Source organism: Gossypium hirsutum, chromosome A10 (assembly GCF_007990345.1).
Source record: "Gossypium hirsutum isolate 1008001.06 chromosome A10, Gossypium_hirsutum_v2.1, whole genome shotgun sequence".
Taxonomy (NCBI): domain Eukaryota; kingdom Viridiplantae; phylum Streptophyta; class Magnoliopsida; order Malvales; family Malvaceae; genus Gossypium; species Gossypium hirsutum.
Genome location: NC_053433.1, coordinates 108,069,009 through 108,141,097, shown reverse-complemented (window position 1 = coordinate 108,141,097; position 72,089 = coordinate 108,069,009). Strand labels below are relative to the sequence as shown.

Sequence of the window (72,089 nt, the reverse complement as noted above, 5' to 3'; positions counted from 1 at the left end):
TTCATTAAAAATAGAAAATTTCAACATTTAATTTTTTAATTGTGTTTGATAATCATATTAATTTTTTACTTAAAAAAATTCAACAAAAAAAAAGTGTTGAATAAGATAAGTAAGTAGACAGTTACTTATCACTTAATGTTGAAAATATTAATTTGATATTATTTTTCAAAATCTTATTTTTGAAGCAAATTATTTCATCATTTTATTAAAAATTAAAATATTCAAATTATTATCTTAACTTTTAACCAAAATTATTCAAAAAGAAAAAACCATATTAATAACATTAAAATTATAAAATAATAAATTTTCAAAAATAAAAAATTAATATATTATCAAACAAATAATTATATTCAATACTTTCAAACAAAAATCATAATTTATAAGTATTCTATATACACAAAAATTTTTATTTTTATATAAAATTAATACTTAAAATTAATTTTTTTTATTTTTTAACTAGTTAGCATTTAAAAACAAGTTAGACCATTTTGTAAAAATTTAAAAAATTTAAAAAACACAGTGACTTTTAGGGCTGCTCATGGTTCAATTATTGAGAATATTGATTGCTTTTGGCCTACCTTTTCTTAATTGCACTAAACAAGTATTTTATTTGAGAGTAGATATTTGAAAATTGGAATTAAACAAGTATTTTATTACTAAACTAATAGCTTAATAGACTTTTTGTGCATTTATTAGTTTAGTAGACTTTTCGTGCAATTTTGGTTTTAGGTCCTCTACGCTATTGAATTCGTGGAGATAAATATTAAAATTATATATGAATTGTAGTTAAATATGTAATGATATATGAATGTATATAAAATTTTAATTTAATTTTTTTATAAATTATTAACATAATTATCAATATATTACTATTATTGCATAGGTAATAAATTATATTTATCAAATATAAAAATAAATTAATATATTTATTTCCTTAAAGTGTACAGATAAATCAAAATTAAAGTTTTATATATACATATAAACTATAATCAAAATTTTATATGTATAATTACACCGAATCAAATTCCATTAGATCAAATCGTTTATTAAACTGTATAATTTTAATATTTATCTTTAAAATTTTAAAACAAGTTGACTTTTAAGATTTAACGTTCACCCTGGTTAAAACTATCTTAATGACCAGCGACATATCTACCTGGTTATTTTTTAAATTACTTTTTCTTTTATAGTAAATGACATTTTTACCTTTGTTTGATAAGTCATTGTTGAGTTGAAACACCCATTATTGAAAAAAATATTTATGTACAAGATATATTTATAAAATAAAATTAAGTGAAATTTTGATTAAAATAATCATGCTTAAAATTCATGCGTTTTTTATTAAAAAATATGAAAATATAAAAACACCATTATATTAATATTTATTACTGTTTTGTATATAAAAAAATATTTTAATAATTTTTAGTGACATCAAACTTAATAAAAAAATTAATAATAGTAAAATGGATTTCTAATCCACCACATAAACCAATGCCCATGAAAAGCAAAAGAGCCAAATACATGCTATTCTAATTGTAAATCTTTCCCAAAAGTTTCAAACAGATTGAGTGGAACAGAATGGCAATTGCACTATTTATGATATTTCTTCTAGCTCTCCCCTTCTTCCTCTTCATAATTCTGCTAAAACATAGCATTAACAACAATGGCAATTTTAATCATCTTCCCCCAGGCCCTCCAGGCCTTCCCTTCATTGGTCACTTACATATGCTGATGCTCGATAACTCACTCCTCCCTCATATTTTCCTTTGGAAACTCTCTCAAAACTATGGTCCTCTTATGTCCTTGCGATTTGGATTTAAGCCAACCCTTGTAGTTTCTTCAGCAAAAATGGCTGAAGCGGTTTTGAAAACCCATGACCTCGACTTTTGCAGCAGGCCTAGACTACGTGGTGCTACGAGATTATCTTACAACGCCTTGGATTTGGCTTTTTCACCATACACGGACTATTTGAAGGAGATGAGGAAACTTAGTGTTGTACATCTCTTTAGCAGAGTGAAAAAGTATCGTCCCATCCGAGAAGACGAAGTAGGTCGCCTGGTCGAAAAAATATATCAATTATCGGTTGATTCTCAGCCTGTTAACTTGAGTGAGGCAATGATGTGCCTTTCACGTTCAATAATTTGCAGAATAGGATTCGGAAAGAGATACGATGGTGGAGCTGAAAGAAGCAGGGTCAACGAGCTGCACAAAGAAAGTGAAGCCATGTTGTCATCCTTTAGTTTCTCTGATTATTTTCCTTTCATGGGTTGGGTAGATAGATTCACTGGGTTTCTCACTCGTCTTGAAAAAACTTTCAAAGAACTTGATACCTTCTACCAACAACTCATTGATGAACATCTTGATCCGAATAGGATAATACCACAGGAAGAAGACCTACTTGACGTGTTACTACGAATAAGGATGGATCGTGATTTTCCATTTGATCTTACCATAGATCATATAAAAGCTATTCTTATGGTCATCTCATCTTCACTTTTCTATTTTTTATCATTAGCTTCACACTTTATGCACATATATAATATAACCATGGTTGTTTTTTTCCTTTTACCTTTTTTTGTTATGCAGAACGTGTTTATTGCTGGAACTAACACAACCGCAGCCACTGTGATTTGGGTCATGAGTGCCCTCATGAAAAACCCAAAATGTTTGAAGAAAACTCAAGCGGAAGTAAGGGATTTGGTTGGAAAAAAGGGATTTATAAATGAAGATGACGTTCAGGCTTTAACTTACCTAAAAGGTGTAGTAAAAGAAACTTTTAGACTGCATCCAACTGCTCCAATGTTATTGCCACGAGAAACACTCAGAAACTGCAACATAGGTGGGTATCAAATACCTGCTAAAACCTTGGTGTATGTGAATGCATGGGCAATAGGAAGAGATCCTAAAGTTTGGAAAAACCCAGAAGAGTTTTGCCCTGAAAGGTTCCTTGGCAGCTCCATTGACTACAAAGGACTGAACTTTGAGTTCTTACCGTTTGGTGCGGGTAGAAGGGTTTGCCCAGGAATGTGTATAGGAGTTGCAGAAGTGGAGCTTGCCCTTGCTAATCTTCTTTACAAGTTTGATTGGGAAATGCCAACTGGGATGAATAAAGAAGATTTGGACTTTGATGCCGTACCTGGTCTTGCTGTGCTAAAAAAAAATGATCTTATCCTTATGGCTAGAAAGATTTATGATTAATCAATGTACCGTTATAGTGACTTATTTGCTGCTTAATTGCCCTATCTCGCACCATGTACTGTTTCAACCATATCTTAAAACGCTTATCAAAGGTCTTAGTAATACCATGCAAGTTTAATGAACCCGCTATGTTTGAATTCAGATTTCAGTTTAGTGGAGTCACTTGTAAATAAGGGTACACAATTGCATTCCCTCACTTTGTCAAGCTGCCATCTCATTAATTTGAATACATGAAGAATGGAAGGAAAGTGCGAAAATTAGAAATAAAATTGATGAAGTTTGGTAAGTATCTAAATCTCTAAGATAATTTCATTTAGTAGGTATATACATATTTTTGAATAAAAATTTAGGGATAAATATTAAATTTATACATGAATTTTATTTCAATGTGTAATTTGATCCAGAAACTTTTATTTTGGCCACTAAAGTAGGATGTTTTTTGGTAAGAAGTTTTGGAGGAGAGGAAGAATGTAACGCATTGAATAATTTATTTCTGTTTCTGTAAATCTTGACATAAAATATGTATCTGTTTTAGTGGTTAAGTGTTTTAAGTGTGTGTATGAGGCATTGAGTTTAAGTCTTACTTTTGGCAAACTCTATTATTTTCTATCCTAGCCTTATTCCTACTGAGTAGACTTATGTTATATTGTTTGTAAACTCATATCGGAGTTAGCTTGATGGAGGTCTTGTGTTTGAATCCTCGTGTAAGAGTAAATGTTAATTTTTGTCTCGGTTGTCTAAGAGAGTTTGGATGGGTTTGGAAGTCTTGTGTTAGGTGAAGGTTGTAAGGCAGAAAATTGCAGTTCAATAGCTTAGTACACGTTAGCAGGGGTTTATCGTCTGCCGTAAGTTCTTGGGCATTATTGAATTTCTATTGTGAATTTGTATTTTGGTTGCTAAATCGATGTTTGGGGTATTGGTTTTTAGGTTTGAAAGGGCTTGAGATTACTTTCGCATCAAATTCGTACCAAGTGTGTACCTAAAACACGAGAAAATGAGGTTCCACGAAAGCTAAAGATTTGGTTTGTTAACGCCACATGGGCGTGTGACTGGCCGTGTGCGACACACGGCTGTGTGACTGTCAAAGGTAAGGTCATGTGCAAGACACGACCGTGTGACGACAAAGGTGTGGCCGTGTGGCCACATGGGCTAGGCCAGGATGGGCGTGTGGGTTTTGAGCCAGGCCGTGTGGGCCACACAGGCAAGGCCAATCTAGGCATATGGGCCCCTAAAGTCGCACTGGTCAATTCAATCGACTGTGGGCCTACCGTAAGGTAGGTAAGGGCTAATTAAACCCTTTTCCATATGATCTAATATTCTGATAGTCTGATCTGAGTAGGAAATAGATATGTATGTCTGACCGTACTGTTTCAGTATGTAAGTTATCTGTATACGAGCATGTTAAGCATGTTAATCTGTTAATTTTATATTTGTGTTTGGGGTGGGATTTGTATATGCGGAGGAAGTGGTCTGTACAGCGACCTTTCGCCTATATTCTAGCAGCTTGATTGCATATTATTCTGTTATGTGTAGCATCAACACTATATGGTCTGTAGGGATGGGTGGGTGTTTCTAACCACACATGGTGTGATGGGATGGTCGAAGATGGTGTGTAGAGGATGGGGGTCGGATTTTGTATATATATTATGTTTATCTGATCTGATATCTGTATCTTTTAAGGACTTAGGTTCAAATCTGTATCTGTCTGCACATGTGATTCTGTGTATGTTGCATGACTATCTCTGTTGGGTTACATACTGAGTTTATGAAAACTCACATCTTTTTGTCTGTTCTGTACAGGTAACCCTCGAATTTAGGCAGGTCGGTGCGATGGAGACTCAGTAGTGACCACTAGATAAAATTGCCTTTGAGTTTCGGTATTTTTAAAATTCTGGATTTAGTTGAGAGTTGTAATTTTAGGGACTTTCTGGACTGTATGGTTTTAACTGTTGGTTTTGGTTTTGATTGTTTTCTATCTTGCATTGTTGTTGAAACGATTTACGAAAACGATGGTTTTACGCAAACAAAAGTTTTTCTAGAAACACGAACTGGGTTTTTAAATATAATGACTTTTAATATTTCCACTACAAATTATGATTTGGTGAATGAATAAACTCATAACGGTTTCGATAATAAACAAGTAAATGAATATATTTTGTAAAAGGTGAACATTTTATAACAAGTAACTTTATAAAGTTTTTCTCGAAATAAAAACAGTTTCAAAACTCTTCTTCGCAACACTCTTAGATTCGGCCATAACGTCTAGGCCGGGTTTGGGGTGTTACAAAAAAGGCGTAGGAGGTGTTCATGAGCCCAATGAGCTATTGCATGGGCTCTTTTATAGTGGGGAATAGGACTATTTATGTGCCTAGGAACTATTGACATGGTGATCTGATTTAATCCTTTAATAGTGGTGGTGATGTAACGTCTTAGGATATGACGTCTTAGGACAGTTGGTAAGTAATGCCTAAGCTTTCTCATGTGTACCTCACATATGCTTGACGAAGGTGCGCAGTACATGAGGTTTGTCGGATTAAGGTTCACAACTTAGCATTGGATACGTGTGGTTCGTTGAAGACCCAACTTCGCTAGAGAACACGTGTTGGGTTTCACAATGGGCACATCTTGGGGTTTGTGGTGTAGGTATAACACTAACAAAGTAGGGATTTATTTTTGAGACAAGTAGGAATTAATTATAATTTAAGGTGTGTTTAATTTTTTTTAATTGTGTTTGATAACCATATTAACTTTTTACTTTAAAAAAATTCAATCAAAAAAGTATTGAATAGGATAAGTAAGTAAATAATTACACTTAATGTTGGAAATACTAATTTGATTCTATTTTTCAAAATTTTTATTTTTGAAACAAATTATTTCCTCATTTTATTAAATATTAAAATATTAAAAATTATCTTTAACGTTTATCCAAAGCTATTCAAAATAAAATAAATAATACCATATTAAAAAGATTAAAATAATGAAATAATGAATTTTCGAAAATCAAGATTTACTATATATTATCAAACAAAATAATTATATTCAGTACTTAATTTTGACTAATGTATTAAAGAATTTTATGATATAAATTCAGTGCTTCTAAAATTTAAAATTTCGTACGTAATTTTTCAACACTTCAATTTTCAGTTTATCAAACACACTTTTAGACAAATAAGTTTTTGGTTTTGTTTGAAATGGACACATAAAATAATGAGAGTTTTTAGAGTTGAAAGGTCATTTATATATTCACTTATGAAATTTTTATAGAACTCCTCTATGAATATCGATTAACGAAAATAAGTCTCATTAAAACTTTAATAGGTAAAACTCCATAGGAAAAAAATCTAATGAAAGAAAAAGAGTACACAACCTCTAACTATAAGTTGTCTCATTTAAACCTTTATAAAAAAAATTTCAGTGGGGTAAAATTTGGTTACAGGAAAATTTCTATAAATTTTTTGTGTCAAGCATTATCTCACATAATAATATAATTAAAAAAATAAAAGAGGGAGGTTTCGAAACCTTTTTTATTTTGAAAAACGGGGATCGACTTTAAAACGAAATATGAAGTCGCCACCAATCCTTTTTGTTTAGGTGTGATCGGATCACCTTATAAAACATTTTTGTTTTATTAAAATATTAATTTTGGCCTACAATATTAAAAACAGTTCGGGAGTCGGTTACGTACGAGGAAGGATTAGCACTCTCGTCATGCCCAAGATTGGTACCAGATTGATTAACTAATGTCCTAATGCCAAAAGTTTGAAAAGTTTTAAAATACTATCATTTTTAAAGAGTGTTTGAATAACTCGAGTTGGAATTTAAGACGCACTCGTTTCGAAGGAATAAAATATTACATCCAGTATGTTAGGATATGACATTTTAAGCCCTCAAAACTGAGACCATCTCATGATTTTTAAAACGTGCAATTAAAAGGATATTTAGTTATTTAGTCAAATAAAAAACCGAAACCCCGCACGTTAGGGCACAATTTCTCGAATTTCTAAACACGAAATATTGACTTTATTTGAAAAATCCTTTTTTTATGAGTTTGGGTAAAAAATAAAAAAAATTAGAAGATAAAATCAATGTAACATTTAAAATAGAAAATCAGTTAAAACACGAAAATGATCATAATTGGCGAATAATGATAATAAAAATACAATAATAATAACGAATAACATAAAGTTGCAGGCATATAGAAACATAAATAAATAAATGAATAGGTACATAATAGGATAATATATAATAAGATAATAATAATGAGGACAATAATAAAATAAAAACGACATAAATAAAATAATAAATGAAATAACAAAGGAAATTCTAGCGAGAATTTAATTTAAATTGAAAGTGAGTAAATAAACACATGAATTAGCGAAATATTGGGTGAAATGATTTAAAAAAATAATGATAATAAAAATAATAGTAATAATAATACTAATAATACTATAATAATGACAGTAGTGATAAAATAATAATAATAACAATACTAATAAAAATAGTAGTAACAGTAATAACAGAAATAATAATACTAAAAATAATAATAAATATAATAATAATAATAAATATAAAACTTAATTTAACAATAAAATAGTAAAAATAGTAGAAAAGGAACTAAATTGAATTGAAAATAGAAGTTTTGGGGCCAATCAAAAATAAAAGAGAAGGGAAGGACCGAATTAAAACACGCGCAAAACAGGGAGGGACCAAAAAAACAAATATCCCTTCTCCTAAAAAGCACCGTTGCCAGGGGACCAAATTGAAACCGCAGTAGAACTGTGGGGTAGATTTAGAAATAAAAATAACTTTAATTGTAAAATCATAAAAAATGGAGGGAATAAATGTGCAATTAGCCCCTCCATAGAAAACACGCAGATCCTCAAGTCGGGTCGAGTCGTGCACACGGGCTAAGCTAAAATGGCGTCGTTTTGGTGCCTATGCTTCGGCCCAAAACGGCGCCGTATTGGGAGGCCTATAAATACCAATTTTTTTTGAAAATTTCATTTTCCTTTCCTCCTTAAAAAAAATAGAAACCCCCTCTCCCCTTTTTTCTGTGGGCCTGAAGTCCAGCCAGGCTCCAGCGCCAAATTTTCCCTTTTTTGTATTTTTAATATGTAATATATGTAAATAATTTTATAAAATAAAAAATAATAATAGTAAAAAGTTTCGAAAATGAAAAAAAAGAAATATAAGAAAAAAAACTCACACCTTTGCTCGATTGTTGGTTTTCTATTCTTCAGGTGCTTGCTGCTGTTTTTTTTTTGAGAAAAATATGTTTGAATCTCTTCTTGTCTTCTTTTTTTCCTGTATATTTTACAAAATCCATATATTGGATTTTATAGCCAATCTTTAAAACTTATTTTTGCATATTTGCAGGTACGTGAGCGAACATACCACGGACGTGGCATGGTGGAGCAGCGCACGTCGCGGGATAGTGGCGTCCGGCGAGCAAGGGAGCGTAGGCAGCAAACCTAGGTGCGGCGCACCTAGGGTTTTCTATTTTTCCTGATGGTTGTGGGTTAGTGCTAAGTGGGCTAGGGTTTTGGTTGTGTTTGGGCCTAGGTCTTTGGTTTTTGTTTGGGTATTTAATTTAGGTTATTGGGGTGTTGGGTTGTAAAATGGGTCCGGGCTAATTGGGCTTGCTACAGTTACCTCTTTTTGTTCATTATCATGTAACGAGAATAGAGCAAAAACTTTTACGAAAGACCAATTTAGCCCGACCTTACCAAGTCTCGCCTTCTTTTAGTGTTCCTCCTTTCTTCGTAACTTCATTCCAGTCCACTGCATCCTATTGCCTGTTTTACTCCATTGCTGATTCAGAGATAGGAATTGTAACTTCAACATGCTCTCTGCAACTTTAGAGAGATAAGGTGTGCCATTTTCGATCTGTTCCACTGCAACTTTAAGGAAATAAGATCTACTATCTTCAGTTTGCTCCACTGCAACTTCAGAGAGATGTGACATGTAACTTCAACCTGCTCTCAGTAACTTCAGAGAGACAAGGTTTGCTATCTTTGATCTGCTCCGCTACAACTTTAGGGAGATGGGATCTATAACTTCAACCTGCTCTCTGCAACTTCAAAGAGATAAGGTTTGCTATCTTTGATCTACTCCGCTGCAACTTCAGGGAAATGAGATCTGCTATTTTCAATCTGCTCCACTGCAACTTCAAGGAGATAAGACTCGCTATCTTCAGTCTGCTCCGCTGCAACTTCAGGGAGATAAGACTGGTGACTTAAATCTGCTCCATTGCCGCTACATGGAGATAAGATTCACCGTCTTCGATCTACTCTACTGCTACTTCAGGGAGATAAGATCTACAATCTTTAGCTTGCTCCTTTGCTACCTCAAGGAGATAAGGCTTGTAGCTTAAATCTGCTCCCCTGCTACCTCGGGAAGATAAGATTTGTCGTATTTGATCTGCTCCACTGCTATCTCAGAGAGATAAGATCTACAATCTTTAGCCTGCTCCTTTGCTACCTCAAGGAGATAAGGCTGGTCAAAATTTGTAGCTTCAACCAATCTTGCTACATCGTCCTCTAAGGAACATACTTGTAGAATCGATTTCATGGGCCTATGCTTATGCCTAATGATTAGGATGCCATGATCAGAATGAGTCAAATGCTCTTAACTAGATGTTTATGAATAACATTTGTATGAATGTAGAATGAAAATGCCCCTTTTAACGTTTGGGCTATTATTGCTCGTTGTTTGTCTAGATGATACCACTGACATATGTTTTCTTGTTTAACTGATATCTTTAACAGAAAATCTGAAGTAGTAGTCATAATTTAGATTTTACTTCTCAAATATTTCTAACCCTTAGGCTTGGTGAGTTCTAAATAATTGTCATGTTTCAAGTTCTTGCCCTATTTAGAAGCTTCCAGAGTAATATGCAAAACTCCTTTTGTGAAAGTGTTATTAGTCCATTAATTCTTATTTCAGTACGAGCGCTTGAAAAAGATTATAAAGATGGACAAAACTGAAATTCATTAGGAACCAAAATCCAAAAAGAATGGATTAATCAAAGAAAGCTAACATTGTCGAAATACAAAAATAGGTAAAAGGGGGGAAAAAATAAGTGCCCCCAGATAACGCAGCCTAAGCTTCTCCGTACGAACTTTTTGAGGGCCATTTTGAGCTTGTCATGTGTCTAGGAGATTTAGAGTACTTTGTCGATGCCCCAAGACGTAGCATACTTCCTCCTTGTTAATTCAAGCATAGCAAGACTACCACATGCCTTATATTTGATTGAAATTTGAATTGCCCTTTTCGGGTTTTCAATTCAAAACTCATTTGGTCTCAAGGCACCCTATGCGGGTTTTCACTTCGGCCTCCCCCCCTTTTTTTTTCAGGCACCCTTTGCGGGTTTTCACCTTAACCTTTCCTATAAGTGAAGTATCTTTTAACTAAATCCGAATTTACTAGGTTAGGCAGGCTCTTACTGTCCATCTCAATTAATATCAGCACTCCTTCAGAAAAAACCTTCTTTACCACATAAGGTCCTTCCCAGTTTGGCATCTATTTCCCTCTAAAATCTTTTTGCATAGGAAGGATCTTTTTTAATACCAAGTCCACCTCATGGAATATTCTGGGGTGAACATTTTTGTTGTAAGCTCGCATTATCTACTTCTGGTATATTTGACCATGACTGATAGCCTTTAGCCTCTTTTCTTTAATCAAGTTCAACTGATCATACCGGGATTGAATCCATTCTGCTTCGTCCAGCTTCAACTCTGATAAAACCCGGAGAGAAGGAATTTCTAATTCAATGGGCAAAACTGCCTCCATCCCAGAAACCAATGAGTAGGGTGTTGCCTCGGTAGAAGTTCTGACATTTTCCCCACGATTTTCTTGATATTTTTATTAGCTGCCTCAACTGTACCATTCATTTTCGGGCGATATGGTGACGAGTTGTGATGCTTAATTTTGAACTGACTACAGACCTCCACTATCATGCTGTTATTCAATTTCAACGTGTTGTCAGATATAATCCTTTCTGGCATGCCATATCAACATATGATCTCCTTTTTCACGAACTTGCTGACTGACAAATTTATGACATTGGCGTATGAAGCAGCCTTTACCCATTTGTTAAAGTAATTAATGACCACAAAAATGAATCGATATCTATTAGAAGCTTTTGGTGAGATTGGTCCAATGAAATCCATGCTCCACATAGAGAAAGGCCATAAAGAAGTCATAACATGAAGAGGTGAATGAGGCACATGAATCTCGTCTCCATAGATTTGGCACTTATGGCACTTCTTGGCGTAACTGATGCAATCTTCTTCCATCGTGGACCAATAATACCCGAATCTCATGATTTGCCTGGCCATTGTGAAACCATTAGTATGCGTCCCGCAAACACCCTAATGGACTTCTTCCAAGATTTTCTTAGCTTCAACAGTATCTACACATCTTAGTAGCACCTAATCCTTTCTCTTTTATGCAAGATCTCCCTGTCTCAGACATAGTCACTGGCCAGCCTCCTCAACGTTCTCTTATCATTTTCTATTACTTAATCAGGGTATTCACGGTTCTTCACATACCGTAGAATATCATGATACCAAGGATAGTCATCTTTCTCTTCCTCTTCATCGATATTGTAGCAATGAGCTGGAGCCTCATAAATACTCATTTGGATAGGCTTCATATCCTCTTGCTTACTTACTCTGATCATAGAAGCTAACGTAGCCAATGCATCAGCTATCTGGTTTTCATCTCGTGGGAGATAATAGAAAGCAATATCATCAAATCCCTCAATTAACTCTAGGACCAGCTTCCTATAACTAATCAGCTTGGGGTCTATTATTTTTCATTCGCCTTTAAGCTAATAGATCACTAGAGCAGAATCCCCATACACCTCTAGAACTTTGACTTTCCGCTCAATGGCTACACAGATTCCCATGATACATGCTTCGTGTTCTGCCATATTGTTTGTGCAATCAAAGTCTAATTTGCACACGGATTTCGAATTCTGTTGCCAACGGCGTTCGATGCTCTGTCAAAGTTCAATTTCTAAGGACGATCTTCTGGAGTGCCTTCTTTAGTAGTTTCCACATACATTAAATTTTCATTAGGAAAATTAAAGTTTAAAGGCTCGTAATCTTCTAAAGCTCTACTGGCTAGAAAATCTGCTATTGCACTCCCTTTCATAGCCTTCTGGTTCACATAAACTATGTCGAATTCAGAAAGCAGAATTTCTCATCGGGTCATCCTTCCAATCAAAGCGGTTCACTCTATCATGTACTTTAAAAGAACCAATTTCGAGATTAACCAAGTCGTATGGTACAACATGTACTGCCCCAATCTCTGAGTGGTCCAAACCAAGGCGTAACATAATTTCTCAATTGGCGAGTATTTCATTTCACACTCAGTGAATTTCTTGCTAAGGTAATATATCGCATTTTCTTTCTTTCCTGTCTCATCGTGTTGGCCGAGCACACATCCTATTGAATTGTCAAATACTGCCAAATACAGTATCAATGGCCTACCAAGACTAGATGGCGTTAGCACTGTAAGATTGGAGAAATATTGTTTAACTTTGCCAAAGGTTTTTCTGGCACTCATCATCCCACACACCTGGGTTGTGCTTCTTGAGAAGACGAAATATGGGATCACATTTCTCACTTAGTTGTGAAATGAACCAGGAGATGTAATTTAGTCTTCCTAGGAAACCTCAAACCTCTTTCTGAGTGTGCTGCGGAGGCAATTTTTTTATAGCCTTAACTTTGTCTAGTTCAATCTCAATTCCCCTTTCACTGACTATGAAACCCAAGAATTTTCCTAACCTAGCTCTGAAAGTACATTTTGTCAGATTGAGCTTTAGTTGGAATTTTCTCAACCTCAGGAACAATTTTCTCAAAATTCGCACATGCTCCTCTTCAGTTCGGGATTTTGCAATCATATCGTCGACGTAAACCTCAATTTTCTTGTGCATCATGTCATGAAACAAGGTTACCAAGCCTCTTTGATACATTGCTCCTGTATTTTTTAACCCAAATGACATCACCCTATAGCAAAACGTTCCCCACAAAGTTGTGAATGTGGTCTTTTCCATGTCCCCTGGATGCATCTTTATCTGATTGTATCTAGAGAAGCCGTCCATAAAAGAGAACAGTGAGTAACCTCTCGTATTATCCACTAAAGTATCAATGCGAGGCAATAGGAAATTGTCTTTTGGGCTGGCCTTGTTTAAGTCTCTATAATCCACACACATCCGCACATTTCCATCCTTCTTAGGGACGGGGACAACATTAGCTATCCATTCTAAGTACTTAACCACTTGTAAGAACCCAGCATCGAATTGCTTCTTGACCTCCTCTCTTATTTTTACTGCAACATCAAGTCTCATCCTTCGAAACTTTTGTTGAACTAGTTTGCACTCTTCTTTTATGGGGATGCGGTGTACCATAATATCGGCACTTAACCTAGGCATATCCTGATACGACTACACGAAGACATCTTTGAATTCTTGTAATAATTCAATGAGGTCCCATCTTGTTTTCTCGGTTATGCAAGTTCCAATGTTCACCTCTTTCTCCTCTTCCAAGTCACATTCTCTATCATCTCTTTATTGGGTAAGATTTGTTTCTCTTCCTGCTCTACCATCCTTAACAAATTTAGAGATAAGTTACAGTCTCCACCATCTTCAAAATCCTGAGATCTTTCCCGACACATGTCTCACTCAAAAGGGAATTCTAGGTCCATAACAGTGTTACTCGTGTCATTGATATCTAGAGACCTATTGTAGGCACAAAAGAATATAAAAAAATAAATGGATCTAAGAATAGCTCATTTGTACGGTATGATTATAAATGAAATGCAGGAATAAAAGAATATTTGCTCAGGATAAAAGAAATATATACTCAGAATGAGACGTAAAAATGTATTTTTATTAAAATAAAGACGTTTTGAACATGAACCTATTTCAAAAAAGATTCTTATTGTTTCTAGGCTTTAAAGTAACAAGTGTATTTTGAACATTACTCTGTATTAGCTCTAACAACTACAGGAATTTCTTCCATAGTCCAGTTGTTTAGAACACTTCCAGGCTCATAAGGGCGAATGATTGCTAAGTCTCCTTCCATCACTTTCTCTTTAGATATGACATTGATTCTCAGATTTCCCATCAAATCTTCCTTGGACTCTTCACTTGTCACTTTTCGTTCAGGATGAATAACTCCTTATGACACGAACGATCTGGATATATGAGTGAAGGTCATTGGCTCCCATCTGACCTCTGCCCCATTTAATCTTGCTTTTCATCTCTCTTACTTCTTTTTTAACTCCTTTCTCCTTTGATTTACGTCTGACCTATACCTTAAGCCAAAGTGATCCCGTTTTTCAGCTAAGATTGACACGTCAACCCGTCCATGGAGATATTTCTCGAGTCCCCTTACAAGCAATGCCTCTTTTGCAATTGTTAGTTGCAAGCTCATCCTCGTAGTTTCGGATATTTTTGGCATTGGAATCTTGCCTCTTTCGATGATGAAAGTTGTATTTATGAATTCTAATAACCGAAAGAAACACTCTATTGCCTCACTATCATTTTCTATATACGACACATCACTGGTAACAGATGTGATAATGTCCTCATCTGTGTTTATCGTTGTCAGCCGGCCCTCTGTCACCAACTTTAGCTTTTGGTGCAATGATAATGGTACTGACCTTGCCGAGTGAATCTAAGGCCTCCCAATAAACAATTATAAGTAGGTCTGATATCCATCACTAGGAAGTCTACCTCATATGTGTTTGGTCCGATCAAAAGAGGTACCTCAATCATTCTCATTACTTTCTTTTTGGTGCCGTCGAATACCCTCACTATGTTCTAGCGTATCTTCATATGAGAGTTATCTATAGCCAACCTGTTCAATGTGGATAGGGGCAAGATATTCAATACCGATCCATTGTCAATTAGTACCCCGGTAATGTATACCCTTTGCAGCGGGTGGTAATGTTTGCGGTATTTCATCGTCACTGAAAGAGATAAAGTTATTGGTGTTTATGTTGTTGACAAGGCAATCTAGCTTATTTACCAAAATGTCGTTAGCGATATAGGTTTCATTTAATACTTTCACTAGCACATTACGGTGCGTCTCTGAACTTAAGAGTAGAGTAGTACTGATATGCTAGCTGGCTGCTTCTGAGTTGTTCCACGACACTATACTCGTTGTGCCTTAGGAACCTCAAGAATTTTTTAGCTTCATTCTCAGCTACCGACTCATTTACAGGTAGCTCTAGCTTCTTTTTTTCGATTCGATAATCTAGGATTTCCCATTTTTAGGCTCGGTTTTTGTATTTGGCGTGCTGACCGGGCCATCATCTCCCGAGATTGTCACATTACAGTCATAGTTCTAAGGCACTCTTTGGCTATTCTTATAAGGAAATGAAACGGGTTTCTGGATTACGACTCTTGGTGTAACTTTTGATCCGGCTTCACAAATCCTTAGTCATGAGATAATTACCACCGGGCGACTAGCCTCACAGACCTTCTCTATCGACCCTCCTCCTATGGTGCACACGTCCTCTCCTTTAGTGAACTCAAAGAAATCTAGCTCCTTGTTGTCCATTAGACCCAGCATTAGGGCCCTGAATTCACTGCATCTCTAAATCTCATGGTCTTCCTCCCCATAGAACTCACAATAGTTCCTCGCTTCTCGAGATTTGTTCCCCAAGTTTTGCGTGATTAACCCCTTTTTCACCATTTTCCTCCAAGCCTCTCTCAACGAGGTTCTTACTTCTGCCACATTCAACTTGATTATCCTCCCTATATTATCGACTATCTCATTTACCCCATTATCAGTATGATTGGGTAACAAATTTCCTACACCAAGTGCATTATCGAATTTCACAACACTCATTTTGATGAGCCTTTTGACTAACCTTTTGAAAGAGGTGCAGTTCTCTATCGAGTGTCTCGTGATTCCTGCATGGTATTCACATTGAGCACTTGCGTCGTACCACTTGGGGTATGGAGGTTGCATCGATTTTAAGTAGAAAGAGGACACAACGTGTGCATCAAATAGACTTTTGTACAGCTCCCGATACGTTATTAGAATGGGAGTAAACTAGAGCTTCTTCGTGTTTTGCCTTGCATTGGGCTCTTGTCTTGGCGAGGCTTACTGGCACGTGGCTACCATTCTCGGTTGGTTTACCGTGATTGGTTTTGCATAACCCATGCTCACATTGTTGACTTCATTTTTTTTCTTCAGGCCCGACTTCTGGATGCTTTCCCCAGTCTCTATCTTTCCACACCTTATCGCATTCTCTATCATTTTACTGGACATCACTATGTCCGCGAAACTCTTAATTGCGCTTCTCAGCATGTGATTAATAAAAGGTGGTTTCAAAGTATTAATGAAGAGCATGGTTGTTTTTTTTTCCAGCAGTGACGGTTGGACTTGTGTAGCGACTTCCCTCCACCTCTGAGCGTATTGCCTGAAACTTTCACTCGACTTTTTCTCCATGTTCTATAACATGATCTTGTTAGGTGCTATGTCCGTCATATGACCATATTGCTTCATGAAAGCCTGTGTTAAGTCATTCTATGATGTAACTTGGGTACGATTCAGCTGATTGTACCATTTGGCCGCAGCCCCAGTCAAACTGTCCTGAAAACAGTGAATTAACAACTTATCGTTGTTGACATATCCCGTCATCCTCCGACAGAACATTGTAATGTGGCCCTCAGGGCAGCTAGTCCCATTATATTTTTCAAACTCCGATATTTTGAACTTTGGAGGGAGTAAGAAATCTGGGACCAGACTCAACTCCTTAGCATCCATTCCACAATGATAATCAACACTTTCCAACGCCTTGAATTTCTCCTTCAGCCATTTGTACCGATCTTCCAGTTGCTTTGAGAGTTCCGCTCTTGCCCTTCCTACTTTCGCTACATCATTGAGGTCAGGGACTACAAGATTTGCCTGATTGTCTTTGGGGTTAGAACTCGAGCCCGTCAGGAAATTTATCGGTACCAAAGTACCAGTCTGAAATTGGTGTCTGATATTGACAGATACCCTTTGTGGTGGTGCTTGGGTATTCTTTAGGGTGAAACCTGGAGGGTAAGTAAGGTTCTCGCTATCGCCCTAGTATTGATCATAGGACACTTCCCTTTTTCTGGCCCTCTAATCAGTATCTGGGTCAATTGGTTCATCATATTCCTTTGAGATTCCAGCATATGATCCCTCATATCCTGTTTGATTTTGGCCAATTGTACTTGCATCTGTACTTGCAGTTGATCCTATATCTCCTTCTACATTTATTCCAATTTTTCCAACCTTTCATCCATAGCTTTGGTTTTTCTCCGTGTGTATTAGTGATGTTTCAAGGTAACAATAATACGATTTCTAATTAATCAGGGTTCGTTTTTGAAATTTAATACACATGATGCGATGTAATGCAAATGCATGAGATAAATGCAAAACTAAAAAGGCGTCGATTCTGATCCAATTCCATTTAGAATAACTTTATTAGAAAATAAAATCCTTTACATAAAATAGATCATATATATGGCTTTGCCTTGATGCTCAAAATTTTAACTCTCTCAAGAAGCCAAGCCAGCTCACGACCCCGGTCTGACTCTAACTCATATTTCATACTTAGCACGTCCGCCTGAACAGCTAAGGTCTGTAAATGATCGGCCACTTCTCGTATCTGAGCTATGGCTTCGCCCATGATGTAATCTCTATCATTGACCTAATTTTGTGATCGATGAAACTGTTCTTCCTATCGCACGTCATTTGCTTCCAATAGTTCCACCTGGAGTTCACTGTTTTGCAGTACTGTTTCGAGCTCTTCTACCTTTCCTTTCAGTTCTTCAATCTTGCTTTGGCTCACCCTCAACTCCGTCGCTGAATTGTAACTACAATACTGATGAAACGCCCTTTCTAGCTCTGTTACTCTAACTCTTAATTTCTCCTTTTCATTTTGGCTCTCCAACAATCTCCTTTTCAAGTGTCCTCTGTTACTTGAGTGTCATAGAACTTTTTATCCCACTGAGCGACCCTATCCCTTTCCTCTTGGGTCTATTGTTGCCACTGCTCCTACGTCTTTCCCAATCCGGCAGTTCTCATCGACATACGTAGCTTTTTGTAATCAGTCTTCAAATTGTCTAAGTCTTCTTTGGCCTTCCTTCTTCCTTTTCTCAACTTCTCAGCCTTGAGTTTCTGAACATCGGTATCTAACCTCAAATATATCTTTTCCTCCTTCAATTGTACAATCTTCTTTCCTAACTCTGAATTTCTCTCTTCGAAGTTCTATTTTATGATTTCTAGCTCGGAAGGGATTACTTTCAAGTTTTCTTCCATCGATCGAACGCCCTCTAAACTCGGCCCAAGGATATTATCATTAATCCTTTTACTCAACCACCCCTAGTATTCAGGAGTCGTCACTGAACCTATAGCCAATCTTTTCATCTAGCATGTCTATTTCTAAGCATCAGAAATCTCTCGAACCTTCTTCTTATAATTGTCCCCCTATACGAGAACTCACACTGAGTTAGCCCATGTCTCATCGGTATAAACTGCCTTGATCTGTATTATCTTAAAACAAGCAAAGGGGCATATCCAACGAATCCCTAAATTCCAGGCAGAGGTACCCAGTCAAAACTCCCACACCGATAGAGTATCTCATCGGGAACCATCCAATGGGTTTTCTACTCAACATATTCCTCTTGGAGATTTTGAAGAATCGCCATCCACCTTTCCTCTGATATGTCGTCCCTCATTGGCCTAGCTGCTACTTCCTTTAATGGGCAATAATCTTCAAAGAAAGCTCGGTAAGAAACTTTGTCGACCTTCTAGAAATGAACATGGAACCAAACTAACAATAATTGCATGCATCCAATGAATATACCTTCACCTGCCCTCTGACATGCACCTAAAGATCTAAACGTCTCAGCTAAAATTTTCGGTGTGACACAGGCAACTGCTTCATCTATATACCTTAAAGCTTTAGAAAAAATTACCAAACCATAAATACTCAAGGTGAAGACGCCAACTTTCTTTTTTATATCTGAATGTGCTACGATCAGGTCCCTCAAACTTACCCAAGAAACCATCACCTTTTTGCTGAATTCAGGCTGTAACCCACTGTTCACTCATCCCGGTGATACTCATTAATTTCTTTACAAAATTTGAGGCATTATTGGCCCTAGAATAAGTTTTGTCGACTTGAACCTTTAAACAACGAAGCAGGGCTGTATACTCCTCCACAGTAGGCACCAAGTCCACCTTCCTGAAAGTGAAACAACTATATGCGGGGTTCTAAAACTGAGCCACAGCCCAAAACAAGTGCTTGTCCACCTTAATGTCGAGCAGGTAGGGTAGGTCGCCATAATTATGATAGAACTGCTGCTTAGTCTCATCATCCTAACGAGCCCATATATCCCTCAATTTCTGAAACTCATTTTATGTCACACTGATACGAGTGAAGTCCCACAACTCCGACATATATCCCTCAGCTAGGCTATCCCCTTTCTCAAGTTGCATCTTCTTCGACTATATACGGACAATCGCATTATCCTCCACTTTATCAAGAAATTTATTCTCCATGACAAGCTTTCTAATTTAGTAACTGAACAGGAATCGACACCTCTTAAATATGAAATGACTTGCAATCATAGCCACAACAAAACGCAACGAGTCAGTATCTAATAATAAAATTCAAATCAAATAGAAAATAGTCAAACACCTATCTGGGTAACCACTAGGGTTTAGCATAGCTCTATCTAGGGCGAACTCTTAGGGTTCACTATATGTGGCTCAATTCTAGAGTAAAGGTACCTGAACTGGCAAATTCCTGGATCCTCACCCATTATAGGCTCATATGGATCAAGATCAGTTCAAGGGAATACATTTCCCTATGGCTATGCGGAGATGAAAATCTCATGAAGACATAGGTACAGATGTATCTCAGAAGCAATCCACTATCCCATGCGGAGGTGAAAACCTCATGAAGGCGTAGTTTCTCACTCCCACTTAAAAGGGCATGACCAAACATTCATGCAATGCAATGCGAGGGGATATAAAAACTTGAAATACAAAAAACATGAATAAAATGATAAAAATCATACACCAATGAAATGCAATGAAAGGACCGTATGTTAAAAACCAAAATTTCAATTTTCGACAAAAAGACAGAAAATAATCAATTTACGGCTTGACATTGTCTCTAGTGGAGTCACCAAGATGTCGAAACCTTTTTTATTTTGAAAAAAAGAGATCGACTTTAAAACAAAATATGGAGTCGCCACCAATCCTTTTTGTTTAGGTGTGATCGGATCACCTTATAAAACATTTTGTTTTATTAAAATATTAATTTTAGCCTACGATATTAAAAATGGGTTTCGGAGTCGGTTACGTACGAGGAAGGATTAGCACCCTCGTCATGCCCAAGATTGGTACCAAATTGATTAACTAATGTCCTAATGCCGAAAGTTTGAAAAGTTTTAAAATACAATCCTTTTTAACGAGTGTTTGAATAACTCGAGTTGGAATTTAAGACGCACTCGTTTCGAAGGAATAAAATACTACATCCAATACGTTAAGATACGACATTTTAAGCCCTCAAAATTGACATCATCTCATGATTTCCAAAGCGTGCAATTAAAAGGATATTTAGTTATTTGGTCAAACGAAAAATCGAAACCCAGCACGTTAAGGCAGGATTTCTCGAATTTCTAAACACGGAATATTGTCTTTATTTGAAAAATCCTTTGTTATGAGTTTGTGTAAAAAATAAAAAAAGTTTAAAAGATAAAATCAATGTAACATTTAAAATAGAAAATCAGTTAAAACACGAAAATGGTCATACGTGGCGAATAATGATAATACAAATACAATAATAAAACGAATAACATTAAGTTGCAGGCATATAAAGACATAAATAAATAAATGAATAGGTACATAATAGGATAATATATAATAAGATAATAATAATGAGGACAAGAATAAAATAAAAACGACATAAATAAAATAATAAATGAAATAACAAAAAAAATTCTAGCGAGAATTTAATTTAAATTGAAAGTGAACAAATAAACATATGAATTAGCGAAATATTGGGTGAAATGGTTTTAAAAAAATAATGATAATAAAAATATTAGTAATAATAGTACTAATAATAATAATGACAGTAGTGAAAAATAATAATAATAATAGTAGTAACAATAATAACAGAAATAATAATAAATATAATAATAAATATAAAACTCAAATTAATTAATTTAACAATAAAATAGCCAAAATAATCAAAAAGGAACTAAATTGAATTGAAAATAGAAGTTTTGGGGCCAAATCAGATATAAAAGAAAGGGGAAGGACCGAATTAAAACACGTGCAAAATAGAGAGGGACCAAAAAAGCAAATATCCCTTCTCCCAAAATGCACCATTGCCAGGGGGACCAAATTAAAACCGCAGCAGAATCGTGGGGCAAATTTAGAAATAAAAATAACTTTAATTGTAAAATCATAAAAGCAGAGATGCTAAATGTGCAATTAGCCCCTCCATTGAAAACACGCAGATCCTCAGGTCGAGTCGGGTCGCGCACACGGGCTAAGCTAAAACGACGTCGTTTTGGCGCCTATGCTTCGACCCAAAACGGCGCCGTATTGGGAGGCCTATAAATACCAAATTTTATTTTCCTTTCCTCCTTCGAAAAAAACAGAAACCCTCTTTCCCCTTTTCTTTGTCGGCCTGAAGTCCGACCAGGCTCCAGTGCCGACCATCGCAGTTCACCGCCGGCTGCCGTCGCCGAGGTAAAATTTCCCCCCTTTTTTTGTATTTTTAGTATGTAATATATGTAAATAATTTTATAAAATAAAAAAAACAATAATAGTAAAAAGTTTCGAAAATGAAAAAAGGAAAGATAAAAAAAAACTCAAAGACCTTTGCTCGATTGTTGGTTTTCTATTCTTCAGGTGCTTGCTGCTTTTTTTTTTTGAGAAAAATATGTTTGAATTTCTTCTTGTCTTCTTTTTTTCCCATATATTTTACAAAATCCGTATATTAGCTTTTATAGCCAATCTTTACAACTTATCTTTGTATATTTGCAAGTACGTGAGCGAACATGCTACTGATGTGGTGTGGTGGAGCAGCGTACGTCGCGAGGTAGTGGCGTCCGGGGCGCGAAAGATGCATGGACAGCAAACCTAAGTGCGGCGCACCTAGGGTTTTCTGTTTTCCTGATGGTTGTGGGATAGTGCTAAGTGGGCTAGGTTTTTGGTTGTGTTTGGGCCTAGGTCTTTGGTTTTTGTTTTGGGTATTTAATTTGGGTTATTGGGGTGTTGGGTTGTAAAATGGGCCCGGGCTAATTGGGCTTGCTACAGGAGGATTTCGCACATTAAAATAAAAGAAATAAAATAATATTATTAATTGTATTTATCTAAAGGGAAAATTATGACACATATAATATAGATATGTATTTAAAAATAACATATAATAAATAATAAAACGAATGGTTTGAAACTAACTAATCATAATAACACATGAAATACGCACAATATTAAAAAAAAGACTTAGATTAAATTATGAGTGAACAAAATTTAAACACATAAATACATCAAATTAACAATATTAAATGTACTATAATTGTTTATCATAGTGTTGTCATCAATCACTAGTTAGTGTCGAGTTTATTTGTGACACCAATTCAATTAACTACATATCAAAATAAAAATGTATAAAATATATCGAAATGATGTTTTTGTTCAATAGTAAATTTAACATTTTACCAATCCAATTGATGTGAGTTCAAATCTCACCATATGTATATCTTTATTTTTATTAGTTTTTCTCGATTAACTTGTGGCATCAACTGTAATGACCCAAATTTTAAGGTCATTGGAAAAATTAAAATTTTCGGGTCATTATTTTTGCAAAATAAATTCGTAAATATTTATTAAAAATATTTACGAAGCTAGTAGTGTAGTTGATTAGACTTTGATTAAGTGAATTAGCTTGAATTAAGGCTAATTTAGTGAAAGGACTAGATTGAATAAAGTGTGAAGGTTTAATTATAAATTGTAGGAAAGCCAACGGACTAAATTAGAAATTAGGCCATAAGGTGAAAAATGTATGGTAAAAATAAATAAAATGTGTAAAAATATAAATGGTACACAGTAATAAACATGTGTATTTACTTATTTTATAAGAAAATAATAAAAATGATTAAAGTATATTATAATAATATAATATAATAAAGTAATTAAATAAAACAAATAAAATAAAAGAAAGAATGAAAACGAAACAGAGCATGGAAAGAAAGAAAGAAAAAGGGAAAGAAAAAGAAAAGAAAATTTTAGGGTTTTAGAGTTTCAAGCTTGATTGGTAAGTCAATTTGATCCTTTTTCTTGTAATTTTAATGTCTATGAAATCCTAGGAAAGAATACTACTTGAGTTATGTTCAAATTTAGAAAGTTATTGAATTTTTAGATGTTGATTAAGTTGAATAAATGGAATAATTAAGTGTTAATTTGATGGAAATTCAAGTTAGAAGTGGGAGAAGGATTAAATTGTGAAAGAAAATATAGGTCTTGCAATAATAGGGATTGAATTGAGAAGATGTTATAATTAGTGTTTTATGCTGTAAATTTAAGAGTTGGAATAGTTAAAAATGATAATTGGATGAAAATATAGGATTTGTTTTGAAGAAAAAGAATGGTTATGATGGAAAGACTAAATTAGAATTTAAGTAAAAGATACATGGAAATACAATAGTGTGTTATTAAATAATATATATTAATAATTTTAAATGTTAAATTTTATGTAGCCAACGTAGCACCGGAAACATCATCGAAAAAGGGAAAGGAGAAAGTGAACGAGGTTATCGAGTAAACTCGAAAAATCCGGTTTGTATTTCTATAAACTTTGCTTAATGATTTAATACAATGTAATTGCTATTCTTAGTAGTTAGAATGTATAATGAATGATATGATAGAAATTATTACTGCTATTGTATTGAAATGTAACGATTTGTACACCCTATTAACAAGTGTCGAACTAGTCGGATATAATCGGCATGCCATAGGATTGGAAGTGCTCAGGGATATTCTGACTGTGTGTCGATGAGACACTATATGTGTCGACTACTGTGACTGTTCCGGATTCGTTCCGAAGAGGTACTCTATACCTGACTATGACTGTTACTGCTACTGTTACTGTTACCCTACGGTGTATTCTGGTTTCGGCTGATGAAACACTGTACATTATCTCCGGTGTGTGGGTTGGATCCGTGTATCCGTCCAGGTCCGAGTTATGTTAATAGGGGTAATTGAAAGTATTAAAGACAAATACTGACTGCTATTGATTATGTAACTGTGACTGTTATACAAGTATTGAAAGATATTGAATGATATGAAAAGTATAAAAAGAATTGTTTAAATACATTTAAGAGCTATAAGTTAAAGGTAAGTGATGAAGCTAATAAGATTATGAAATAAAAAGTTATGTTACAATGTATATACATAGCTTATTATTGTTTTAAGTATTTGTTTATAGAAATACCACTGAGTGTATACTCAGCGTACGGTATGTTTCCGTACGCAGGTCTAGGTACGAAAAAAAGTTAAGGACTCAGCATCCAAGCCAATCCCGGACTCAAAGTGGTGAATACTTTTCTTTTGGTAAAATGGCATGTACCTAGGTTGTTAAGGTGTTATTTTGTATATGATAGTGTATAAACATGAAAGTTTGTTGAAGCACGGTATGAAATATGCATATTTTGGAAGTTAAACTTACATGAGTTTGACTAGTATGATAATGTTGTATAATTTTGATATGAATTGTGGTACATAATTCTTAAGAGGTATTGAAGTGAATAAATGAATATTTGCTAAGTTTGAATGGCATAATAAATGATATTTGATTTAAGAACTATTAGTAAATATTTGGGCATGAAATAGATGTGTTTAGCATGTGAAAATAGCTTTAAAATGGTCAAAAATCACGTTTTCACACGGCCAAGTCACATGGGCGTGTGCCCAGGCCGTGTGAATAAGTCAGAATCTGCCCATGGCCTGGCCCCACGGCCATGTCCCAAGCCACATGGCCATGTCCCAGGCCACACGGGCGTGTGCCTCTATCTTTAAGGAAAAATTTTTAAAGTTGCCAGTTTAGTTCCGAATTACTTCTAAAACATATATTGGGCCTCGTAGGCCCATATTAGAGACTTTAAGATGAAATTTAAAGGTTTTGATTTGTAATGAAAATTTATGACTCGATTTTGTATAAATTCTAGTGTATAAGTCCAGTAATACCTCGTAACCCTATTCCGGTGACAGTTTGGGGTTAGGGGGTGTTACATCAACTCAGTCACATGTTTAATTAATAGTATAGATATACAATTAAAATGTGCATAATAAAATTAAAATGTATAAATAAATTAAAATAAAATTTTAATTGTGTGAAAATTTTAAAGTTTTTTTCATGCATTTGGCATGGGTTCAAATCCCATCATATGTATATATTTTATTATTTTTTAAATTAAAAATATTAAAGTACTTTCAAATAATATAACTTATTTTAAATACATAAGGTCATTTTTTATATTTTTTCTTAACCGAGTTAGTGCCGGTAACTTGTGACAGCAACTTAGCTATGGGTTTTATTTATAATATAGATATTTATATTTTAATAAGTAATACATTACGAAAAGTAAAATATAATTATATTAAAATTATTTATTTTTCAATAAAATGTTAAGTTTTTATGTATTCTATATACACACAAATTTTTATTTTTATATAAAATTAATACTTAAATTAAATTATTTTCTTTATTTTCTTAACTAATTAGCATTTAAAACAAGTTAGACCATTTTGTAAAAATTAAAATTTAAAAAACACAAGGTGACGTTTAAGGCTGCTCATAGTTTAATTATTGAGATTGATTGCTTTTGGCCCATCTTTTCTTCATTGCATTTTTTCTTTTATAAATGAAAGGGAATGAGTTGCCAGGTTCTAATTTGAGAGTTAGATATAAAAAAACTGGAATTACACTAGTAGACGTTTTGTGCATATTTATTAGTTTAATAGACTTTTCGTACAATTTGGTTTTAGGTCGTTTACCCCCATTGAATTGGTTACCATGATTTTTAATATTTTAGGATAAATATATGAAATTTGATCAAATGTGTAATGGTATATATAAATTTTGATTTTTTATATAATTTTATATATAAAATTTTAATTTAATTTAATTTTCATAAAATACTAATGCAATTACCGATAAATTACAATTATTGCATATGCAATAATTTACATTTATCAAATATAAAAATAAATCGATGTATTATTTCTTTAAAAGCATACAATTGAATCAAAATTAAAATTTTATGTATACATTTGAACTTGACCTAACATCAAATGTAGTTGTTATTTCAGGTCATTTCTACACTTAACGAGTTTGTTTTCTTGGTATTTTAATAGTAATTTTTATATTTTTAGTATTAGTAGGTTAGTAACTAAATATTAATAAAATAAGTGTTTTTTACGCATTTTCTGTTGTTTCGATGACCCGTAAGGCCGACTCGGGCCTCATGAGTGATAATGGGCTATTTAAGTGTGTAGGATGTCAATTCAGGTACAAGAATACAAGGAATGATGATCGGGCCATGAGACAAGGGAGCCCAATAGAACAACGAAGCTGCCAAGGCCAAGAAAGCACTCTACGTCGTCACGAGGAGTTCCCTCTTGACATGATGACGTGATGATCTTGGGAAGAAATTGACGGTGTCGACGTTGTGACGAGGAGTCTTCCCACGTCATGATGATGTGATGATGGTAGGCCAAAATGGAGTTGAATCCTTGGACAAAACTCTTGGGATATTTCCATTTTTGGACCATAGAATTTATCAAAATATTGCATTAATTGGTATCTAAATGTATCTAAGGTTGAGTGGCCACCAAGTAGCCTGTTGTCTATATAAGCAACCTTAGGGTCATCGGAATTGTGTGTAGTTTTAGACGGAGACAATTTTATTCAATTTTTAGTTTTCTTTTCTTTTCATATTCGTGTAGTCGGAACTTTTCTATTCTGATGTGAAGACAACCGCGAGAGGAGATTGCTCTGGATTCGCACTTCAATATATATATTCATGAGCATTCTCTTAACTCTTATCTTCTATTCTTTTATTTATCTTCCATTAATCTGACCAATTAATCGTTGTATGAATATTAGAATAGATTATTGTCCTTTATTTATATCTCACATGATTTGATTATTAAACTAATTTATCTGTTAAGTGATTCTTTATCTAAAATTGTTTTTTTATTCAAAATTATTAGGAAGTGACGCCCTTGATAGAACATTGAGATCGGTGAGACCGGAAGAGTATCCTGTCGTGTATAACTTGTTCCAAGCGGAGAGACCGGAAGGGTATCTGTATGCCTAGGAAAAGACCCAAAGGGTGACTTAGGTGGTAATCCTTAGTGAAGATTAGATCAGAAGGGCATTCTTAGCTAAGGGTGATAAATAACTCAATATAAGGTAATTAATTATTTAATTAGATAATTAGAGATTTAATCAATCATAGGCTAGAGGCTCACATTATCGACACTAGGAATAGGAAATTCCATTAGGTTAATTTAGGTTAAGTAATTTAATTAGTTTAATTAATATTTTGATTTGGATTCACAATACTAATTTGTGACTCGATTAGTCAGTAATTAATTTAATAATAGTTTCTCCAATTCGCAATCCCTTGAGTATGATCCTTGAAGTACTTACCAGTGTTTTATTGTAAACTTGACTATATTACAATTTGACCCTACGCTTGCGGACACCGCCAATTTAATTCAATATATTTTTGGTGTGATATTTATACTATAAACGATAACATGTTTATAGGTAGTCAAAACCACAACCAAAATTTTATGTGTATAATTACACCAAATCAAACTTCATGTATCAAATTTCTTATTAAACCAAAATTTATTTATAATTTTGAAATTTATCTTAACCTTTTAAAACAAGTTGACTTTTAAGGTTTAAGGTTGATCCCGGTTAAAACTAGGTTAATGACTAAAGAGAAAGGATTATATGAAACTGGAATACTATGTCATTTGTATCATTTTCTAATAATTTAATGTCATTTCAACGTTGTATCCTAAATTTCAACAAATTATGTTGAATTTAATTTTTTTTTTCAAAATAAAAATACTAAAATAACATTAAATTATTAAAAAATACAAATAACATGTTATCTCAATTTCATACAATCATGACCAACAACGTATCTACTTAGTCGAGAAACCAGTTTCCTTCATCTTTATGCTTACATGGTGATTTTTTAAACTATTTTTTTTTATAGTAGATAACATTTTTACCTTTATTTGATATGTTTATTATAATTTAATTTTGATTTTCTTCATCATTTCGTTGTTTAGTTGACGTCAATAAATCAAATGATATTAAAATTCGAAATTCAAAATTCAATCAAATGTTTTATACTAGTATGAATATAAATAAATAACTAGATTATAACATTTATGTTTAAATCTCATGTACTTTAAGCTTAAATTTTGTCATATTATTATTTTATTTAAATATATAAAAAAATAAAAATATTAATATTTGTTGCTTTTTTGTATATAAAAAATTATTTTAATTAAATTAATTCTCGATTAATTGATTAATCACATCAAACTTATTAAAGGAATTAGTACTAGTAAAAAAGATATCTACTCCACCAGTTAACCAAAGCCCATGAACACCGAAAGAGTCGCACATTGTCAACTTCATACAGAATAGAGAACTGCATGTTTAATACATGCTCATCTAATTGTAAATCTTTCCCTCAAGTTTCAAACAGATTGGTGGAACAGAATGGCTGTTCATAGTTCTGCTAAAACAGAGCATTAGCAACAATGGCAATTTTAATCATCTTCCCCCAGGCCCTCCAGGTCTTCCCTTCATTGGTCACTTACATATGCTGATGCTTGATAACTCACTCCTCCCTCATATTTTCCTTTGGAAACTCTCTCAAAACTATGGTCCTCTTATGTCCTTGCGATTTGGATTTAAGCCAACGCTTGTAGTTTCTTCAGCAAAAATGGCTGAAGCGGTTTTGAAAACCCATGACCTCGACTTTTGCAGCAGGCATAGTCTACGTGGCGCTATGAGATTATCTTACAACGCCTTGGATTTGGCTTTTTCACCATACACGGACTATTGGAAGGAGATGAGGAAACTTTGTGTTGTACATCTCTTTAGCAGAGTGCAAAAGTATCGTCCCATCCGAGAAGACGAAGTAGGTCGCCTGGTTGAAAAAAAAAACCAATTATCGGTTGATTCCAAGCCTCTCACTCGTCTTGAAAAAGCATTCAAAAGAACATGATACCTTCTACCAGCAACTCATTGATGAACATCTTGATCCGAATAGGCTAATACCACAGGAAGAAGACCTACTTGACGTGTTACTACGAATAAGGATGGATCGTGAGTTTCCATTATTTGAACTTACCATAGATCATATAAAAGTTATTCTTATGGTCATCTCATCTTCACTTTCTTCCTTTCTTTTTTATCATTAGCTTCACACTTTATGCACATATATAACATAACCATGTTTTTTTTTTTCTTTTACTTTCTTTGTTATGTAGATCGTGTTTATTGCTGGAACTGACACAGCCGCAGCCACTGTGATTTGGGTCATGATTGCCCTGATGAAAAACCCAGAATGTTTGAAGAAAACTCAAGCGGAAGTAAGGGATTTGGTTGGGAAAAAAGGATTTGTAAATGAAGATGATGTTCAAGGTTTAACTTACCTAAAAGCTGTCGTAAAAGAAACATTTAGATTGCATCCAACGATCCAATGTTATTGCCACGAGAAACACTCAGAAACTGCAACATAGGTGGGTATCTGTTGAGATCTCCGGTAAAAGAAAACTAAGCTAGATTAAGTATTGAAAACAGAAATTAAAGAATTGAAAAACACTATACTATATTATCTCTTGACCACCCTTGAATAGTACACTTGAGGTATTTATAGATGAATGAACTAACTGCTATCTAGTAACTGCTGCTAACAGTTTATCAGTTTGAATACAATAGACTTAACAAACTAACAACTTGAGAATAATAGAGTACCTCTATACTCCAACATTCACCCATCTTCCCGACGGGCAACACCCGAAGAAGACTACGAAACCGAGCAAGAGATGAAGCAGAGAGTGGCTTGGTAAGAATGTCAGCAACTTGGTCACACGCAGGAACTTCACCAACAACAATAGAACCATCAGCAACCTTCTCACGCACAAAGAACAGATCAAGTTCGACATGTTTGAACTTGGAATGTAAGACAAGGTTAGCAGCTACAGCAACGGCACTAGAATTATCACACCAAGTAGTAGGCCGATCAACAGTTTGAAGTTGTAATTCTTGTAGTAACGAGACCAGCCAGGCAATATCACTAGTCGTAGCAGCAAGACTCTGATATTCAGCTTAAGCTATAGACCTCGAGACGACTTGTTGTTTCTTAGAACACCAGGAGATAAGAGTGTGCCCAAAATACACACAGTAACCTGTCGTAGAACGATGATCATCAAAATCCAGTCCCCAGTTAGCATCAGCATATCCAACTAATGAAAGTCAATCGGACGGTCCAAAAATAATTCCATAATCAAGAGTACCACATAAATATCGAAAAATCCGTTTTAATGCAACTAGATGGACAGTAATGGGCGCATGCATGAACTGACATATATGATTTACAGTGTAGGCAATATTAGGTCGAGTCAAGACCACATACTGTAATGCACCGGCTAAGCTTCTGTATTCAGTAGGATCATAAAGAGGTTCCCCATCATCCTTAGAGAGGGGAGATGAACTAATCATCGGAGCATGAACACTCTTTGCGTGAGTCATAGAGCTTTTATTGAGCAGATCATGGATATACTTTCTTTGGCAGAGATGAAGACACCCTGTAGCAGAACGAGGAACTTCGATACCTAGGAAATAATGGAGATCACCCATATCTTTAAGGGAGAACTCCTTATTCAACTATTGAACAAAACAATTTATACAGGTAGGCTCACTTTCAGTAATAATAATATCATCAACATACACAAGAACATAAAGAGTGAGGGATGGCGTAACTTTAACGAGTAAGGATGCATCAGATTTGGACAAAAGAAATCCAGAAGAGAGTAGAAAAGACTTCAACTTGTCGAACCAAGCACGTGGAGTTTGTCGTAGCCCGTACAAAGCCTTCTTCAAACGACAGACCAAAGGTTTACCATTAGAGTCATACTGAACATACCCAGGAGATTGCTACATAAACACTTCATTAGTAAGATCGCCATTCAAAAAAGCATTATTTACATCCACCTGACGAAGCTGCCACCCTTTGGTAACAACAACAGATAAAATGATTCGAACAGTAGCAGGTTTTATTACCGGACTACATGTTTCTTTAAAATCAAACCCAAGTACCTGAGAACATCTTTTAGGTACTAATCTAGCTTTCCGATGGGCGATTGTGCCATCAGACTTAAAAAGCTATTTACAGCCGATCACTTTACGATGAGTAGGTACTGGAACAAGTTTCCAGGTGGAGTTACTCATGAGGGCATCGTACTCAGCTTGAGTAGCATCACACCATTCAGTAGTAGAGAAAGCTTCTTCAATCGTGTACGGTTCAACAGCTTCAACAGTCATAGCCTTGGGTTTAAAGATACCAGCTTTTAAGCAAGTAACCATCGGATGAGTATTCGTTAGAATGGTAGGAGGACCTGCACTTTCAAAAGGAATTGGAGGAGTATTTATTGGAATAGTAAGAGGATCAGCACTTCCAGAAGGAACCATGGGTGAACTGTCATTACAATTGCCGTCAGGTAGACAAGGAACAGAATGGAGCTCAGAGGTTGAACCCATAGTATCTCTAGAATTTGCAGAAGTGGAGGGACAGAACTCAGGAGGTGATGAAAACTCAAGAGTTTGAGCAAAGAAAGGCTCCAAAGGTCGAGAACAAATAGGCTTGACAAGAGGAACGTATGTTGAAGAGAGAGTGTGACCAGAAGATGAGGATCTGCCTGTAGCAGTCAAAGGAAACAAAAAACGATGTTCATAAAAAATAACATGGTGAGAAATTATGATTTTGCCATCTGGTGTGAGACACTGGTATCCTTTATGTTGGGAACTATACCCCAAAAATGTACAAGGTTGAGATCGAAAATCCAATTTGTGACATAGAAAAAGGCTCAAACATGAAAAACAACAGCACCTAAAGATGCGTAAATGATCATATGTAGGATCGTGACCATACAACATCTTGAATGGAGAATATCTTTTAAGAACCGAGGTAGGGAGTCAATTGATGAGTTGTACCCCCAAATTTTTTTGAGCCAAAATCGTGATACCCATGTCGACAATATGCCGATGTTTGCACTCAGCCACCCCGTTCTGTTCTGACGTATGTGGACAGGTTAAGTGATGAATTATCCCTTGAGTTGCCAGCACAGACATGAATGCTCAGAACTCTTCTCCCCAATCACTCTAAAACTGCTTAATAGTTTCCCAAACTGAGTTTTGATTAATTGCTGAAACTGAACAAAGAAATCGACCGCCTGTGACTTTTGACGAATAAGATATATCTAGGTAAAACAAGTGCACATGTCAATAAACGAGACTTAATGTCAGTTGCGGCCGCAAACAACAAACACAGGTCCCCATAAATTGGAGACCACCAAGGCAAAAGGTTTATTATATTCAGTATTAGAAAGTGAAAAGGAGAGTTTATGTGACTTCCCTTTTTAACAAGCAGTACAAACAGTATCAAGACAATCTTTATTGAAAACAATACTATACTTATTTAAAACATTCTTAACTACAGAGGTAAATGGATGACCAAGATGCTTGTGCCATAGAGTAAAAATGTCACAACTGCTGATCTGAGCCGGAAGCCTAATGTTAGTAATAGAGGGACCCACAAGAGACAAAGCATGCATAGTGGGCGAAGAGAAGTGATAGAGCCCATCATGAATATGACCCTTCAACAATATTTCCCGAGTCTGGATGTATTTGATAAAATAATATGTCGGATGAAATTTAAAAAAGACATCATTGTCAGTGGCAAACTGAAACACACACATGAGGTTTTTCCATATGGTTGGTACACATAAAATATTAGATAGCCGAAGCAATTTATACTGAGTAGGTAATACTGAATTCCCAACAGATAAAATCCTAGTCGGAGTACCATCACCCATTAAAAGAGAAAAGTTACCTAAATAAGGTGTAGAACCATTCAGTGCAGACGCGTCGCAACATACATGGTGTGACACCCCAAAATCAGGATACCATGAGGCAGTACCAACTGGTAGAGGAACATAAGAGTTAGAATCATCAAAGTTAGACCCAACTGAGTGGCATTCACATTAGATCCTGAAGTGTTGGGTACATCAGATGCATGTATATCAAGTATATGCAATAGCCTAATACAGGGATCGGAGCCAGTATAAACCTGAGCTCGTGGTTTGGTTCGCCAAGAAACGAATGGCCCAGACTGGTTAAATACACCAGCACCAGAAAGCCCAAGTTCGTGTCCAAAACCACAAAGAGGTGCAACCCCCACATTATTAGTATTCAGCCCAGCTGGTAAAAAATTACCATGCAGCCCAAAATTATTCAAAGGCAACCCAGCTGGTAAGGAATTTTCATGCGGCCCAAAGCCACTCGCAACATTTGGATGTGGGCTATAACGTCAATCACGCATGAGAGGCTCAAAAGAAACATCATTCGGCCGAAACCTTCCTGTAGCCGCATAAGTGGACTCTCGTCCAAATGTCAATGACTTTTACCCACCGTGGGGCCCAACAACCCAACCTGTCTTATCATCACAATTAATAAAAGGGTTAGAAACCCTATTATACACGTTGGAGGTATACGGCGCATAAAAGAACCAGTGAGGCTCCCCATTAGAACGACCTTGCGGCACCATCGAAGGAAACCCCAAAGACGACAACCGTGCAGAGAAGCCGATGAATAAACCACTGACCATACTTTGACCAGAACAATCGGCCCGATTGAACATGCGATCCACTGGTGGCAGGCCATCATAGTGCCGATTATATCGGTAATAGTACCTCTGAGCGACGTGTCCAAAACATCTACAAATTTGACACTGAGTGCGAGATCGGAACCTTCTCTTGCAACCTCCAAATGGTGGATAACCACCATGCACCGAATCACCCAGTGACTGACCAGATTCCAGTAGATTGGCATAGAGAGGGATTTCGTGAACCGCACGCAGCTGACAGCTTTCGTACTTAATCAACACGTTAACGAGACATTAGAATGGCAGTGGCTCCGTTGAGAACGATGCTAAGGTGATAACAGCGTCGAACTTCGGAGGTAAACCTGCAAGAGCGATTTCTACCTTCTCTACCTCCGAGATCCTAGATCCCGAGGCCTTAATCAAAGTACTAGTGGTTTGAATCTTGGCTATGTAATCCTTAATCAAAAGAATACCTTTCTTAAGAGAAAGGAGATCGTGACGGAGACAGGAGAGCTTCGCATCGATGAGAGTAGCAAATAGGCACGTGGCAGTGGTCCACACATAACAGGCTGAACGAACCTCTGTAAACGACATTAGTAATGAAGGAGAAATGGTTTAAAGAAGCCAGAAAGTTAATAACCTATCTTGTTGAAGATATGCCGAAGCATCTAGATTCAACACGAGAAAGCCTTCTAAATATGTCAGAAATCGCAGCGGATGAGGTACAGTACTGTTAAAAAATCCAGCTAACTCATTTCCTTCAATGATAAGTTTAATATGCTGCTTCCATTGAATAAAATTGCTATCATCTAATTTTACCATTTCATAGCGAGGAAACGAATAAATGAGCTTCGCACTGGTGAAAGCCTGATATCTAGGCTCTACAAAAGCAGATTCAGCGAAGGCCGTAGTGTTCATGGATGAGAATGTGAAGCAGGTCCCAGCACTATTAGGCAATTGATACCATGTTGAGATCTCAGGTAAAAGAAAACTAAGCTAGATTAAGTATTAAAAACAGAAATTAAAGAATTGAAAAACACTGTACTGTATTATCTCTTGACCACCCTTGAATAGTACACTTGAGGTATTTATAGATGAATGAACTAACTGCTATCTAGTAACTACGGCTAACAATCTATTAGTTTGAATACAACAGACTTAACAAACTAACAACTTGATAATAACAGAGTATCTCTATACTCTAACAGTATTAAATACCTTCTAAACCTTAGTATGTGAATGCATGGGCAATAGGAAGAGATCCCAAAGTTTGGAAAAACCCAAAAGAGTTTTGGCCTGAAAGGTTCCTTGGTAACTCCATTGACTACAATGGACAGAACTTTGAGTTCTAACCGTTTGGTGCGGGTAGAAGGGTTTACCCAGGAATGCGTATAGGAGTTTCAGAAGTGGAGCTTACCATTGTTGATATTCATTACAAGTTTGATTGGGAAATGCCAATTGGGATGAATAAAGAAGATTTGGACTTTGATGTTGTACTTGGTCTTGCTGTGCTAAAAAAAATAATCTTATCCTTATCGCTAGAAAGATTTATGATTAATCGATGTATCGTTATAGTGACTTATTTGCTGCTTAATTGCTCTAGTTCGCACATTGTACTGTTTCAACCATATCCTAAAACGCTTATCAAAGGTTGTAGTAACACCATGCATGTTTAATGAACCTGCTATGTCTGAATTCGAGTTCCAATTTAGTGGAGTCACTTGTAAATGAGGGTACACAATTGCATTCCCTTTCTTTGTCAAGCTACCATCTCATTTGAATACACGAAGAATGGAAGGAGAGTGTTATTGATTTTGATATGAAACATGAAAATTAAAATTATAATTGACGTTTTTTTACCCAATTGGCCCAAAATAATTAATTATTTACGAAAATGATTCAAGTCAAAATTTATGTATGAAAATGACTCGTTCTCCATAGTGTCTGTCAGTGCCCCTGACACACTGGCGGCACTACCCCCAATAATAACCCAATCATCAGCTTTTTAATAATAATAAAAATTTTGGATTCCGCCACTTTGTCAACAGCATCAGCCTTTATTTTTTAAAAAATTTAATGGAGAAATTTTTTTTAGAAAACTTTTTTTTGGGTGCCACCGATATGTCAGGCAGCACTCGTTAAAATTTTTTTAAAAATATTTTTGTAAGGTGTCGTTATCATGTCAATCAGTATCGATGATATTTTCTAAAAAAACTATTGTAGAAAGTGTAGTTCAAAGTTTTAATTATTGTTTTAGAAGATTTGAAGCTGACAGCTACTAGGAGATCTAAACCATAGAAGTCAATGTGAAGGAGGAAATCTCTTTTTTAGTGTCGAAATCGACACGAAAGGTCACCGTAAACAATATCGGTAACTATTGAGTACAACAACTAAAGTTTTCAATTGAGAAGAAAGGAAAGAAATAAAATAAAAATAAAAATAAAAAGGACAATTGATCACGACGACTAGAGTTTTCAATTAAGAAAAAGAATAATAGATATGAAAAATAGAGATATAAAAAAGAGAATTTAATATTAATGTTATTCTGTTTCCTTTTCCATATTTGATTCTAAAATTTTCATAAAATATTAAATTTTCTTGTCTCTATTTTTTACATCTATTATTTTTTATATTTAATTTTCTATTTTTTTAAATATATTATCTGAATTTAAATCTATTATCTACTAAAGTAAAACAGCATCCATTCGAATTTGGAAACGAATGGGTTACTATAATATCTAAACAAAAAGAAATCACGTCGTTTCTCCTGATTGGTTCTATACTATTGTCTGCAAGGGGCCCTTAAACTACTGAATTTGGGTGTAGCCCCCATGCCTAAAATGGAAAGATTTTTATTCATTCTTTAAAATTTTTAAAAATTTAAATTGATAAAAATAAATTTACATTTTGATGTTTTTTAAAAATAATAAAAATTTAATTTAATTTTTAAAAATTGTAAAAATATAAATTATTTAATCAATAAAATTATACTTTTATTATTATAAAAATTAAAATTTAATTTCGATTCAATAATTTTATTTTATTTTTTTTGGGTTCGCGGGTGGTTCTCAGCTTTAATAGTTGGCTTTACTATCATCTCTGAAACCGAAAAGAGGGCCACGAGGTTATTATCAGGTACACATTTGTTTTATTTGTTGGAATGAACTAGAATGGGAAATTAATAATTATTTACTAGAAATAGAATAGAGATGTAATAATTTTGGATTTAATGAAATAAGTAATGGTATAAGATATGTAATAATTTCGTAATTTGATTGATGGGTCCAAATTAGATTTTGATAAAAAATTATAAAAAAAAATTGGGTTTAATAAAAAATTAGGCACTAAAATTTACATATTTTGTCAAAATGATTTTAATTATATTTTTGAGTCTTTTTTTGCCATTAACATTTATTTTTTTTCAAATTTATTTTTTAATAGATTTGATGGAAGGACTGTTAAAAAAGTTAACAGAATGATATGGAATTTCATACGTGTAATATTTTTAATGAGATGTAATTTATTACTTAGGTAACCCAATAGATAATTACATATGAAAAATAATAAAATAAATAAATCATACATGAAATTAAAAAATAATAATAACTCTTAGCTTAAAGAAAATAAACTTAATTATTTAAAAAAAAGTTTCAAAATGAGTGCATTTGTTTATTGAGATGTTTCAAAAAGATAATTAATAAATCAAATCAAAAAACTGAATGTGTGCATTCATTTTAAAACTCTTTTTAGATAATTACATTTATTTTCTTTAAATTAAGAGTTGTTTTTGTAACTTCATGAATTATTTATTTTATTATTTTTCACATGTAATTATTTTATTAAGTTATCTAAGTAATAAATTACATCTCATTAAAAATACTTCATGTATGAAATTCCACATCATTCGTTAACTTTTTAAATGGTACTTTCAACGAATCTGTTAAAAAAATAATTTAAAAAAAATAAAGATTGAAGACCAAAAAAGACTTAAAAATACAATCAGGGTCATTTTAACAAAACATGTAAATGTTAGTGGCCGAAATTGTTATCAAAGTTGTAAACTAGAAATATCAAAAAGTACGATGTTTTGGGTTTAAATATTATAATTTTCATTATATGTATGTAACTTTTAAGATTTATCAAATTATAAAACAACACAAATATTTTCAAAATAATGTTTGTTGCTTTGTAAAAAGATAATCTTTGAATATCATATAACTCTTTGTTTTATTGATAATTTTGCTTGTTGAGTTGCTATATTATTGTTATTTAAGTATAAATATTTTTTTATATTATGTATTTTTAATTTGTTGGGAAATATTTATTTTAATGTTTTTAATCTATTTGATATATTATATTTTTTATATTTATTTTTATAAAAAAATCTAAAAACATTAATACAGGCAAGGCAGACCGAGATCGAACCTAGAAAATGGATATGATTTTTTTCCATTGATCCAGCCCGACCCATGATCAGCTCTAATATTATATCATATACATATATTATGTTACATAGTATTAGACTCCAAACTGACATGAACAACTTTTTTTTTTATAAATTTCAATAACAGGACAAAGCCTAAACAACCAACACAATTAGCGCGACTCGAACCCACATTGCAATTTTTTATTGATATTGCATATATTTTTTCTTTAATATCAATTCAAACTATAATTCTTTACTAAAAATATTTTATTATCTATTTACATATTTTTAAAAAAATATTTTAAAATTAATAAATATAAATTCAATTATAAATGCATAAAAAGAAACCGAATCTAATTTAAAATTCAAATAATTTAAGTAATATTATGTTATTTATTCCTTTTTAACAATTAGTTTTGTTGTATGATATTAATATTAGTTTTTAATGTTATGAATATTTTTAACTTAAAAATATGTGATTTCATTAAAATATTATTTCGTCTAAATGTGAAAGCGTGTAATCAATTACAATTAATACAAAATTCAACTCTTATTTTTACTTATTATAATATTTATATTAATACACTACATACTTTTTGTAACAGTACCTCAAACTGGCCTAGACGTTATGACCGAATCCGGAGATGTCATAAAGAATGGGTTTAGAAAATGGAGTCATTACGTAAAATCATCTCAGTTTATTAACTCATTAACTCATATACTTTATAGCCATTTTCGAAAACGTTAATTAATTTATTTATTTACCAAAACTTATTTTATAGCGGAAGTTTAACAAACCCGTTTCATTTTAGAAATCCGATTCGTAATTTTAAAAAAAATCTCCCTCTTTTTTTTAGTAAAAATCGTCGTTTTCATAAAATTTTTACCAAAGCATGCATATTATCAACAATCCAAAAATCATCCGTTAAAAATCATAAAGTCTAGAGAGTCCTAGAAATTACAAACTCTCGAATAAAAACCAAATCATAAATAAAGCTATAATTTGCCAAGTTTAAACTGTTTACGGTTGAGTGGTCAACGCTGAGTTTCCATCAGACCGATCCACCTAAGTCTGAGGATTACCTGAACAGAATAGACAAACAGATGTGAGTTTTCATAAACTCAATGTGTAACCCAACAGAATTAAACATGCAAACATACAGATACAAAATCGGGCTCATGCCCTTTTCAGATACAGTAAACAGAATCAGATATACAGAATCCTACCCCATCCTCTACACACCATCTCCGATCATCCCAACACACCATGCTGGGTTAAAAACACTCACCCATCCCTACACACCATATCGTGTCATTACGACACATGTCAGATAATTTGCAGCCAAGTTGCCAAAATATAGGCAATGATCGTCGTATAGAAAGCTTCCTCCTCATATACAAATCCCACCCCAAAATCATATACAGAAACATATACAGAGTAACATACAAGACATGCTCAACATGCTTATGAACAGATATTAGATATACAGATAGCAGAATAGACAGTCATACATAGTAATGTCCTAATATCAAATCACATAAAATTAAGGTTTGGTTAGCCCTTACCGACCCTACGGTAGGCCCACAGTAGATCAGAATGACCTATGTTACCCGAGGGAAAATTTCAAAAATATAGGCCCACATGCCCATGTGGGCCCACACACCCAACTTTGCCTAGCCCGTGTGGCTCATACGGCCACACTTTGGCAACTACACGGTCGTGTCTTGCGCATCACCATGCCTTCGTCGACCACACTGTCGTGTCTCGCACACGGTCTACCACACGGCTTGGCACACGCCTGTGTGGTTTTTCAGCTTTCGTCGAAGCTTGTTTTTCTGCGTTGGGTACACACCTATTTCAGTTTTGCTGCAAAAATACTCCCGAGACCACTAGCACCTCAAAACAGAATATCCAACCCCTTTAGCAACCAAAAATTGAGTTAACAAAAATTAAATTGATCAACGACCAAAAACTTACCACCGCTAAAACGATCACACTCCGTAATCTAAACCGTTGGAGTCACAACCACTACCTCACCGCCTTCTCCTACGCCACAGAATTCAACGATTACTATCATATATCGGCTAACATTAAGATTTCCCACAATTCTAAAAACCATACGATAACAAAAACTCAACTTCACTTACCAAACCGAAAATCGTAGTAACAACAGTTGAACGAGTAAAACAACAGTAACCCGAAGAAGAATGAACAAAAATCGAAAATGGAAGATAAGGGAAGAGAGAAAAAAAGTCAGGAGGGGAGTTTTGAGAAAAAGAAAACAAAAACTAACAAATCAGAAATCTGATAACCTCCCTAACTTTTGAACACAAGACCTCCAACACAACAACCCCCTTACCATTTAAATCAGCAAGCTCATTAATTCTAATATAAATTAACAGACAATTATATATAAGCCCTCCCAACAAGAGAAAGGCTTAGATTAGAAAAATAACAAAATTTGGCAAAAAAAAAAACTTGAACCCAAAACCTCACACACACATTTAGAACACTTAACCATTGAAATAAATATACATTTATAAAAAAATATTTACAGAAACAAGAATAGATTATTCAAGGTGTTACACTTTTACTTATTTATTTCATACATTATCTATTCTCTTACTGATCTAACCTACAATCAAGCACGGCATAGTGTAATTTAGGAGTGCAGCCGCCCAGGGTCCAAAGTTGGAAAGGATTCAAAAAAAAATTCAGCTTTTAACGTGGAAAAAAAATTCTACTTTTTAAATTTTATGATTGAAGCTTCATAGTAGGTAGAACAATTCCTAATTTAATATAATTTTACCATATTTAAATTTCCATTCTTTAACATACTTATTTGCTCATTTTATTTGTATTATTCACATGTAATCACACATTTCAAATCAGATACAACTATTAATTATATTTCTCTTCAAAAAGCCATTAATTTAAAATAAATATTAATATCTACAAAATACTCATTTTAAAACTATAAATTATTTATATATCGTACGGATAAAAAAGTATTTATTATATTCTAAATAATTTATACACGTAATAAATTCATGTATAATGACCTTTTTCTTGACTATTTTTAAAATTATGTATCTCTTACTATATAAATTTTGATTTAAATTAAATTATTCAAAAATAAATTGTTTTAGAATGCTATTTCATATTAATGTTGTAGCAATATTTTTCAAATTTGATTTGTCATGCCAGACATTTACAATGTTGAAGGGAACAAAAATTATTGGTTATATATATACATAAATTATTTGCATACAATTTTTTTATTTTTTCGTTTTAAATATTATTATATATTAAGCTTAAGTATATTTTTAAGTTATTTATAATTTTTAAATAATATTTCATTAACATTTTTAATTAATATATTGTTATTTAAATAATAATAATTTTATGAAATATAATAGCAATATGTGCATCGCACATGATACAAAACTAGTTATATAAATAATTCATTGTAAATTTTAAAACTGTTTTTTTTAAAAAAAATATTTTATAACTTTATAATAAATTATTTAGTGCTCATAATGTTTAAAGTTAATTAAAAATATATATTCAATAATTGATAATTGAAATTAAATTAAAAACATGCAATTAACTGTTATAATATTTATATTTTAAAAATAATTTTAAAATGTTGTTTATTTAAATCCAATCTAACATCAATTATCACGTTTTTAAATTAAGCTTATACTAATTTTTAATTTCGAGCACTTATAAAATTTATGAAAAAACTTTAGAAATAATTAAATGTAACATAATTCGTACATACAATTAACCCGTTAAACTCAAGCCTTAAATGTTGGATTCTGAATTCGACCAATATTTTAAATAGAATTAATCTATTTTTATATCCATTTTTAAGTTTATTGTTTTTCTCAAACCCTTTCAATTTTTAAGCGTCTTCAAACTTGGACCAATAATTCGACTTATGAATAAGTCTAGTTCAAGAATGCTTTGCTTGACGATGCATGTTCATGGGGGCGGTTGTGATTGTTTCTTTAATCTGTGGTTTCTATGCTGTTCGTCTCTTGCTTTCTGTTATGTTTTTGCTGTTTTGGCTGATTTGTACTGCGGTTTCCTTTGATTTTGCCGCTGGTCGGCTTGTCACTTTTGGTTGGACCTTTACCCTGCTCCTTTGTTGAGGGGGTTTTTTTATTTCTTATTAATGAATTCTTTACGCTTAGCAAAAAAAAGGGGTGATGGCATTGTCAAGAGTCAGATATGGATGCATGCAACAAAATTCATATGTATGTAATGTGAGGAATGACCAATAAATGGTCTGATCATCAGATGAACAAACCCTAAAAATCTTTCTCAAAACCCGCTTAATGCTCTAGAAGAGGGATATCAACCGCTTGCATTGCATGCTGAAATATTATAACAATGCCTGAATATGACTTCACTGCCAAACAATCCATCCAATACTCCAGTATACATCATGCACATTATTCTCTAACCCCCACCTACCATTAATTGCAACCGCTAAAAATAGAAAACAGCCCATGAAAACATGAAATCAAATATATGTATGCATGTAGAACAAATGTCAACTTTAAACAAAATACAAAGCTACATGCAAACACGTATATGACAATTTTTCAAACATAAAAAGAGTTGGATAAGGGGACCTTTTTTTCTCATGTTTCAAACAGATTGAGTTGATTACAATGGCAATAGCACTGTTTATGAGTATTTTTCTTCTTGTTCTCCCCTTCTTGTTATTCGTTCTCCTAAAACATAGGGTTAGCAACAATGGCAGTTTTAATCGTCTTCCGCCTGGCCCTCCAAGTCTTCCCTTCATTGGTCACTTACAGTTGCTGATGTCTGATAACTCAGTCCCTCATCTTTTTCTTTATAGACTCTCTCAAAAATACGGTCCTCTCATGTTCTTGCGATTTGGATTTAGGCCAACCCTTGTAGTTTCTTCGGCAAAAATGGCTGAAGAGGTTATGAAAACCCACGACCTTGACTTCTGCAGCAGGCCTAATTTATGTGCTGCTGGAAAATTTTCTTACAATTCTTCTGATTTGTCTTATTCACCATATAATGACTACTGGAGGGAGATGAGGAAAATTTGTGTTGTACACCTCTTTAGTAGAGTGAAAAAGTATCGTCCCACCCGAGAAGACGAAGTTTCTCGCCTGATTGAAAAAATATGCCAATTATCTGTTGCTTCTAAGCCTATCAACTTGAGTGAGGCAGTGATGTGCCTATCAAATTCAATTATTTGTAGAATAGGCTTCTGTAAGAGGTATGATGAGGAAGGAGCTGAAAAAAGCAGGTTCAGTCGGTTGCTTAAAGAAAGTGAAGCTTTGTTTTCAAATCTTAGTTTCTCTGACTACTTTCCTTTCATGGGTTGGGTAGATAGATTTACTGGTTTTTTGAGTCGTCTTGAAAAAGCTTTCAAAGAAGTTGATACTTTCATCCAAGAACTTATTGATGAGCATCTTGATCCAAATAAATTAAAATCAGAGCAAGAAGATATAGTCGATGTGTTGCTACGAATAAAGACAAATCATGATTTGCCATTTGATCTTACCATAGATCATATAAAAGCTATTCTTATGGTCATCTCATCTTTACTTGATACTTTTATCATTAGCTTCACACGTTATGTATATATACACTCATTTTTCTCCTTTTCCCTTTTATGCAGGATGTTTTTATTGCTGGAACAGACACATCAGCGGCTACTGTGATTTGGGTAATGAACTTTCTAATGAAAAACCCAAAGTGTTTGAAGAAAACTCAAGCGGAAGTGAGGGATTTAATTAGAGAAAAAGGGTTTGTAAATGAAGATGAAGTTCAAAATTTAACTTACCTAAAAGCGGTGATAAAAGAAACATTTAGATTGCAAGCAACAGTTCCACTATTAGTGCCACGAGAAACACTTCGAAAATGCAGCATTGGTGGGTACGAAGTCCCTACCAAAACCTTAGTGTTTGTGAATGCATGGGCAATAGGAAGAGATCCCGAAGCTTGGGAAAACCCTGAAGAGTTCTGTCCAGAAAGGTTCATAGGTAGCTCCATTGACTACAAAGGGTTGAACTTTGAGCTCATACCATTTGGTGCGGGTAGAAGGGTTTGCCCTGGAATGCGTATGGGAATCGCAGTAGTGGAGCTTGCCCTTGCTAATCTCCTTTACAAGTTTGATTGGGAAATGCCAAACGGGATAAGTACGGAAGACATAGACTTTGATGTTGTACCTGGTATCACTACACACAAAAAAAATTCTCTTATCCTTGTGGCAAGGAAGATTAACGATTAATCCTTGTATTGTTATAGTAACAGTTAAATTAGGTTTTAGTTCAATAAATTTTCATAAATTAAATTTGTAATTTAATCACGACATTTAAAAAATCAAGGATAATTTCTCCTTTTTTTCATTTAATTTTTTTTATTTTAATTATTAAATATATTACTATTTTAACAAAAAAATTTATACATTTAAAAAATAGGGAAATGATTGTATGAAACAATGACGCCACGTCATCTGTATCCCTTTCCAATATTGATGTGGCATAAAACTATTGGAAAGGGATACAAATGACGTGGCGTCACTGTTTCATATAATCCTTTCTCTTAAAAAATATTAAGTGAGAATATGTATATTGTTAATGGTTGAATTAATTTTTTTTTGAATTGAAAGAAAAAAAAAGTAGTTTCTTGTTTGCTCTAATTTATAGAGTTTTTAGCCACATTTAGTTCTTAATAATAATATGTATGTTTAGTTAACTTGCAATTATTGTTCGGGAAAGAATTGTATGAATTAAAGACGTCACAAAATTTTGTATTCTTTATCAATTATTTAATGTCATTTTAGCATATTTTTTCATGTTATTGACACATCATTTTGGTAATAAAATTTTAACTTGAACCCTAGATCATGAAAGTTGAACCTTAGACTCTGAACTGGACCTTGGATTATAGATCTTGAACTTTAAACCCTAAACCATGAATCCAACGTCTAAAGTTTAAGATTCAGAGTCTAAGGTCAAGGGTCCAAGATTCAGATTAAAAAAAATTACTAAAATGATGTTTCAATAAAAATAGAAAAAAGGTGGAATTCTTTCACCGTGCTTTGAACACGAAAATTTCTCTACACACAACTGAAGAGGGTTGAGGCATTCATGGTAAGCATTGTAGAACCATTAGCTGGATGGATCGAAATCAACTATTGTCACCTTTAAGTTAAATGTTGCATTTTAAAATAGATTAAATTTAAGAATTAAGTTTTGAAAACAGTAGGAAGCATTTGCATTAACTCATCCAATATCATAAACATATAAAACATAATTGTATCTACATATAAGGTGTGCTGGTTGAGTCAAAAAGTGAAAGGAATAAGTGGGAAAGTAGAAAGAAAGAAATTTTAAGTTTGTTTGGTAGGGAAGAAGAGTGTGAGAAGAAAGAGAATAGGAGCAAGTCTTTCAAATTGGAATTAAAAAATGAGAGAGAATAAGAGAGATGATTACTTTAAGATTATGCATTTTTTAAAAATTTTATTTTTTTCTCTTCATTTTTCAACTGTATCAAGTATTGACGAAAAAAATTTTATTTTTTCTTTTAATTTTTCGATCTTTTCTACCAAATTTATAATTGTGGGATCTGAAGTTGTATTAGAATAACGCTTGCATTTGAGACTGGAGAAACTGAAGGTGAACGAGTGAATAACTGTTGCCAAGATATTGTTTTTTTTTTCATTGCCAAGACAAAAAATATCCACCCAAAACTCCAGTATACGCACAATCGTCAGAGCCTTCACCTAGTACCGCTGATATCAACCCCTCTAATAATTCAAAAGTGCCCAAAATAAAAGATATGCATATGTAGTGCATGTGTCAACTTCAAACAAAATAGAAAACTACGTATTTATCTGGTTGACAATTTTTCATTTTTCTAAATTAAAAAATAAAACAAAATAAACAGGTTGCAAGAGAATTGTATAAGCGGACTCTTCCTCTCATGTCTCAAACAGGCGCTTGTGTAGTTCACAATGGCAATAGTACTGTTTATGGTCTTTCTTCTAGCTCTACCCTTCTTCCTCTTCAATCTCCTAAAACGTAGCATTAGAACCAATGGCAATCTTGTTCTTCCTCTTCCCCCTGGCCCTTCAGGTCTTCCCTTGATCGGTCACTTACATATGCTGATGTTTGATAACTCAGTCCCTCATATTTTTCTTTATAAACTCTCTCAAAAGTATGGTCCTCTCGTGTTCTTAAGATTTGGATTTAAGCCAACCCTTGTAGTTTCTTCAGCAAAAATGGCTGAAGCAGTTATGAAAACCCATGACCTTGACTTCTGCAGCAGGCCTAATCTATGTGGTGCTCGCAAATTATCTTACAATGCCTCGGATTTGACTTTTTCACCATACTCTGGCTACTGGCGTGAGATGAGGAAACTTTGTGTTGTACATCTATTTAGCAGAGTGCAGAACTATCGTCCCATCCGAGAAGATGAAGTTGCTTGCCTGGTTCAAAAAATATGCCGATTATCCGTTGATTCTAAGCCCGTTAACTTGAGTGAGGCAATGATGTGCCTTTCCAGTTCAATAATATGTAGAGTAGCTTTCGGCAAGAGGTATGACGACGAAGGAGCTGAAAGAAGTAGGTTCGATGGGTTGCTTAAAGGAAGTGAAGCCATGTTGTCATGCTTTAGTTTCTCTGACTATTTTCCTTTCATGGGTTGGGTCGATAGGTTCACTGGTTTCCTCACTCGTCTTCAAAAAATTTCCAAAGAACTTGATACTTTCTATCAACAACTCATTAATGAACACCTCGATCCAAATAGACAAAAACCAGAGCAAGAGGACATACTCGATGTGTTACTAAGAATACAGAAAGATCGTGATTTTCCATTTGATCTGGCCATAGATCACATAAAAGCTATTCTTATGGTCTATCTCATTTTCACTCGAAATTTCTATCACTAGCTTCACACTTTATGCATATATCATATAACCTCTTTTTTTTCTTTATGTAGGATGTGTTTATTGCTGGAACAGACACAACAGCAGCCACTGTGATTTGGGCCATGTCCTTCCTAATGAAAAACCCGAAGTGTTTGAAGAAAACTCAAGCGGAAGTGAGGGACTTGATTGGGAAAAAAGGGTTTGTAAATGAAGATGATGTTCACAATTTTACTTACCTAAAAGCTGTGATAAAAGAAACGTTCAGGTTGCAAGCAATAGCTCCATTGTTAGTGCCACGAGAAACACTCCGAAAGCGCAGAATAGGTGGGTATGAAGTCCCGACCAAAGCCTTAGTGTATGTGAATGCATGGGCAATAGGAAGAGACCCTGAAGCTTGGGAAAACCCAGAAGAGTTTTATCCTGAAAGATTCATTGGAAGCTCTATTGACTTCAAAGGGCTGAACTTTGAGCTCATACCATTTGGTGCGGGTAGAAGGGTTTGCCCTGGAATGCATATGGGAGTTGCAGCAGTGGAGCTTGCCCTTGCTAATCTACTTTACAAGTTTGATTGGGAACTGTTGCCCGAGATGAACAAAGAAGACATAGACTTTGATGTCGTACCTGGTCTCACTACACACAAAAAAAATGATCTTATCCTTTTGGCTAAGAAGATTCATGATTAATCAATGTATCGTTATGGTAACTTATTTACTGCCAAATCCTTCAAGTTCATACTTTTTCCAGTTTGAACCACATTCTTATCAAATGTCTTAGTAACACCTTTTATGTTTAATTAACCTACAATTACTCTGAATTCAAATTTAGAATAGGATAAATACTTTGGAAGTCTTTTGCACTGTAAAAGTCTAAAAGCAATTTATGGACGTTTTCCATGCCGGTTACTGTACGTTTGGATGCACAATGGGATTAAAAATAATAATAGTGCTGAGATTGGATACTTTGTCAATGAGATTAAAATTAGTTATATGATATTTTTTTAGATTCAAACGTATCTATAACAACGAGGTAAGAAGAGAATTGATTATTAAATATATTAATTTTAAATGTATTTATATATTAAATAAAAATTTAAAATAAATTTTAAAAAATAATTAAAAATATAAAAACCATATGTGTATTAAAAGTTAAATTATTTAAATAATTAAACCATATGATTATAAAAATATTTGTTGTTTCAGGTTGCAAAGGCTAAAAACACAGCTTCAGTCCTTGAATCGTATCTTGAACAAAGGGGAGTTACTTTACCTGAAGGATATTTTTCTTACAAAGTTATAATTCCCAATCCAAACTTCCGGTATGTACAAAATGGTTTTATTTCCTTTAAAAAGTTCTTATAAGAGTATTGTAATGGTCAATTTTTGGCCTAACCAAACAAGTAAAAAAATAAAATCCACATATCCAAATTTCAAATCTATTTATAATGTTAAACAACCCAAAAATCAAAACTACTCAATTACAATAACTAAACCTACCCAAACCCAATACCCAAAACCAGTCCAAATTAGAACTACCCAAACCTAAGCAATTTTCAGCAAAGAAAAGTGGTGATGAACCCTAGCCGTCACCCCACCTTGGCCACCTACGCCACACACCCACTTGCCTCCACCACTCTATACCTGCAAAAGAAGACAAAAAAAAAAGGACAGCAAAGAAAAGCACAAAAAAATAAAATTCTTTGTATTTTTTCTTTGGATTTTGGGCTATATAAAAGCCCTATGTTTCTTGTGCCAGGGGGGAATCGATTGTATTTTGGAGAGAAGAGATTGTATTAGAGGGGATTGTATTACAGAGATTTTTGGGAGAAATCAAAAGGAGAAAACAAGTTCAAAAGGTGTTTGTCCTTATTTTTATTTATTTGTTTTTTTATCTTCTTTCTATTCGTTCGTTTTATCTATTTCACAAATATTTTTAACAAAAACAAAAACTTGCAAAAAAATATAAAAAAGGGAAAGAGGGAAAGAACTTACCGGTGTTCAGCTTTCTAACATCGTGGACGACCGAGAAAGCCACCGCCGAAGATCGGTGGCCGGAAACTGAATGGATTCTTGAGTTCTAGGGTGCTTCTCATTAATTTTTGAAGGTTTTTGGGTCATTTTAACCCCAAATCCGGGCTCTACTCGAGAAGAGAAGTGAAAAAGGCCTCGGAAGATTTTCCGGCCACCGTGGACGGCGGCGCCGCAGTCGGTAGCCGGTGACCAGCGTAACGGTTGATGGCCGGTCCGATGACCGGAAGAGGGGAAGGGTTGAGAGAGTTGAGAGCCTTCTCTCTATTTTGAAAAATAAATGTAGGGTGGTAGGGTGATGTTTTAACTCTTTTTTTTGTTGTTTTTTTTTTAAAAAAGTTTTTTTTTATGATATAAAAAAAATAAAGTATGGTTTTAATTAATAATAAACAAAATGGTATGAGGAAGTAGTTTTAATTAACAATAAAAGAAAATAGTATGGGGAAGTAGTTTTAATTAATAATAAAACAAAATGGCATGGGGAGTGGTTTTGATTAATAATAAAACAAAGTAGCATGAGGGAAGTGGAATCAGCTTTTTTTGCTTGGGACCATGCATGTTACCTTTAATTGGGTAATTTACGCAATTGGTCCCCTCCTTTGTGCTAGCCTTCAACCGGGCCATATTTAAGTTTTTTATATTATTTTAAATTGGCCCTGCAGTCTGTGTGCTATTTCAATTTGTCCCCTTTGCGCGGTATTTTAAGATTTCGGGCATTTTTAATTTTAGATCTCGGACATTTATACGCAATTAATTTTAGCCCAAAATTCTGTTTCAATAATTTGTTTTACTTGTAAGTTATCTCTTGGATTTTGTCTCTTCTCTCAATTAAGTTTCAGTTATTCTTTTTAGAATAAACATGTTTCTACATATTATTTTGATTTCATACTTTTGTAATTATTATTTTTCTCTTTTCTTTTTTTTTCCACGTGCATACCTGTTTATATGAAATACCTTTATATTATTATTACTACTATATGTATATATTTATAATATTACTAATAGTTTATTTTTTTACATTATTATGTATATACCATGTAAATATTTTAATATTATATTATGTATACATTTTATATATATATATCTTTTAATATTGTATTTTTGTTGTTTTGCATATGCCCTAATATTATATCGTTTATATATATTTTTTATTTCTCATATTATCTTACTTTATATATTTTTAACTATATCATGTATATGCTACTATTATATATCTATTTATGTAGTATTATTAATAGTTGTTTCTAATATTATGATTATTTCTAATATGTATATATTATGTATTTACCTTCAATATTATATATCGTATATTTCTAATACTATTACGTTATTACTACTATTATATTATTATTATATTTTTACCCATTACTCTTTAAATACACTTATTTTACCTTTTACTCTTCACTCACTATATATATTGTTTACTTATCTATATATTCACATACATATATATAATTTCACATATCATTCCAAAATTTTTACTTGTATTATTACTATTAATATTATTATTATCTTCACTATACTATCATTCTTTAGTCTTACATAATGATTGTTTATTTATTACTAGTTTTTTTTAATATCGAATATTTCCTAGCTTATTCGTTTTTATCTTTTTATTCGTTTTATTCATTTATTTGTTACCTCAAAATAAGATTTTTTACAAATAAGACAATGCTTGGTGTTTGGAAATTTCGAGAAAGCAGTGCCCTAACTTATTGGGTTGCCACTTTTCTCGTTGAATTCGAATAATTAAGTACCCTTCTAAGTTTTTTTTAGAGGTTTTCTAAATGCAAGCCACTATCTTGGAATTTCAAATCAATATGTCCTAACTTATTGGATATAGCGTTTTTCTATTTCGAGATAGGAATTTCAAAAAAGGGATAACTTAATGTCAATACTTTGACGCTAGTGAATCCCAATTTTCAAAGTTGAAATATTTTAAAGAGGACTACATCTTAATTTTTTTCGACATTAAAGACATTTGATAATCAATTAGGTACCAATTTTTGGGCGTTACGAGGGTGCTAATCCTTCCTCGTACGTAACCGACTCCCGAACCCGTTCTTTTATTTCGTGGACCAAAATTAATGATTTTAAAACAAAGTGTTTTAAAGGTGATCCAATCACACCTAAAAAGTTTGGTGACGACTCCCGTTTGCGTTTTTAAAATCGATTCCCATTTTCCAAAACTCGATTTGAAAATGGTTTCGACAGTTTGGCGACTCCACTGGGGATAAATAAGAGAGTCATGCCATGTAATTGATTATCTCTTGTATTAATGTCGGAAATTAAAAATTTTAAAATTTAATCCTCTTTGCATTACATGTGTTTGTATTATTGCATGCTATATTTTGATCACATTGTATTTGCATGACCGTTGTGGTCACACCCTTAAGTGGGAGTGAGAAGCTACGCCTTCGTGAGGTTTTTGCCTCCGTGCAGGATAGTGGATCACTTTCGAGATACATTCGTACCTATGGTTTCGTGAGATTTTCATCTCCGTGTAGCCATAGGGAAATGTATTCCCCTGAACCGAACTCGATTCAAATGAGCCTATAATGGGTGAGGATCGAGGAATCTACTGGTTCGGGTACCTCAAACTTTAGAACCAACCCCATGTCAAAGGACCATATAAGCCCAACTTAGACATTACCCTTATAAGTTATCATTGAAATTTATTGATATCATGTGATACTGACTATCTCTTTTCTTTTGCTTGCATGTCATTTTGCATTTACAAAGATATCAGTTCACGGTCAGTTTCTAAGTTAGGAAGTTTTATTATGGAAAACGGACTTCTTGATAAAGTGGAAGGCAACGTTAACGTCCACAGATGGTCTGAGCAAAATCAACTAGAAAAGAGAGATAGTATAGCTGAGGGATACATATCAGAGTTGTCAGATTACACTCGTATTAGCGTCATGCAGAATAATCTCTAGGAGCTTAAGGCAATTTGGGATCAGTAGGGCAAAGAGACTAAGCAACTACTCTACGGTAACTGTGGAGACTTACCTTACTTGCTTGATGTTCAGATAGACGAGCACTTATTCAGAGCCCTTGCTTAGTTTTGGAACCCGGTGTACAGTTGCTTTACTTTTGGGGAGGTAGACATGGTACCTACTATAGAAGAGTACACTGCTTTACTTTGTTGTCCCCGGTTTCAGAATGATAGGATCTATTCTCGAGCTCCTTGTGTCCCTACCTTTTGGAAGAAATTGATAATTATTACGGTGATGAGCGAGCAGTGGGTCACGGCCAGAATTAAAGAGAAATGTGAGTGCAAGTACATCTCGTGGGGCGCTTTGAAAAATTTGATTTTGACACACCCTGATGAGACAAAGAAGATAGATGTTTTTGCCCTAAGTTTATATGGATTGATGGTCTTCCCTAGGGCTTTGGGATATGTGGATGAGGCAACCACGGATCTTTTTCATCGACTCAGTAAAAAGGTCACTTCTTTCCCTGTAATTTTGGCCGAAACATTTAGGTCTTTAGGTGCATGTAGGAGGGTTGGTGCTGGCAGGTTTATAGGGTGTGCTCAGTTGCTTTTAGCTTGGTTCTACAGTCATTTCTGGTTGATAGATAGGGTGGTTTGTTAGGTTTACTTTGAGGATTATTCACCGTTGAAAGATATAGTAGCTTCAACCAGGAGAGTTGATGTTCCAGAAGAGAATTGGATAGCGTTACTTCAGAACCTTCAGTCGAAAGATGTCGAGTGGAGGGCTCCGTGGATGATGCCTGGTGAGGTTCTTTACCGATGCGGTAGTTTTGATTGGGAACCCCTATTGGGGATTTGGGGTGCCATTGGCTATGCCCCTTTGCTCGTACTGAGGCAACATGGATTAAGACAGTTCATACCAGCGACTCAGGGGTTGGCTCAAAATGAGTTTGTATATAGAGGAGCCGATTACAAGAGGAGAGTTAGTGAAGTTTCTAGTACTTGGAAGAAGACTTGTCGATTGAGAGGACAAGCTATTAGCCCCGCTACGACACCGGAATACATAGAATGGAGAGGTAGAAGAGTTAATGATAATATCCCTAAGCCAAGTATGGAAGGAGCTCGACCAATGGAGGAATATTTGCAAGTAAGACCCTTAGAGTTAGAAATTATGAAACAGGAGTTCGAGAGACAAAGCTTGGAGTTCGAGAGGAGGATAGCAAAGCTCGAAGAAGAAAAGATGTACTTGAGTTTGGACGTTGATGTTCAAAAGATGGAAGTCGAGAAAGAGAGGAAAGAAAAAAGGAAGATTGAGGAAGATCGAGATGATCTAAGGGAACATTACAAAAAGGCACAAGTAGCCTTGAGGAGGGCGAGAGTAGGAGGATCTTCGAATCAGTGGCAGAAGGAGGTCCAAGAAGAAAAGGCTAGAGCCGAGTACTGAGAGAGGAAATTCCAAGAAATACAGGTGCAGAATTTGGCATTAGAGGAAGAGGATAAAGGATTGAAGACCAAGGTAATGGAACTTGGAAAATCCCTGCATTGGCACCAAAACCATAATTCTACGGTCGAGTTAAAGGAGCTAAGAAGCAAGGTTGAAGCTTTGGAGGTGGCATTGCATGATGGTGAACTCCGGGTTGAGCAGCTCAATGCGCAAGAGGATTATCTGAGGGGAGAGCTACATCAGGCTAAAGAACAGGTCAGAAAAAGGGATCATGTCATTGGTGAAGCCATACCTCAGATTCGAGAGGTTGCTGTGTATGTGCAAGATTTGGCAATTCGAGCTGACGTATTGAGTCTGATGTATTCATCATCGTCGGATGTAGGACGAAAGTTAGCCCTTTTATTAGATAGAGTTAAAGCTTTGGGCTTTAGGACGAAATCGTATTTGTAATCCTCTTATATGTAAAGATATTCTTTTTGTAAATAAAATTTTCTAAATGAAGTTGAACCAGAATCGATATTCTTTTTGCATTCATGCATTTGCATCTCATAACATTTCATCACATCATTTGCATTTAAGGTTATAGAAAGACCCTGATTAGTTAAAGTTTACTTTCCAGAGAGGTAGAAAAGAGAGAGGTAGAAAAGAAAATCTGGAAATCACACACCCCTACGGCACTTGTACTAAAACTAAGAACATGGATCAAAGGTTCGAGGAATTACAAAAATATATGCAAGATCAAATGCAAGAGCAGTTGGCCAAAATACAGAATGAAATGAGGGAGCAGATGCTAGAGGCTCAGAGAAACATGATGGCTGAAATGGCTCAGCTGCTAAGAGCCACTGATAAAGGAAAAGCTCCCATGGCGATCACTAAAGAGGAGGATGAAGGTCCTCCTCCGGGTTTTACTCTGCCTCATATGCCCCCGCAAACCGAGGTACCTCCTAGAAGGCCATCTGTCACAGTAAGGCCTCAATATGGGCCAGTGGATGCTGGAATCCCCATAAATCTCCCATCTGGGTTGGGAAATAATTTGGGTGATAGCTCGATCAACCCTATTACTCTTGATCTGGATTTAATGGAGAAGGAAAGAATGGCCACTGAATCCTCAAAACAATTGGAAGATCGTTGTAGGTGGTTAGAGGAAAAGTTTAGGGTTTTAGAAGGCGCTGGCAATCATCATGGGATTGATGCCAAAGACTTAAGTTTGTTTCCAGATTTAGTGCTTCCTCATAAATTGAAGATGCCAGAGTTTGAAAAGTACAACGGGACTACTTGCTTAGAGGCACACATAACAATGTTTTGTAGAAAAGTGGCTGGTTATGTGAACAACGATCAACTATTGGTCCATTGTTTTCAGGACAGCCTAGTGGGAGCGGCGGCTAGGTGGTACAATCAGTTGAGCCGTGCAAGAATCAGTTCATGGAGAGATCTTGCACAGGCTTTCATGCAACAGTATAACCATGTGACTGATATGACGCCAGATAGGATCACACTTCAAAATATGGAGAAAAAACCTAATAAGAGTTTTAGGCAATATGCACAACGATGGAGGGAGGTGGCAATGCAAGTACAACCACTATTGTTGGAAAAGGAAACCACCATGTTATTTATTAATACTTTGAAGGCGCCATTCATCACACATATGATTGGAAGTACCACAAAAAGTTTCACGGATATAGTTATGGCGGGGGAAGTGGCTAAAAGATCGGCCCCATGGAGAAAAGACAATGAGGTAAACAACATGAATAGCTTCAATTCCAAGGCAATCACAGTTGGACAACCTAAAATAGCTACAGGTGAGCAACAAAATACTCAAAGACAGGAATCGGGTACGAGACAGAATTCAGAGAGGATGCAATTCACTCCTATCCCTGTGACATATCGTGAGCTTTTTCAAAGCTTATACGATGCATATGTCGTTGCTCCGTTTCACTTGAAACCGCTACAGCCACCTTACCCCAAATGGTATACTGTAAATGCTAAATGTGAATATCACGCGGGAATATCGGGGCATTCAATTGAAAACTGCACTGGGTTCAAGAAGGTCATGGAGAGGCTCATCAAAATTGGGGTTGTGAAATTTGATAGTACCCCTGATACTGAAAGCCCGTTACCGGATCATGGCAATCAAGGAGTGAATGCCATTGATGAAACAAAGAAAAGAAAAATCAAGGAAGACATTACTGAGGTGAAGACACCTATGAAGGTAATATAGGAGGAGATGGTGAAGAGAGGTATACTGACCTCTAGAAAATGAGGAGAAGGAATAGAGAACCATTGTGAGTTCCATGGGGAGGTGGGTCATATGATCCAAAATTGTGAAGACTTCAAGGTCATGGTACAAAGCCTTATAGTTAACAAAGAGTTGCAGGTTTCTGAGGGTAGTTATTATGAAGTACAAATATGTGTGCTGGAGAATGAACGATAAAGAACCAACCAACTGAGAATTATTATTTCATTGCCAGGGAATAATGAGGAGGGGTCGCAAACTAGGCCCAAAATAGTCATCCATAAACCCAATCCTTTCCCTTATAAGGATGATAGGAGGGTGCCATGGAGCTATGACTGCAATATAACAATACCTGAGGGGGAGAGTATAGCTAGCGCATCCAGGGGCACGCAAAATGAAGGTTCTCATACACGAAGTGGGAAACGTTATGACGGGGGGAATATCAGAGTAGAGCTCGCAAAGACGAAAGATGTCAAGGCTGAAAGGGAAAAGGAAACTGAAGTACTCATCAATGAGCCGGTAAATGAGGAAGAGGCTAAGGAGTTTTTAAAATTCCTGAAACATAGCGAGTATAGCGTGGTCGAGCAGTTACGCAAGCAGCCGGCGCGTATATCAGTGTTAGCCCTACTCTTGAGCTCTGAGGTGCATCGGGATGCGTTGTTAAAGGTGCTTAACAAAACATATGTTACCCATGACATATCCGTTAACAAGCTAGACCGGTTAGTAAACAACATCAGTGCTGACAATTTCATTTATTTTAACGATGATGAAATTCCACCTGGGGGCATAGGGTCAACCAAAGCCCTACACATCACTACTCGGTGCAAAGGATACATACTTCCAAGTGTACTCGTGGATAATGGGTCTGCTTTGAACGTCCTGCCGCTATCCACCTTGAACAGATTGCCCATTGACAGTTCGCATATGAAAATGTGTCATAGTGTGGTAAGAGCCTTTGATGGAACTGAAAGAAAAGTAATGGGGCGAATCGACATCCCTTTGGAGATTGGGCCGAATACGTATGAAGTTGATTTCTTAGTGATGGATATCAAGCCCTCCTACAATTGTTTATTAGGGAGACCGTGGATACACTCGACAGGAGTAGTGCCCTCTTCATTGCACCAAAAATTAAAGTTAGTGATGGATGGTCGCTTAATAACCATCAATGCGGAAAAGGACATCATAGCGACAGTTACCAGCAAGGCCCCTTATGTTGAGGCAAATGAAGAGGCTATTGAATGTTCTTTCCGCTCTTTAGAGGTCATTAATGCCACCTTTATTTTGGAGGGAAGCAAAGTGCCGGTACCCAAAGTATCTAGAGCCATGAGGATGGCCCTACAAATGATGATGGGGAAAGGAGCATTGCCGGGAAAAGGGCTAGGAAGACAGTTGCAAGGAAAGGTTCAAATCCCAAAACTGATTGAGAAGAAGGACCACTTTGGCTTGGGCTTCACGCCAGACCACAAGCACAAGAGGCAAGAAATAGAGAAGGGCCAAGCGAGAAGAAAAGCGCGTTTGAATGGAAGAGAAGTGGAGTGGGAACCGATGACATTCCCACCTATATCCAAATCCTTCAAATCAGGAGGACTGCTGATAAAGGAAAGTCATCAAGTTAATGCTGTACACAATGAAGGATTGGAGCAAGGAATCCTCGAGGGCATTCGCCCTTACGAACCGGGGAGCTCTCTGAATAATTGGACTGCGGAAGACCTTCCTGTAGTTTTTAGGAATTTTTCAGAGTAATTCTCAAAATATGTCTGTTACTCTAGGGCCTATGAGTAGTAAGATTATATTCGTGAAATAGGCTTATGTTCATCTATAATTATTTAAATAAAACATAACTTTTTATCAATTTAAATGAGTATCGTTCTATTTTTATCGACCAATATTCCTTCAAATTCTAGCAATTCTTATTCTTTTATTCATAGCACATAAACAATCATTCTTTGATTCATTCATTCTTTGTATATTCTTTCATACCCCCACAGGTCCCTAGATATCAATGATATGAGCGCTGATACTACAGCTTCTAATTTCTCTGGCGAGCAAGACATATGTTTAGAGGAACCTCAGGATTTTGAAGATGTTCAAGATTCTGACGTATCTCTCGATCTGTTAAGAATGGTTAAGCAGGAGGAGAAACAAATCATGCCACATGAGAAAGAGGCAATAGAGAATATAGCCCTAGAGGAAGGGAAGGAGTTGAAAATCGGAACCCTAATTGGCGTGGACACAAGGCATAGTCTGATTGAGTTACTTCGAGAGTTCAAGGATATCTTCGCTTGGTCATATCAGGATATGCCTGGACTGAGTACTGACATTGTGGTACATCGTCTTCCGATAAGATAAGATTGTAAGCCAGTCCAACAGAAGTTACGAAGAATGAGGCCAGATATCGTTTTGAAGATAAAGGATGGAGTCAAGAAGCAGTTTGATGCAGGATTCTTGTAAGAAGTGAAGTACTCCGAATAGGTAGCTAATATTGTGCCAGTCCTCAAGAAGGATGGAAAAGTACGAATGTGTGTTGATTACAGAGACTTGAACAAAGCAAGCCCAAAAGATAATTTTCCTTTACCCCACATTGGCACTTTAGTAGATAACACAGCGGGATATTCATTGTTCTCCTTTATGGATGGTTTCTCAGGATACAACCAGATAAAGATGCATCCAGAGGACATGAATAAAACCACCTTTATAACCTTGTGGGGCACCTTTTGCTACAAAGTAATGCCATTTGGACTAAAAAACGCAGGGGCAACGTACCAAAGGGCCATGGTGAACTTGTTCCATGACATTATGCATAAGGATATCGAGGTATACGTTGATGATATGATTGCCAAGTCGCGTACAGAAAAAGAGCATGTTGAGGTCTTGAGGAGATTGTTTGTAAGGTTGAGAAAATTTCAGCTGAAGCTCAATCCAGCAAAGTGTACCTTTGGAGCCAGATCCGGAAAGTTGTTAGGCTTCGTAGTCAGTGAAAAAGGAATTAAAGTCGACTCAGACAAGGTCAAAGCCATACGAGAATTACCTCCACCACGTACTCAGAAATAAGTTCGAGGATTCCTAGGAAGGTTGAATTACATTGCTCGGTTCATTTCACAACTAACCGAGAAATGTGATCCTATCTTTTGCCTCATCAGAAAGCACAATCAAGGTATTTGGGATGAGGAATGCCAGTGTGCTTTTGAAAAGGTCAAGCAGTATTTGTTGAATGTTCCGGTATTGTCTCCACCCAGCCCAGATAAACCATTAATACTGTACTTATCAGTGTTCAGTAATTCTATGGGATGTGTGCTTGGCCAGCATGATCAGTCAGGGAAAAAGGAGAAGGTAATTTATTATCTCAGTAAGAAGTTCACTGACTGTGAGATGAGATATTCACCAATCGAAAAGTTGTGTTGTGCGCTGATTTGGACAACTCAGAGATTAAGACAGTACATGCTATACCATACCACTTGGCTTATCTCAAAACTTGATCCATTGAAATACATAATGGAGTCAACAGCTCTAAATGGGAGAATGGCGAGATGACAAATTTTACTTTCGGAGTTTGATATAGTCTACATAAGTAGAAGACTATAAAAGGAAGTGCGATAGCGGACTTCTTGGCTAGTAGGGCTCTAGAGGATTATGAGAACTAAACTTTGATTTTCCAAATGAGGAGTTGATATGTATAACAATGACTAAAAATTCTTCTTGGAGGCTCAATTTTGATGGGGCTTCTAATGCAGTCGGAAATGGAATTGGGGCAGTCTTGGTATCTTCGAATGGCGATCATTATCCTTTTATGTGCAAGTTGGACTTTGATTGCACAAATAATATGGCTGAATATGAAGCATGCATCATAGGACTTCAAGCAGCTATAGAGCGAGGTATAAAAACTCTAGAAGTATATAGAGATTCGGCGTTGGTTGTTTATCAGCTTAGAAGTGAATGGGAGACAAGGGACCCTAAATTGATTAGTTATCGAAAGGTAATTTTGGGGTTACTTGAGGAATTTGATAGCATCACCTTCAATTATCTCCCACGAGACAAAAATCAGATGACAGATGCTTTAGCAACCTTGGCCTCAATGATCAAGGCAAATAAAGAAGAAGAAATGAAGCCAATTCAAATAAGTGTTTACGAGGCTCCAGCTCATTGTTGTAACATTGAGAGGGAGGGAAATGATAATAACCCCTGGTATTAAGATATATTGTGATACGTAAGAGATCGTAAATACCCTGAACAGGCCAGTGAAAATGACAAACGAACCTTGAGGAGGTTAGCTTGCGACTATGTTTTAGACGGAGATATCCTGTACAAAAGACGAAAAGACCAAGTACTTTTGAGATGTGTCGATGCTGTGGAAGCTAAGTTAATTCTAGAAGAAGTTCACGAAGGTGTATGCGGGACGCATGCAAATGGGTTCACGATGGCAAGGCAAATCATGAGGTTTGGCTATTATTGGGCCACTATGGAAGGAGATTGCATCAGTTACACCAAGAAATGCCATAAGTGCCAGATTTATGGGGATAAAATTCATGTACCACCTCCACCTTGCATATTATGACTTCTCCATGGCCCTTTTCCATGTAGGGCATGGATGTTATTGGACCAATATCACCGAGAGCTTCGAATGGACATCGGTTTATCTTTGTAGTAATTGACTACTTCACAAAATGGGCAGAGGCTGCTTCTTATGCGAATGTTACTAAGTCAGCTGTGAGTCGATTCTTGAAGAAGGAGATCATTTGTCGGTATGGAATACCTGAGAAGATCATATCCGACAATGCATTGAACCTAAACAACAAAACGATAGCAGAGGTTTGCGACCAGTTCAACATCAAGCATCACAATTCTTCCCCTTATCGTCCAAAAATGAATGGGGCAGTGGAGGCCGCCAACAAGAATATTAAGAAAATAGTGGGGAAGATGACTGAGACGTATAGAGATTGGCATGAAAAGTTGTCATTTGCACTCTTAGCCTACCGAACATCTGTCAGAACCTCTACTGGGGCAACTCCATTCTCGTTAGTCTATGGGATGGAAGCAGTATTACCTATTGAAGTAGAAATACCTTCTCTTCGAATTTTGACAGAAGTAAACTTAGATGAAGCTGAGTGGGTTCAATCCTGGTATGACTAGTTGAACTTGATTGAAGAAAAGAGGCTAAAAGCCATTCGACATGGTCACATGTATCAGAAGCGAATGATGCGAGCTTATGACAAGAAAGTTCGACCAAGAGAATTCCATGAGGGAGACCTGGTACTGAAAAAGATCATTCTTATTCAAAAGGATTTTAGAGGAAAATGGATGCCGAATTGGGAAGGGCCGTATGTCGTGAAGAAAGCTTTCTCCGGTGGTGCATTGATCTTAGCAGAAATGGATGGGAAAAGTTTACCTAATCTAGTGAACTCGGACTCAGTTAAAAAATACTTTGTCTAAAGAAGAAGAGAATCTAAGGTGAAAACCCGCAAAGGGCACCTTAAAAAAAATAAAAAACGGAGAGGCCAAGGTGAAAACCCGCAAAGGGCACCTTGTGACCAAAAGGGTTTTGAGTTGAAAACCTGAAAGGGCAGCTCAAATTTTGAAGAGTACACAGTGATCTTGTTACAAAGAGCGAAGAATGCTACAAACTGGGGCATCAACAGAGTACTTGGGATCTTTTAAACACATTTTGAACTCAAGAAATACTTCATAGAATTGGTGTATAGGCACTCAAGCGGTGATATCTAGAGGATCTAACTTCTATCTTGTTTTCCATCTTTAGATTCTACTCCTTCCTAAAGATAGGCCTTCAGATTAATTTCCTTTGTATTCTTTCTTCTTAATTCATTCAAATCCAATTATTCTTAAAGATTTATTCATTTTCCATGTTGCATTGAAATAATGATAGATTAACTAAATATGTTTACAAACGAAGTTTTGCGTATTACTCTGAAATTTCTAGACAATACAAGAAACTAAAATAGGACAATTGTTCGAGAAATTCACGTAAGTAAAGGATGAAGGAACTCGAGGAATTTCTTTCATCTAGTCTAAAGGGAAAATAAACAAAATCAATGATTCAATTTTAAGAAAAGATTGTTTTACAAACATCCTCAGTGGATCGTAGCATTGGAGGAAGGGTATAGGCCTACAGGCTGAGCGTGAATGAAGCTTTGAGAAAAGAAAGGCAAATGAAAGAATGAATGATGACGTCTAGGATAGGGGTCATATTCATGACATTTTGCATCATAACATGTTTAATTAGGAACATTTGACTCACTTCGAGCATAGCATCCTAAATTATCAAGCATAATCATTTTTACAGGTTATCAGAGACGGCGCGCTTTAAAACCTAAAACAGTAGGGTAATAGGCTATGGCATAGCAGATCTGACCTTCATCGGGGTAGATCTAAGATGACAGATCTTATCTCTCTGTATTCGGCGGGGAGCATATCGAAGATATAGTTGATTTGGCTTTCACGTGTTTACGATGAAGCAAATCTAAGATGATTTGTCGTCTTTGTATTGTCAGAGAACGAATCAAAGTTTGGCATCTTCACTTTGATGGAGAGCAGACATATAGCAGATCTGACCTTCAGATGTTTATGCTGAAGCGAATCCAATATGGTTTAGCATCCTTGTGTTTACAAGGAACAAATCGAAGACATAGCTGATTTGGCTTTCACGTGTTTACGTTGAAACAAATCTAAGATGATTTGTCGTCTCTGTATTGTCAGAGAACAAATCGAAGTCTGGCATTTCCACTTTGATGGAAGGCAGACACATAGCAGATCTTACCTTCAGATGTTTACGCTGAAACAGATCCAAGATGACAGATCTTATCTCTCTGTATTCGGCAGGGAGCAGATCGAAGATATAGCTGATTTGGCTTTCACGTGTTTCCGATGAAGCAAATCTAAGATGATTTGTCGTCTCTGTATTGTCAGAGAACAAATCGAAGTCTGGCATTTCCACTTTGATGGAAGGCAGACACATAGCAGATCTTACCCTCAGATGTTTACGCTGAAGCAGATCCAAGATGACAGATCTTATCTCTCTGTATTCGGCAAGGAACAGATCGAAGATATAGCTGATTTGGCTTTCACGTGTTTTCAATGAAGCAAATCTAAGATAATTTGTCGTCTCTGTATTGTCAGAGAATGAATCAAAGTTTGGCATCTTAGCTTTGGTGGAGAGCAGACACACAGCAGATCTCGCCTTCGGATGTTTATGCTGAAGCGGATCCAAGATGGTTTGGCATCCTTATGTTTACAAGGAGCAAATCGAATCATATTTGATTTGGCTTTCACGTACTTACGTTAAAGCAAATCTAAGATGATTTGGCATTTCTGTATTGTCAGGGAACAAATCGAAGAAGCAGATTTGGCGTTTCTGTGTTCGACAGAGAGCAGATCGAAGATATCAACATAGCAGTCATGAGTTTGCAATGAGCAGATTGAAGAAGCAAATTTGGCGTCTCTGTATTAGACGGGGAGCAGATCGAAGATAATAGATTTGGCGTTTCTGTAGTAGACGGGGGCAGATCAAAGATAGCAGATATCGCCTTCCTGAGTTGCAGTGAAGCAAATTGAAGCCGCCAAGTGGCCATTTAAAGAAGATCAAGTACCAAGAAATTAAAATTCAGCGAGACTAAGAAAAATTGGCCATTTTGGAGTCTTTGCTCCATTCTCATTACACGACAATGAGCAAAGAGGGGCAGCTGTAATGGCCAATTTTTGGCCCAAGCAAACAAGAAAAAAGATAAAATCCACATAACCAAATTCCAATTCCATTTACAATGTTAAACAGCCCAAAAATCAAAACTACCCAATTACAATAACTAAACCTACCCAAACCCAATACCCAAAACCAGCCCAAATTAGAACTACCCAAACCTAAGCAATTTTCAGCAAAGAAAAGTGGTGATGAACCCTAGCAGTCACCCCACCTTTGCCACCTACGCCACTACCAGTTGTCTTCCACCAGCACACCCACTTGCCTCCACCACTCTATACCTGCAAAAGAAGACAAAAAAAAAGGACAGCAAAGAAAAGCACCAAAAAATAAAATTCTTTGTATTTTTTCTTTGGATTTTGGGCTATATAAAAGCCCTATGTTCCTTGTGCCGGGGGGGAATCGATTGTATTTTGGAGAAAAAAGATTGTATTAGAGGGGGTTGTATTACAGAGATTTTTGGGAGAAATCAAAAGGAGAAAACAAGTTCAAAAGGTGTTTGTCCTTATTTTTATTTATTTGTTTTTTTATCTTCTTTCTATTCGTTCGTTTTATCTATTTTACAAATATTTTTAACAAAAACAAAAACTTACAAAAAATATAAAAAAGGGAAAAAGGAAAAGAACTTACCGGTGTTCAGTTTTCCAACATCGTGGACGACCGAGGAAGCCACCGCTGAAGATCAGTGGCTGAAAACCGAATGGATTCTTGAGTTCTAGGGTGCTTCTCATTAATTTTTGAAGGTTTTTAGGTCGTTTTAACCCCAAATCTGGGCTCTACTCGAGAAGAGAAGTGAAAAAAGGCCCCGAAAGATTTTTCGGCTGTTGTAGGCCAATTTTGGGCCCTTTTACAAAATACCCACAACCCAAGTTTATCTATACTTAAAACTTCAACCCATTTCATAACCTCAACTACCCATACAAATTAACCCAAACCCCAAACACCCATTTAAGCTAACCTGGTCGGCCCATTTACCCCTTTTACACCCCAAACCCAATACAAAACCCTTAGCCCAACTAAACCTAAGCCCAAGAACAGAAACCCTAGCTACCCAAACACTTAACCCTAGCATTCGGCGTCGAACCCCACTTGCACACCAACCCCCTGCCATCTGACCAGCGCCGCACCAACCTTCTGACACCAGCACTGGTCACCTGCTCCACCATGCCCATCCCCTGCAAGATAAAAGGAAGCACACAAACAGCAAATTTAGAAAAAAATAATGTAACTAATAGGGCTATATAAAGCCGAATGAAAAGTTGTAAAAGAGGGTTGAAAAAGAAGAGAAAAAAACAAAAAGAAGAGATAAGGAAACAGCCAATTCCAGAGCAAGAAAGATAGCAATTTCTTCAATATTGAAACAAATAACCCCAAATCAAACACCAAACAAAAAAATAGAGAACAAAACAGTGAAATCGGTGAGCGAAGGTGATTTACATTCATTCCTTTTTTCATTTCATTTACATTTTTAGGTTTATTTTCTAACTTATACAAATTTAAATATATATAAATAAATAAATAAAAGAATAAAAAAATAAGATTTTTACCTTTCCGTCCACCACGTGCGGTGGTTGGCGCCGGCGCCGGTGGACCTCCGGCGGCCGTCCGATGACCGGCCCGTGGCCGGAGCTCTCCCCTTTCCCCTCTCTTCCTTCTCCCCTCTCTCCCTTCTTTCTTTTTTTTTCTTTCAGCTGTTTCAAATGAAATAAAAAATAAAAAAATTTTAACTTATATAGGGGACCAAAACAGTGCGTTTTGGTCCCCCCATTAACCACTAAAACGGCGCCGTTTCAGGGGTGGGTCGGGTCGACCCGACCCGCCCCAGCAAGGATCCGCGTGTTTTTAAAAGCGGAAGGGCTATTTGCACAATCGGGCCTTCCGTATTTTCAGTATTTTAAATCAAGTTCGGTTTTAATTATAATTTAGCCCTGTTGTTTTGTTCCGCGTTCAATTTGGTCCCCCCTTTGCTACGCAGTGTTTTAATAAACGGGGATATTGCGCTCTTGGCCCCTCAATGTTTAGTGCGCGATCGAATTAGTCCCCTTCTTCTGTTTTTCATTTCGAATTCGTCCCAAATTTCATTTTTAATTCGAATTTAGCCCTTTTTTTGAAAAATTTAAGTTGTTTTATATTACCTTCGTTGTTTTACTGTATTTTAGATATTATTTGTATTATATCTATTACTATATTTTATTAACATCATCAATATTTTGTTATTATTATTATATGATATTTAGTTACATATATGTGTATAATTACTTTAAAATGTCACATTTTTACTCTTACATATATATATATGTATTTACTATTATTATTATATTCATTATTAATGTTATTGATTTTCACTTAGTATTTATACATGTTTCTTCATGTATGTATTTATATAATGTACCGATGCTTTTCTTTTTCATATTATTATTTTAATATATATTATATATTTGTGTATATTATTATATATATTTTTAATGTTATGTATTGTGTATTTCTTACTGTTCATATACTTTTATGTCGTTGTATGTATATTTTTTATTATTAGTTATGTATTTTTTTATATATACTATTTCATGTATGTATTTTTTATATGTTATCCTTATTATTTGTATTGATATTAGTATATGTTTATATATATATCTTTAATATATATATAGGCATATATTTATGTAACATTATTAATATTCGTTTTCCACATTATTATGATATATATATTATGTAAATATTTTAACATTATATTATATATGTATTTATATATATTACGTATGTACATATACCTTTTAATATTATATTTTTATATTATGTAAATATTATTTTAAATACTGTATTGTATATATATATCCATAGTACCACGTTACATATATATTGTGTATATACTTGTTTTCTTACCCCTATTATATTTATTGTTAATACATTTATTTTTATATATATACATGTATACATACCCTTTTTGTAATATTATTTTTACACATATATGTATATATTTTATTTTATTGTTGCTAGTTATGTACTTTTTTACTATCTTATATGTACTTCAAACACTATACGTATAATATATTTCTAACACTACTACTATTTATATATATATTTTACGTATATACTCTTAATTATCTTCATATGTGTATTCATTGTATTCTTATTACGTTCTCGTATTCAATGCTAACATTGCATTTGATCTTGCATGCACGGTTATTATTTTCTAATATTATTGTTATGTTTGTTATTTGTTTCAAATGTATCAAGCCGTTTCATTTGCTTATTTTCATTTCGTATCAATTATGTCTTGCATTCTCCTGAAAATTACGTTCCGGTTTTCTAATTAATTTCAATAGTCAAGGCAATATATCGATTTAACATTAAGTCATCGAGTTCATCGCTATGTTGGGTGAACGTCAATTGACCCGTGTTAAAGCGATATACCCTTCTAAAAGAAAAACGGAATAAACTAAAATTTCTTGTTTTTTAATCGGATCACGACTAAATTTTACATTGAACCCGTATTTTTGAAAATCAAGACAACCTGTGTTTATGAGATACCAATTTTTGGGCGTCGCGAGGGTGCTAATACCTTCCTCGCGCGTAACCGACTCCCGAACCCTAATTTTTCTCTGGCTTTTAATGTAGACCTAAACTCACCCTTTTATTTGTTTTAAAAGAAGTCTAACAGGTGTCCGGTCACACCTAATAAAAAGGATCGGTGACGACTCCCTGTTTATTTTAAAAATCAAATTTTAGCTTCCAAGTTTTCAATAGATGGCCACAATTAGCGACCGAAACCAAACGAATCTTTACGTCGCTACACCGGCCACCGTGGACGGTGCCGCCGCCGCCGGTGGCCGGTGACCAGCGTGACGGTTGATGGCCGGTCCGATGACCAGAAGAGGAGAAGGGTTGAGAGCCTTATCTCTATTTTGAAAAATGAATGTAGGGTGGTAGGGTGATGTTTTAACTCTTTTTTTGTTGTTTTTTTAAAAAAAATTATGATATAAAAAAAGAAAATAAAGTATGGTTTTAATTAATAATAAAACAAAACGGTATGAGGAAGTAGTTTTAATTAACAATAAAACAAAATAGTATGGGGAAGTAATTTTAATTAACAATAAAACAAAATGGCATTGGGAGTGGTTTTGATTAATAATAAAACAAAGTAGCATGGGGGAGTGGAATCAGCTTTTTTTGCTTAGGACCATGCATGTTACCTTTAATTGGGTAATTTACGCAATTGGTCCCCTCCTCTGTGCTAGCCTTCAACTGGGTCATATTTAAGTTTTTTATATTATTTTAAATTGGCCCTGCAGTCTGTGTGCTATTTCAATTTGCCCCCTTTGCGCGGTATTTTAAGATTTCGGGCATTTTTAATTTTAGATCTCGGACATTTATACGCAATTAATTTTAGCCCAAAATTCTGTTTCAATAATTTGTTTTACTTGTAATTTATCTCTTGGATTTTGTTTCTTCTCTCAATTAAGTTTTAGTTATTCTTTTTAGAATAAACATGTTTCTACATATTATTTTGATTTCATACTTTTGTAATTATTATTTTTCTCTTTTCTTTTTTTTTCCACGTGCATACCTGTTTATATGAAATACCTTTATATTATTACTACTATATGTATATATTTATAATATTACTAATAGTTTATTTTTTTACATTATTATGTATATACCATGTAAATATTTTAATATTATATTATGTATACATTTTATATATATATCTTTTAATATTGTATTTTTATTGTTTTGCATATGCCCTAATATTATATCGTTTATATATATTTTTTATTTCCCATATTATCTTACTTTATATATTTTTTAACTATATCATGTATATGCTACTATTATATATCTATTTATGTAGTATTATTAATAGTTGTTTCTAATATTATGATTATTTCTAATATGTATATATTATGTATTTACCTTCAATATTATATATCGTATATTTCTAATACTATTACGTTATTACTACTATTATATTATTATTATATTTTTACCCATTACTCTTTAAATACACTTATTTTACCTTTTACTCTTCACTCACTATATATATTGTTTACTTATCTATATATTCACATACATATATATAATTTCACACATCATTACAAAATTTTTACTTGTATTACTACTATTAATATTATTATTATCTTCACTATACTATCATTCTTTAGTCTTACATAATGATTGTTTATTTATTACTAGTTTTTTTTTAATCTCGAATATTTCCTAACCTATTTGTTATTATCTTTTTATTCGTTTTATTCATTTATTTGTTACCTCGAAATAAGATTTTTTGCAAATAAGGCAATGCTTGGTGTTTGGAAATTTCGAGAAAGCAGTGCCCTAACTTATTGGGTTGCCACTTTTCTCGTTGAATTCGAATAATTAAGTACCCTTCTAAATTTTTTTTAGAGGTTTTCTAAATGCAAGCCACTATCTTGGAATTTCAAAGCAATATGTCCTAACTTATTGGATATAGCGTTTTGCTGTTTCGAGATAGGAATTTCAAAAAAGGGATATCTTAATGTCAATACTTTGACGCTAGTGAATCCCAATTTTTAAAGTTGAAATATTTTAAAGAGGACTACATCTTAATTTTTTTTTCGACATTAAAGACATTTGATAATCAATTAGGTACCAATTTTTGGGCGTTACGAGGGTGCTAATCCTTCCTCGTACGTAACCGACTCCCGAACCCGTTCTTTTATTTCGTGGACCAAAACTAATGATTTTAAAACAAAGTGTTTTAAAGGTGATCCAATCACACCTAAAAAGATTGGTGGCGACTCCCGTTTGCGTTTTTAAAATCGATTCCCATTTTCCAAAACTCGATTTGAAAATGGTTTCGACAAGTATGTACTGAATAGTTTTTCATTTGCAGTGAGATTTATAGAAATTTTCCACCTGAGGTAATCAGGTATGATCAATGTGTGCAATTAGAACCAAAACTAAAGGTATGATATTCGGGTGGGTTAAAGGCGCTTTTCGTGGTGGGAAGAAGGAAATGCAGGACTCTTTCCATCAGCAACTTAACTTCATTCTCAGCACAGCCCCTGTGTGGGACAGGTTTGTTATCTGATGTGCCAATAAGTTTTTTTTTCACTTTATTTAACATTATGTTATAAATTTCTTATGCATGTTATTCCCTTTTTTTCAATAATGTTAACAATATGCCGTACTATATATATGGTACTGATTTTTTTTTATTTGATTTTACTTAGTTTTCTCTGCTTGTCCGCCGAATGAATTGCAATGTGTCAAGTGATTCATTGGGAAATAAAATGACACTACAGTACTAAGAAAATTGAACTTGATAAAATTTGAGTTAAGCATTAGGGATTAAGTATTAATTAAGTTGTCCTCTCTTACCCTACCCATTGCTCCTATTCTGCATTTGCATAGGAAGATAAAGTGTTTGGTATCTGAGGATACTTCGTTATTCTTTTGGTTATGTTCTCATCGTAGGCAATTTTAGTTCAAGAAATCATTATTTTCCATGATTTCAGTAGGCTGGAGCTTAAAGGAAGCAAGCATGTTCTTGGAGAATTCCTGGAATTTAAAGGGAAGCAGGAGGATACCCTCGCTTTGAGGAATATTATTGTGTTTTCACCAAAAAAAAAAAAAGAAGATTGTTGTAGTCTTAAGTCATATTAATTGAAGTAAATTTTGATCGCTGCTTTTGCTCTTTTTTTTTCTCTTTTTCATTCTGCTTTTTCCGTTCTGGTTTTAGCCTTTATTCAAAATAGCTAAAGCATTAAAGAAAGGAGGCCTAAGAAAATGCATCATTAGCATTTATTTTTTTCATGAGTTTTGATTTTTTTTTCACATATGAATAAAACTAATTTTACTAAAATTTAGTAATTTTTATATAAAATTTAAAAGTTTTTATTTTATCAAAAATTGCTATAAATAATTAATTTATTAAAGAGTATATCTTATAATTAATTGTTGTTACCATGCTATTATAAAGGATAAAATAAAATATAAAAAATTTGCCTTCTATTAAAATTGACTACTAAAATAAAATATTATAAGAGGATTATCATACTGTATGTAAAACCCATTTTTATATTCATGATTGTGACTTATTTGTAAGAGAAGAGGTGAGAGGCTAAATTGAAGCAAATATATTAGGTATTGAAATATTTTTAGTAAATATTATTAAGAATGATATTAAATTATATATATTTTATTAAATTGTATTTAATAATAATTATAGGAAAATATGATTAAATTATTTATTATTTTTATTAAATTATATTTAATAATAATCTTATTAAAATTTAATAACAAAAACAATAATCATTAACCTAACAAAAAATTTTGTAAGGGTAATTTGGTCATTTAAACTTTTTTTCTTATGCTATTACAACATCTATTCTATTCAATCAAACACAAAAATATTATTACGGTTCTATTCCATTCCATTAAACCAAACAATTAAAATACTAATTACAACTCGATTCAATTACATCTCTATCCTATTACAGTTATATTCCATTCACTCTAACCAAACATGGACTTAGTGTATGTGAATGCATGGGCAATAGGAAGAGACCCTGAAGCTTGGGAAAACCCAGAAGAGTTTTATCCTGAAAGATTCATTGGAAACTCTATTGACTTTAAAGGGCTGAACTTTGAGCTCATACCATTTGGTGCGGGTAGAAGGGTTTGCCCTAGAATGCATGTGGGTGTTGCAGCAGTGGAGCTTGCCCTTGCTAATCTACATTACAAGTTTGATTGGGAAATGTTACCCTAGATGAACAAAGAAGACATAGACTTTGATGTCATACCTGGTCTCACTACACAAAAAGCAAATGATCTTATCCTTATGGCTAAGAAGATTCATGATTAATCAATGTATTGTTATGGTAACTTATTTGCTGCCAAATCCTTCAAGTTTATACTTTTTTTTCCAATTTGAACCACATTCTTATCAAATGTCTTAGTAACACCTTTTATGTTTAAATTTTCTTAAGGACTAATCTTTTCTTTTAATAAAAATAGTTAATGCTATCATCAATTTTTTTTACTCACATTCTAAATAATACTACAATAAACTAAAGATAGGTTTGGATGGGCGGTGCGGTATGATGCAGTGCATTTAGCATATTTTTTGTTTCACGTGACGTATCTAATTTTACCATCACCGCATTTTTATACTAATTATAAATAAATACACCACTTATCTAAACTCACCCTAAAT

The 72,089-nt window shown here is 34.7% G+C and overlaps 4 protein-coding genes and 1 pseudogene across 4 annotated transcripts; all 5 read left to right on the top strand.

Moving 5' to 3' along the window:
* Nucleotides 1–1,427: 1,427 nt before the first annotated feature.
* On the top strand, nucleotides 1,428–3,320 carry LOC107896240 (cytochrome P450 71B34). Its single transcript, XM_016821350.2, has 2 exons — nucleotides 1,428–2,478; nucleotides 2,587–3,320. The coding sequence occupies exons 1-2, from the start codon at nucleotides 1,579–1,581 to the stop codon at nucleotides 3,196–3,198; spliced, it is 1,512 nt and encodes a 503-aa protein (XP_016676839.1). The 5' UTR covers nucleotides 1,428–1,578; the 3' UTR covers nucleotides 3,199–3,320.
* A 25,673-nt stretch (nucleotides 3,321–28,993) lies between these two features.
* LOC107896239 (cytochrome P450 71B36-like) lies at nucleotides 28,994–29,860 on the top strand (the record flags this gene model as incomplete). The annotated part of the gene is made up of 1 exon (XM_016821348.1): nucleotides 28,994–29,860. A coding segment is annotated over one exon (546 nt), but the record flags the coding sequence as incomplete, so codon positions are not given.
* Nucleotides 29,861–43,293: 13,433 nt separating this feature from the next.
* On the top strand, nucleotides 43,294–45,020 carry LOC107895908 (cytochrome P450 83B1-like). Its single transcript, XM_016821119.2, has 2 exons — nucleotides 43,294–44,207; nucleotides 44,297–45,020. Exons 1-2 carry the CDS (start codon nucleotides 43,308–43,310, stop codon nucleotides 44,906–44,908), a joined length of 1,512 nt encoding a protein of 503 aa, XP_016676608.1. The 5' UTR covers nucleotides 43,294–43,307; the 3' UTR covers nucleotides 44,909–45,020.
* Nucleotides 45,021–46,305: 1,285 nt separating this feature from the next.
* Nucleotides 46,306–48,281, top strand: LOC107896238 (cytochrome P450 83B1). The gene is made up of 2 exons (XM_016821347.2): nucleotides 46,306–47,536; nucleotides 47,623–48,281. Exons 1-2 carry the CDS (start codon nucleotides 46,637–46,639, stop codon nucleotides 48,232–48,234), a joined length of 1,512 nt encoding a protein of 503 aa, XP_016676836.1. The 5' UTR covers nucleotides 46,306–46,636; the 3' UTR covers nucleotides 48,235–48,281.
* A 162-nt stretch (nucleotides 48,282–48,443) lies between these two features.
* On the top strand, nucleotides 48,444–70,629 carry LOC107895389 (uncharacterized; annotated as a pseudogene).
* Nucleotides 70,630–72,089: the final 1,460 nt, after the last annotated feature.

Coding starts and splice junctions, on each gene's coding strand:
- LOC107896240 (XM_016821350.2), top strand. CDS start 1,579: ATGGCAATTGCACTATTTATGATATTTCTTCTAGCTCTCCCCTTCTTC. Junction 2,479..2,586: donor ATATAAAAGCTATTCTTATG/GTCATCTCATCT, acceptor TTTGTTATGCAG/AACGTGTTTATTGCTGGAAC.
- LOC107895908 (XM_016821119.2), top strand. CDS start 43,308: ATGGCAATAGCACTGTTTATGAGTATTTTTCTTCTTGTTCTCCCCTTC. Junction 44,208..44,296: donor ATATAAAAGCTATTCTTATG/GTCATCTCATCT, acceptor CCTTTTATGCAG/GATGTTTTTATTGCTGGAAC.
- LOC107896238 (XM_016821347.2), top strand. CDS start 46,637: ATGGCAATAGTACTGTTTATGGTCTTTCTTCTAGCTCTACCCTTCTTC. Junction 47,537..47,622: donor ACATAAAAGCTATTCTTATG/GTCTATCTCATT, acceptor TTCTTTATGTAG/GATGTGTTTATTGCTGGAAC.